This window comes from Ipomoea nil, unplaced genomic scaffold, assembly GCF_001879475.1.
Source record: "Ipomoea nil cultivar Tokyo-kokei standard unplaced genomic scaffold, Asagao_1.1 scaffold1834, whole genome shotgun sequence".
Classification (NCBI taxonomy): Eukaryota; Viridiplantae; Streptophyta; class Magnoliopsida; order Solanales; family Convolvulaceae; genus Ipomoea; species Ipomoea nil.
Window position 1 is genome coordinate 2959484 of NW_017618262.1, and position 70695 is coordinate 3030178.

The 70695-nt window shown below is 37.4% G+C and overlaps 8 protein-coding genes and 1 pseudogene across 10 annotated transcripts; 7 read left to right on the forward strand and 2 right to left on the reverse strand.

The window, feature by feature from the left end:
• Positions 1 to 2207: 2207 nt before the first annotated feature.
• LOC109192845 lies at positions 2208 to 4089 on the reverse strand. Its single transcript, XM_019343546.1, has 3 exons — positions 4022 to 4089; positions 3814 to 3908; positions 2208 to 2935 (listed from the first exon to the last, which is right to left on the reverse strand). Exons 1-3 carry the CDS (start codon positions 4087 to 4089, stop codon positions 2208 to 2210), a joined length of 891 nt encoding a protein of 296 aa, XP_019199091.1.
• A 7397-nt stretch (positions 4090 to 11486) lies between these two features.
• On the forward strand, positions 11487 to 15239 carry LOC109192791 (glucomannan 4-beta-mannosyltransferase 2-like). The gene is made up of 7 exons (XM_019343500.1): positions 11487 to 12269; positions 12407 to 12659; positions 12981 to 13091; positions 13255 to 13391; positions 13712 to 13825; positions 13914 to 14326; positions 14949 to 15239. The coding sequence occupies exons 1-7, from the start codon at positions 11835 to 11837 to the stop codon at positions 15106 to 15108; spliced, it is 1623 nt and encodes a 540-aa protein (XP_019199045.1). The 5' UTR covers positions 11487 to 11834; the 3' UTR covers positions 15109 to 15239.
• Positions 15240 to 25967: 10728 nt separating this feature from the next.
• On the forward strand, positions 25968 to 33653 carry LOC109193127. The gene is made up of 18 exons (XM_019343952.1): positions 25968 to 27541; positions 27638 to 27724; positions 27817 to 28021; positions 28111 to 28219; positions 28992 to 29084; positions 29310 to 29391; positions 29555 to 29614; positions 29706 to 29758; positions 30322 to 30488; positions 30858 to 31065; positions 31438 to 31495; positions 31595 to 31651; positions 31781 to 32026; positions 32339 to 32406; positions 32505 to 32561; positions 32647 to 32740; positions 32898 to 33038; positions 33129 to 33653. Exons 1-18 carry the CDS (start codon positions 26351 to 26353, stop codon positions 33207 to 33209), a joined length of 3057 nt encoding a protein of 1018 aa, XP_019199497.1. The 5' UTR covers positions 25968 to 26350; the 3' UTR covers positions 33210 to 33653.
• A 1644-nt stretch (positions 33654 to 35297) lies between these two features.
• On the forward strand, positions 35298 to 36866 carry LOC109193119 (cyclin-dependent kinases regulatory subunit 1). Its single transcript, XM_019343941.1, has 4 exons — positions 35298 to 35396; positions 35546 to 35603; positions 35814 to 35874; positions 36482 to 36866. The coding sequence occupies exons 2-4, from the start codon at positions 35551 to 35553 to the stop codon at positions 36611 to 36613; spliced, it is 246 nt and encodes an 81-aa protein (XP_019199486.1). The 5' UTR covers positions 35298 to 35396; positions 35546 to 35550; the 3' UTR covers positions 36614 to 36866.
• A 528-nt stretch (positions 36867 to 37394) lies between these two features.
• On the reverse strand, positions 37395 to 38105 carry LOC109192846 (serine/arginine repetitive matrix protein 1-like). Its single transcript, XM_019343547.1, has one exon. The coding sequence runs from the start codon at positions 38103 to 38105 to the stop codon at positions 37395 to 37397; it is 711 nt and encodes a 236-aa protein (XP_019199092.1).
• Positions 38106 to 41072: 2967 nt separating this feature from the next.
• LOC109192847 lies at positions 41073 to 53087 on the forward strand. Its single transcript, XM_019343548.1, has 4 exons — positions 41073 to 41236; positions 46569 to 46699; positions 52039 to 52439; positions 52518 to 53087. The coding sequence occupies exons 3-4, from the start codon at positions 52041 to 52043 to the stop codon at positions 53085 to 53087; spliced, it is 969 nt and encodes a 322-aa protein (XP_019199093.1). The 5' UTR covers positions 41073 to 41236; positions 46569 to 46699; positions 52039 to 52040.
• A 7210-nt stretch (positions 53088 to 60297) lies between these two features.
• LOC109192848 lies at positions 60298 to 61128 on the forward strand. Its single transcript, XM_019343549.1, has one exon. It carries the CDS (start codon positions 60298 to 60300, stop codon positions 61126 to 61128), a length of 831 nt encoding a protein of 276 aa, XP_019199094.1.
• A 2994-nt stretch (positions 61129 to 64122) lies between these two features.
• LOC109193118 (putative F-box protein At1g19160) lies at positions 64123 to 66536 on the forward strand. 3 transcript variants are annotated; one of them, XM_019343940.1, is made up of 3 exons: positions 64123 to 65907; positions 65953 to 66217; positions 66484 to 66536. In XM_019343940.1, the coding sequence occupies exon 1, from the start codon at positions 64210 to 64212 to the stop codon at positions 65512 to 65514; it is 1305 nt and encodes a 434-aa protein (XP_019199485.1). In that variant the 5' UTR covers positions 64123 to 64209; the 3' UTR covers positions 65515 to 65907; positions 65953 to 66217; positions 66484 to 66536. The 3 variants fall into 3 exon arrangements, with proteins under 3 accessions (XP_019199485.1, XP_019199484.1, XP_019199483.1); XM_019343939.1 differs by having other exon boundaries at positions 65984 to 66217; XM_019343938.1 differs by having other exon boundaries at positions 64123 to 65884; positions 65984 to 66217.
• Positions 66537 to 67397: 861 nt separating this feature from the next.
• Positions 67398 to 70695, forward strand: part of LOC109193116 — a 9827-nt pseudogene continuing 6529 nt past the window's right edge.

Here is a 70695-nt window from a genome sequence, read left to right on the forward strand (position 1 = left end):
GATTTCATCGTAATCGAAGAGAATAACCAACAACCCTCTTTCTCTTTGAGAAATAATATATATTATATTCATACATACAAACGAACACGAGCATGGATTTATGAAAGTTCCTTACTGCATTTTACCTGCTCTGCCTATGACTATAGTTATAGAAGTTGGTGGCAGTGACTACTGTGGATGGCTTTCCGAGAAAGAAAACAGAAGAGAAAGAGAAAGAAATAAAAAGAAGGAGAAGGGGAACGAGGCAACGAGCAGATCAGCAAAAAGAAAGAAAACGAAACGGAGAGTGATCATCTGACAGGCCTCATTTAAGGGTCAAGTGAACAAGGACGAAATCGGGCATAAATTGGCTACTGGCTTACAATGTAGTATATGTTCATACAGTGAGGCTTGAACTCAGAATCTTCTAAATGGAAGTCAAATCCGGGTATCATTAGACCACATAGTAATTGTAAATCTGAGGACTTAATTTGGTAAGGATGATAGTCAAGGATCAAATCCATAGTTTCGCAATAGTCGAATGACCAACTCGGTCATTAACCCGTCAAATTATTTGATAAAATGAATGGTTCAGATTATTTTGATTTTAATAATTTTTTTTATTTTCCTATTTTACCCTTCATTATATTATTTACTTTTCTTAAATACTCATACACTCCTTCAGTATGTAAACATTAGTAACAGAATATTCCATTAACTACTTATTATTCTTAACTTACTCATTGATTTTCATAAGGAAGATCTTAGGTTCCAAATTCATTCCAATCAAAGTTAGCATAATTAAGTTCACTACTTTATTACGTATATTAAATTAAATAAATTAGTAGCTAGAACAAAAAAATAATGCATATGCATTTCTTTATTTTAGAATTAGATGTCTACAATGTCTTAATTCAAAAAAATTTATTCATGACCAAGTGGCTTGTGGTCCATTGGTATCGGATTGCTCTCTTATGTGGGAGGTCTAGGTTTTGAGCCTTGTTGTAGGCGTAGTTTGTATGGGTATCCCCCTTCTTTTGTAATAAAAAAAAATTATTCATTATCAATAAATTAAATAAAAATTATTCATTATCAATAAATTAAATAAAAATAATAATTCCATTAGTTATATCGTCTTTATTTTCTCAAATGCAAAGATTCTTTACATTCAAATACATCATTTGATTATATTCACTATATTGTCCATTGTCTTCTTTTTACACTATCTTGTAATTAAATATCAAAGTTATAATACAAAATGATGTTATATATTTATTTATCAAGTATCTAAAAACATAATAAGTGTGAATGAAAGTTATACCCCTGATTTATGTCCGTTTTTTCCGTTAAGTTTTTTTGTACATTATGCTATAAAGGTTGTACATTAAAATATTTTGGACAAACATACCCCTACCGTTATAACTTCCGTTATCTTTTTTCATTATTGTTAGGTAGGAAGGAATAGAATTATTGAGAATCAGAAGAGGAGAAGTGATATAAAGACTAAAATGGCCTTGTGTAATAATAATGATAATATAATCAAGGCCAAAATGGACTTTTTCTTCTTCTTTTCCTTTCCTTTCCATGTTGAATTACAATTTATATGGAGACGTATGAATCCCAATTTCACAAAAAGAGGGAATTGTAAGTCCCTCCTACTAAACAATGTAATTTCTGTAGCCAAAGAAAAACATTGCAATTGAATTGCAACTACACTCTACCAAACACCCCATAAATGTGTAATATGTTAATATTAATTGTGCAAACTTAAAAATTTTTGATAAGTGTAGATTTTAGTGTTCAAGTTTACATAGTAAAATTAGTGATAATTACAAAATGACACCACATTTTTTTTCAATACTTTATTATTATTATTATTATTATTATTATTATTATTATTATTATTATTATTCGATACAATTCGTTTGGTTTTTCAATGTGTAAGGCTGAAAATAGTTATTAATTTTCTTTTAAAACATATTCTCATATGATCCAATACCTATATTACTTTTTGGCCTTTATACTACTTTTATTACAATTTGCATGCAAATACTAGCTATAATTGAAAGTTTTAGCAATTATAACATTTTACCTGCTTAATGCCCTCCTTACAATCGAACATCCCATAAACTCATAAAGGTATGCACAAGTCTATTAAAACAGAATTATTCCAGATTAAAAAAAAAAAAAAAAAAAAAAAAACCAAATGAGAAGTTCAGGCAAATCTCCTAGAGATCCATTGATTCGATTTCCTGATCATTATTATTAGTTTTGGACTTCACTCTGCTGCGGTGCCTCGGAGCCTCCTTCTGCTCAGCTATTTTTAGAGCCTCCTGCCGTTGAGCTACTAAAGTAGATAACATCCTTATGAACTCATCAAACTTTTGATCGAATTTAGTTATATTATCATTTTGAGGTTCTTTCAAGCAACTTCTTACAAAATCATCAAAGGCCTTTTCCCCATTTCCAATCACTTCTGATTTCAACTCATCTCCACCAGTTTCCGTATTTCTTGTCAAATACATTTCAATCATAGAAAAAAGAGCTATTGCAATTGGATACCAATAATATACCTGAAAATAGTCTGTGCCCTTCAACAATCTCCCTGACATAAACTCAACCCAACTCAAAATAAACATAAAAAACCACACTCCAGTTTCAAACAGTAGCTCCATTGAAGGCCATGTTTTTTTCCTTTTGTACTCCTTAACATCTAAAACTATCCAGTACGACAGTCCAAGCGAATTCACACCTATGTGAATTGTGATTAACGTGGTAGTTACTGACTTAACTTCCGTGGAACCTAGAACATCACTACCGAACAACATTAACGTCCAACAAGCACGACAAAATCCAGGGCCATCAATAAAGTTCTTTTTAAAGAGTACCACTGCGGTTGCAAGGATGATGCCAGTAACCACTAATTGTGGAATAGCATTCCCAATGCTTCCATAATCTGCAACAAAATAGGGGCTGAGTCTTAAAAAAAAAAAAAAAAAAAAATTAACGGTAATTTAATTAAGAGTTAATTGCCAAGCATCTTGTGTTCAAATGGCATGCAGTGACTCTCCTATATAGGAGGTCATGAGATTGAGCTTTAGTGGAGGCGGTGTTAACTCTTTGTGCTTCAACAGGTTGAGAAAGTATAGATGAACAGAATTATTACAATGTAATAGAGTTAGTAGTACTAAAAAAAAAAATTAAGAGCCATTTTTTATTTTAAACCTTTTTTCCAAAACTTTCCCCTTTTTTTTAATGCTATTGACTCAGAGTCAACAACGCCTCAACTAAGGCTCGATCTCATGACCTCCCACGTGGGAGGAGTCACTACATGTCATCTGAGCAAAAGGTACTTGGCAAAACATTCCCTTTTGGTCCTTGTATTATTGCGTCATAACTATTTTTGTTCTTTTATCACAAAATCGTTTAAGTTTTCATAAATATAAGGACATTTCAGTCTTCAAATAGAGATTTCTTTAAAAAAGTAAAAATAAAAATATAACGGACCAACTTAATTTGTAAACAAAAGATCAAAATATCTTTGTATTTAACGTCATTTCAACAATTTTGTTGACGAAGATCAAAAATGATCATGCTTCAATAATATTATGATTAAATGTGAATATTCTAATTAAAGAAAAAAAAACACTAAAAGTTGACTAACACCTATAAAACTATGATAAAAAAATGAAATTAACTCTTTAATTAACGACCAACTATTATGTGATGTGATACTACTTCTGTTACCATTCTAAATGAATGGTTACAGATTGAGCCTCGTGATGGGTGATTTAACTATAACTATAACTAGAGAGTTGAAGCTAAATTATATACCGTCAAGATCATTCTCCAATGGACTAGTAGGAGGATAAGTTTTTAGCAGCACTTTCTGCGTCGTCGTGATGCTGCTCCCCGCAGGACAAATCGGACTAATTTATTATAATAAGAAAAAGAAAATGCTCAAATTAATTAATGTAATTCCACATGCAAACATCAAAGTTTGGATCGGAGTTTGTGTAGAGATATATTTCCCTGAAGATACCTCTGTTCTCCGATCAGATGGCTAGCATTGATGAGCCAACTCGAGGGGGTGAGCAAAGTTGATCCCATTATTCGTTGTAACTTGAAGATGGCTAGAGATGAGCTTTTATAGATTTAGAAAGATTCCGTCTCTCTTGCAAAATCGATCAGGAAACCACAAAAATTTACTCCATAAAAATAACGGAGCTATACTAAGCTTATAATTTGCAACCGTCATTGAATTACGTGATAGTATAGGATCAAGCATTTATCACTACGTCAAAAACTATAGCGAAGACACAATTTTATTTCCTAATATAGACTAGTCACTCATTGATGAACAAGACTCAAACCTGTGACATATGTCTAATACCACTTGTTAGGGTCAAACGCTTCTTACTACGCTAAAAGATATAGCTAGTAGCTCAGGACGAATTTTATTCCCTTATTTAACCGCCATCACATTTTTTGAAAGGCAGAGTGCTAAATTTAGTCTTTTACTAGCTTCCATCAACAATCCCCTTAATCATTAATTGCTAGACTTTTACAGGGCGTTTGGTTGGAAGGGGGAATTATGTGGGAAAGGAATTGTAATTCCATGGGAGTTGAATTACTGGAAATAAAGTGAGAATTTAAATTCCGGTGTTTGGTTGACAGGAATAGAATTACTGGGAATTTCAATTCCAATGTTTGGTATACATGGGAATTGAAAGGGAATAAGTAGTATAAAGTCAAAAATGTCCATTATTGTTGTTAGACATTAATTTTAGGTTAAAAAAAGAATGAGTAATTTTGACTCATCACTATCTTTTTTTCCCAAGAATTAAAATACCAGGGGGACATGAGATTTTAATTCCATGAAAATGGGGGAGCCCTCCAACCAAACTACAGAATTTAATGGTCTTTAGAATTAGGTGGGAATTAAGTGGGAAGGAATTTAAAATCCTTCCAACCAAACGCCCTGTTAGGGTTGGGGTTCAGCCTTTTGGAAGAATTAATTGCTAGACTTGGCCTCCGCTGTTAGTGTTGAAGAACGTAGCATAAATTGATATTTTATAGGATAATTTTGAGGTATATATTAATTTGAGTGGAATTCACGTTTATTTGGATTGAGTTAAAATGGATTTGCATTCTCCTAATTAAAATTATAAATTTGATATATTAATGTAGTCATGCTTGTGTATAACAGCCACATCCTTCCAATAATAGACAGATGCTATAAATAGTCTGCTATCTATGGGAGAGAGGAAAAGCAAATAGTGGTAAGAAAGAAGTCACATGGTGTGCATCGGTGATTCGGTGTATGGCGTAAATTTATGTAGAATTTGAAATATTTTTTTTTTTTACTTCAAAGTAATTATGTTCATTATTTCGAGTAAGTTAGCAGGCAAATTATATGATAGAGCATATTTATAAGGATAATACGTTATAATTTACGCGATTAAATTAATGTTCAACATAAAATTTAAAATAAAAATTTACTTAGTAAAATTTTTAAATATTAAATAATTAATAAAAACTAAAAATGATTATTTTCAATATAATTAATGTGTGTATTTTCAACTTATAATAAAAGTAATAGAAAAGATGAGTATTGTTGTAGATAGTTATAGTCAAGAATAAAAATAAGGTCATAAAAAATTTATATTAAAATAAACTAAATCTATTTAATGTGATATTGATAAGTCAGTAAAACTTAACATATTTTTGTGTTCAAGATAACATGAATACATGATTGATTGTAGTATAATTCTCAAACAAATAATTACTCGAAGTATCGGGTTATCGATCCACGGGAAGTGGGCGTATCAAGCACTAGCTACTAATCTATTCTTGTGAAGCTAATCCTAATGATTATCAGATTATCATGAATGGTTGATTAAAATAATTAAAAGAAAACAAAGTAGCAAGTTTGTGAAAATAATAGGGAGAGAATGAGATTCTTGGGATTAAGTATTTAATCACCAAGTGTCAATCTAATGTGCAATATTAAATTTGAGTTTAAACAAGTGTGAGAATGCAACAAGGGAAAGAGTTACCCCGTAATCTCTAACCTAAAACAAATGAATATTCGCTCCCGCAATATAAACACACAATAATATAAGAACAAGCATTCAAAATAAAATCCTAACTACTACCATCTCCCGATGTTTAATAACGTAACAATTCGAGTCTTCTTTCCAGTGGAACAAGAATCACTTCATTTAGATATTTATAGGCTGAGATATGGTCCAAAAACCGAACTGTCGCCAATCTGTGCGAGAATCTTGATCTTTTGAAAAGTGATGAAACTTCACTGAAAATTTTCTTATGCGTCGAGTTTTTTGCTGAGTCATAGGTTGTAGCCCTTCGAGTCTAGCTTATTTCCAATGGCGCAAGAATCACCTGAATCGGACATTCCTATTGTGGGATATGATCAAAATACTAAGGTGTCGCCAAATTAGAGGGAATTACAACTCTTTGGTCTTTTGCTCAACTTTTCCCTTGTTTTGTTCTTGTGATCAAATCAATTGAAAGTACCACTCTTTGGCTCTCTTTGAAGCATTTTAGTCAGCTCCTTAGCTTCACCTAGACTTTGTTTTGGCTTCAAACTCGTCCTAAAACTTTCCTTACTTTTGCAATTGATCAATAATGATTCCAGAACACTAACAAACACCGTAAAACTTACAAAACAAGTGTAAAATCATATCTTAATGAGAAAACAATGGAATGTTCATTTAAAGTAACATTTTCATTAACTCGAACCCAACAATTATGCCCAAACTAACACTAGAAACATGTATAATTTGGCTCACATCAATGATTATAATAGGCTTAATTTTGTCGAATAATAATTAAAGAGTTATGCAATTAAGTTATATCATATGAATTATAAGTTTTTTTTTTTTTGTGTATATGATTAAGGCATTGGTTGTTGTTATATGTGAATTGAATGTATTTTGTAAACACTCATTAATATTTTGAAATTTTTTTTTCTATAAAATTGATTAGATAATGAAATTTTTGCATTTAAATTTTTAAAATAAAGAAATTTTGTCTCATACAGAGTAGATCAACTTGTAAAAAATGTAAATTTTAATTAAAGCAATACATATTTAGAATAAAAATTAAAATTTGAATTGTGGTACAACAATTAAGTTTTGATTTAAATAAAGATAAGACAATGTATTATTAAAATAATTATACTATGGCATTCATATTTTTTTAGGATGAAAATTCAAAAAATAATAATTTTTATTTTTTTTAATATATAGTTGAAAGAAACAAACCAAATTAAGTAAATATTATTATATTTAAATTCTTACCATAAAAGAAGAAAAGAGTTAAAAACTAATAATAGAAAAAAATGAGATGAGTTTCATTTTGTGTACACTAAATTGTTATAATAAATATATAAAAACAAAATGTCCATCAACATGGTTGTTGTTGTTGTACACTAATTTCAATTACTGTTAATTAATTGATTGTACTAGTTCACCTAAATGGGGAGGACCAAATAGTGAATACTCATTCCATTATGTGCATAAATCCAAACAAAGACGGTAAGATCATTGTCACCAAGTGATACACCTTCTTCGATCGTAGAAGAATTCGGTCTCTCTGTTTAAACACTTTTTAAGACTGATAAAGTAAATCATCTTGACTGACATTCAAACTATTCTTCTCGGATTCATTCACCGCAACACAATTTTACTAATGGTGTTAATGCCTAATTGTGTAATCCATACACAAAATCTTCAAAGCTACAATTTAGTGCATCTCAATTGAATACTTTGCCTTGAATTTCAATTCGTATTAAATTTCTAGATTAAGAGTTGAGAGTTGTGAGTTTATCTTCAATTAGAACTTCTCTTAATTCGTTGTTCATCTCTATTGAATATTTCTCCAAACTTTGTTCTTTGACTCTTGATTCGCACGAACCTAAGCTCTATGAACTGAGAGAGCGCTTACATTCAGTTAGAGAATCTAACTTATTTGATTTTTTTTTTGGGTTTTCATCTGAATGCTTCATTTCTCCGATGACTTGATTAAATCAAACGTCCTGAATTATATTTTTAATTTGCTGTTATCACTTGAAAGATTGGGTTAGTGTTTAGTGTGCTCAAAATCAATCTTCAATTTTCACCCAACCATACCTCCAAGTTTTTTATCGGAATGGAATTGGATATGCCACACCTTTTCCTCGAAATGAGAAAGAAGATGGTACACTTGAATTGTATTATTAAATGTCTTGCTTGCTCCGGCTAATTTATTAAGAACGGAAACTGGAGCTAGGGAAGAGATAGCTTTTTCCCTCTCGAGATTACTTTTCTTGTAAAATTTTTGTTTGGAGATTCACGAAGAAGTATTGCGGCCAAACCAACCCTCCATCTAAAGCAATTTTATACCTTCTATGAACTCTACTTATTATTCAAACAGAAATCCCTTCTGCCTTTGCACTCGAGGGTCAATCTCTGTCTGGCCGGAGGAAACCTTTGCAGGCCGCCGTTACCTTTTGGGAGGCCTACGCCCTATAGAAATACTATCCCAGTTGAGTCAATTAGTGTTCCTTCTTTGTAGCATACATTTCCTCTTTGCGAGTAACTCTTGAAGCAGTAATCTACTTAAACACCTAAAAGCTCTACTAACTCTTATAATTGTAATAATAACCAAGCCAATTACCAATGTGGTAAAAACATATAGCACTAACAATCTCCCCATTTAGCTGTTATTTGACAAAACAAAGACTAAGAAATGTATACAAACTAAATTTTACTGCAGTTACAAAATGACGCTTAATGTATAATTAAACAGATAGTACAATGTAAAACTTGAAAATCAAGATAAGAAATTATTAGTGAATGAAATCTCTAGATTTTGAATTATCCAAGTGGTACTCCACGAATCAACAGATGATCACAACCAACCAAATCATCTATATATACATTAACAAACTAAGCCTTTCACCCAAAAAAAACTCCTTCAAAGCAATCTTCCAATAGTCAACAGTACAGTTGCTTCAATTCCGTAAGAGGTTCCAAAAGCAGGATCACCATCAAAACTGCAAAAATAAGCAAACATCAACTACCAAAAGAGGTTAGGGGATTTCGAAATATGTTTCAAAATATATAGGGGATCAGTTTGGAACATCACGATTCCAACATCATGGTTCAATGACTGGACTGGAAGACTCTAGTCACAAGAACAGCGTGCATTTCAGTATCAGATGTAAGATTTTTCCTAATAATATATATTATATATATATTAGGGCCTGACTAAGGCAAAACATCAACGGGCTTAATAACTAGTAGTTGTTAGTCAACCAAACTCAGTCAGGTCTGAGGCAAAACATCAATTATGACTGGAGATCAACACGACGAAGCATGTGCTCCATCTCAACTAAAAGCCTAAGCTTACGTTGGATTCCAACCAACACCAGCATGTGCTCCATCTCAACTAAAAGCCTAAGCTTATAGTTGGATGCACATTAATGGATATATGCTCACAATATCTAACATTTGGTATCAAAGCCAAAACAACCTTACCTCATGCGGCACTGATCGGAGAAGCAGCAGCAGCGAGCTCTCCACACGGCGATCTCTGCGATGAACAGAAGATGCGTGCACCTCTGCATTGCCGCCTGAAGGAGGGGAGGGATCAACATTCGTCGCGACCTCGCCTCGCTGTCAAGACACCGCCCGCCGTCCGCCGCCCCAAGTCGCGTCGTCCAGCGTCGCCTGAAGGAGGGGAGGGGCAGCAACGTAGCAGGAGAATCCAGCTCGCCTCCGCCGGCTCTCCTCGTCGCAACTCCAAGTCCGCCAACGCCGCCCACCGCACGCGAAGTCAACGCCCAAAGCTCGCCATCGCCCACGAAAAACTCGCCGGCGTTGCTCATGGCAACCGGCGACCGGAGGGGATGCGTCGTCCTGTCGTTACTGCCGTTGCTTTGCCGCCAATAGAGCTCGCCGGAAAGACCGAACACCGGGACGGGAAACGTCGGCCAGCCACAAAATAAACAGAGACCAAAAGCCACGAAATATAATTTCGAAAAAACCAAAAAAAAAAAAATTTAAATCTTGCTTGACTAATTTTTAGCCGTACAAAAAATCATATACAAAGAATTTGATGTATATGAAATTTATCTTAGGGTCCGTTTGAAAAGTTGGAAAATGACTTCTGAAAAATGATATATATATATATATATATATATATATGTGAAAATTTTAGGAACTTTTGTAACTTTTAAAAACGATTATTGACTAAACTACTGTATATAAAAAAACTTTACATACTAAAAATCTCTAGTTATTCTGTTGGTGAACTTCTCATAAAAGCAACTTAAGAAATTTGACATCATTTTGTATCTCAAAAGTTCTGATTTGATTACCTTTGTTGCTTAATAAAGAAAATTAAAAATTGATGGGATTGTGTGTTTCACATGTCTGAAGATAATCTTAAGTTTGTGCAAAATCTTAAGTTTGTTATACGAGAGCCAAGTTCCTAACAAGTCATACTAAAGTTATTGAAATGCTTTTAGAATTGAACAATCTTGAAATAAGAGGCTAAGAAGTGAAAAAAATAATGTTGTGAAAGTGGTTTTGATATAATAAGAAAAATAAAATGTGAATTTCCTACTTTATCCCTCAAATTTTAAATATTTTTAATTTTTTCCGTCAATTTAACGGTTGGGGACCAAATGCGCAACTTCGTTCATAACTGAGGGACTAAAAATGGATACGGTCATAACTCAGGGACTGAGTCGGAACTTGAGTATAACTTAGGGAGCAAAGATGCAATTTTCTCCTTTTTGAAAATATATTAGGAAAATATTACATGTACCCTCATTTTCTATTTCTAACTTTTACTCCCACACGCAAAATTTTGATGTAAAAACTTGTATGGGGACCCACATGAAAAAGTATCCAATTAGTGCCCGCCACATCAGTGAGTAAAATATAGGGAGTATGATTTGAGAGTCTATGGAGTAGAACTCAATATATTATTTGCATAATAAATGTATATTACGGAGTATTTGATACTCTATATATTACAAAATAATGTACTTTCACTCAAATAATGTATATTCAGTATATTAAAAATATTTATTTATTCATGGTGGTTACATGTGGACAACTGGTCTACAAAATAATTTGCAAGGCTGCTGGCGGTCTATTGAGTCATTATTTTGTGACCATTGTTCACACAGTATGACCACAAATAAAAAAAATATATTATTTGTGCACATAAAATATATTATTTGGGTACTGAAAGTATATTATTTTACATATAATATCAAATAATGTTTATTTAGTACACAAATAATATATTGTTAGTATATTGCCCAACCTACTGTCTACAACTGTTATTTAAGTATAGCGAAGATTGTTGTATCCTGCTTATATAATCAATCAATGGCGTGCATTGGTTGACCTACTCATATAATCATATACGTCCACTCCACTCCTCCCAAACTATTTTATAATCCAATGGAGTTAGAATTAATCATAAACTCTCTCCACAAATCCCATTTCTCCTAATCTCGCTCTTCACCTTCCATTCTTATGTACCAAAACCTTCATCGTGAGTGATCCAGAAAAACAGAACAACCAAACTTATTTACTATAAAATTCCCACCCTCCTGCCTCCTACACTTACTCTCACCCTTTATCTATTTTTCTTCTAAACCCCCTTTCTCATCGCGGCGCAATACGCACAATGCCACAATACTGCTCGGTATCCTGAGCAAAGGGGCAGTATTGCTTGGCGTTTTAAATTAGGAATAAGCACAGAGTAATAATCGATTGCTCTGTTTCTGAGTAGCTGGGTGGAGTAAATTGTTTTTAAAAATAGTAATAATGGCGGGGGTGGCGATTAATGAGGTTGAGTTGATGATGCCGGAGCTCCGGGGGCCGGGAGGGGACGTGGCGGCGCAGATGAGGCTGATGTGGGATTTGGTGAAGGCGCCGCTGATCGTTCCGGCGCTCAGGCTGGCCGTGTATGTGTGCTTGGCTATGTCTCTGATGCTTTTCGTGGAGAGGCTTTATATGGGGATTGTGATCATTCTGGTCAAGATTTTCTGCGGAAAGCCGGAGAAAAGGTACAAATGGGAGCCGATGCGTGAGGATTACGAGATTGGCACTTCTGTTTTCCCTTCCGTCCTCATTCAGATCCCCATGTTTAATGAAAAAGAGGTCTACAAGATCTCCATTGGAGCTGTTTGTAACTTTGCCTGGCCATCCGACCGTCTTGTGGTTCAAGTTCTTGATGATTCTACTGATGTTAACATCAAGGTATATGCGTTTCAAGAATTTGAATCCCAGTCCCCTTAGTTTGAGCTGGTCAGTTATGGACAATCTGGATTGATTTACGTTTTAAGGATTTGAAATTGTGTTTTAATTTGGTTTAGCCTTGACGTCTTGTTTTGTAGGAGATGGTGGAACAAGAATGTGTAAGGTGGGCAAGCAAGGGAATTAACATCAGATACCAAACTAGGATAACTAGAGGTGGTTATAAGGCTGGAGCCCTTAAGGAAGGATTGACGCATGATTATGTCCAAGATTGTGAATATGTAGCTATTTTCGATGCTGATTTTAGGCCCGAACCAGATTTTCTCCTACGATCTATTCCTTTTCTGATTCACAATCCCGAAATTGCCCTCATTCAAGCTCGTTGGCGTTTTGGTAAGCTTCGAATATGTGCTACTTTCTTCGTCTCATTTTACTTGTCATATTTACTACTTTCTTTCTTTTTATGTGTTTTTTTTACTCTATATATGAGTACTCTTAATTCCATGGTGCAATGGACCCATGGAAATTCCATCAATCACGGATAGTGGGACCACCACTATCCAGAACTACAGTATACACTCATTGCATGGGATAACCATGTGAACTTATTATGCGAACTTTATACTCATCAAAATTAAAGCTTTAATATTGTTATTACTTATAACCTTCTAATTCACTATTATTATTGTATTTTTAAAAACAAATTATTGGCAGTGAATGCGGATGAGTGTTTGTTGACAAGAATGCAAGAAATGTCTTTGGATTACCATTTCAAAGTGGAGCAAGAAGTGGGTTCCTCTACTCATGCTTTCTTTGGCTTCAATGGTACGTGAAACTATAATACATATATAGCTCTTTTCTATATTAATTAAATTAATTAACAATAATTATTACGGAGTACTTATTAATTATTCCTCAACCCACGCTGATGCCCGCATGCAAATCATTTTTGCCCCTATTGATACGAAAAACTATAATTTTAATTTAGGGACGGGTGGCATATGGAGGATTGCTGCTATCAATGAGGCTGGAGGCTGGAAAGACAGAACTACAGTTGAAGATATGGATCTTGCTGTCCGAGCTGGTCTTAAGGGCTGGAAATTCCTCTACCTTGGAGATCTCCATGTATTTCAAGAAACCCCTTAATTAATTAATTACTACACTACCTACTTTAATTTCATAAAAGGGTCGAAATTGCCCAGACTGAATTTCAAGGGTTGGGGTTCAGCCTTTTGAAAGAATTTGGAGTAATATTCAGTGTGCCCATAGCGAGTACTCAGGCTCGGCCCCAGGGTTAGTGCAAAAACTCAAAACATTACACCACCAAGATATACTGTTATTTAAGTCTTTCAGGGTAGGAAGAGACGTGTGGGACTCTTAGATTTAGGGTTCAAACCATATACTCTATGCAATAACATTATTTCTTTTGTTGTTTTTGAGTATAGGTAAAAAGTGAACTCCCAAGTACTTTCAAGGCCTTCCGTTTCCAACAACATCGTTGGTCTTGTGGCCCTGCCAATTTGTTTAGAAAAATGTTCATTGAAATTGTTAGAAATAAGGTGAGTATATATAGTACAATATTATAATTAATTTTCTTCCATGCATCAATAAATATATGTATTTATACGTTTGCATGCATGCATGCAGAGAGTGAACGTGTGGAAGAAGGTGTACGTGATCTACAGCTTCTTCCTTGTTCGGAAGATCACAGCTCACATGGTGACTTTCTTCTTCTACTGCGTCGTTCTCCCTTTAACCATCTTAGTGCCGGAAGTAGACGTCCCGAAATGGGGAGCCATTTACATTCCCTGCATCGTCACAATCCTCAACTCGGTGGGAACTCCTAGGTCGATCCATTTGTTGTTTTACTGGATCTTGTTCGAGAACGTGATGTCCTTCCACCGCACCAAGGCCACCATCATCGGTCTACTCGAATTCAAGCGAGCCAATGAATGGGTCGTCACTGAAAAACTCGGAGACGCCATCAACAACAACAACAACAAAAACAAACCCAACGCCGCCAAACCTGCGCCAAAGAAGAAGTCTATATTCAGAGACAGGTACGTAGCTCAATCAAAATGGCTAAAGATACAGTCCAGATGGCTAAGTTAGGGTTGGATTCTCGATTCTTAGGCTAATTTACCAGTCCAGATGGCTTAGTTAGGGTTGGATTCTCGATTCTTAGGCTGATTTACCAGTCCAGATGGCTAAGTTAGGGTTGGATTCTCGATTCTTAGGCTGATTTACCAGTCCAGATGGCTAAGTTAGGTTGGATTCTCGATTCTTAGGCTGATTTACCAGTCCAGATGGCTAAGTTAGGGTTGGATTCTCGATTCTTAGGCTGATTTACCAGTCCAGATGGCTAAGTTAGGGTTGGATTCTCGATTCTTAGGCTGTTTTACCAGTTCAGATGGCTAAGTTAGGGTTGGATTCTCGATTCTTAGGCTGATTTACCAGTCCAGATGGCTAAGTTAGGGTTGGATTCTCGATTCTTAGGCTGATTTACCAGTCCAGATAGCTAAGTTAGGGTTGGATTCTCGATTCTTAGGCTGATTTATCAGTCTAGATGGCTAAGTTAGGGTTGGATTCTCGATTCTTAGGCTGTTTTACCAGTTCAGATGGCTAAGTTAGAGTTGGATTCTCGATTCTTAGGTTGATTTATCTTTTTGTGGTCTGGTGCAGGATTTTGCCTCAGGAGTTGGGATTTGCAGTTTTCTTGCTCTTCTGTGGAGTGTATGACTTTTTGTATGGGAAGAACCATTACTATATATACCTCTTCCTCCAAGTCATAACCTTTACGATTGCAGGAGTGGGCTACCTCGGCACTATTGTCCCGTCTTAATTGGTTACGTTTTTTTTTTTTTAGTACGTAGAAGATTTAATTTAATTTAATGGGAAGTTGGAGCAGGACCATTCAGAAGTGTACATATATATTTAGTGAAGACGGACAATGAATGAATCAGGGTTTTCTTAGCTTCTGAATTTTGTCTTCATTTTTCCTGGTCTTTCCATCTGTATTTATTTATCATATGCATGGGATTAATATATAATATTTTTACTCGTGCAATACACGGATTGTGACATAATTAATTATTATGAAACAGTTTTTATGCTCTTCAAGAGGCATGGTTTAATTTCAAATGCAAATAGGGACAAAAGCTCCAATTCAATTTTTGTTAGCCTTTTAATTTATAAATGGATTAATATTTGATGCACCGTCGGTGTATAGATACTATACACCAGCAGTGAATGAGGAGGTGACACATCATTAAAAAATAAAATCAATATTAACCAGGTCCTTTTTTGTAATATATCTAAGACTTGAATTGTTTTTAGGAAACTCTTTTATTTCTAATTAACAAAATATATATACTTTCCTAAACATATTTATTACTTACTAATTATCTAATTATTAATAATTTTGAATTAATAATTATATCCCACCGATGAACCTGTTAAAACATTTTTTTTTTTATTTGAAAATCTGTTAAAAGCATTCTAATATACAATTAAATTTCTATTCTTTTTTTGGACACTAAAATTAAAGAATTCTAAATTAAGAATTGTAATTGATATGTAAAAATAAATTTCTAAATTATTATATTTATAATTACGAATTTTTTAATTTTAATTAATAAAAACTATCAAATTTTCTATATCCATCTTAACTCCTAAATCTATTTAAACTCCTAAACTCCTAAATTTAAATTACAACATTAGTTACTATTAGAACCAATTGCAACATTTTGTAAGAATATATATTAATCAAAATCCAAATTTTCTCTGTCAAAAGAACCCAACCTGTCAATCTTTTCTCTCGGTTAGAATCTTTATCAGTATTCCATTAGTAAAGAGTTATTTTTGGTAAGTTGTTTTTTATATCTATGGTTTTATTGTTGAAATTCTCTTGTAAGCTATTGATTTTTTTTTTAATTTTTTTTTTTATTTGTAAACTCTAAAAAGCTATACTTTAATTTTGATGGACAACAATCGCAAAATGGGACAAATGAAAAGAACTGGTTTTGATGAGAACAATGAAGACATGAGAAATGTGGTTCGTTTTATGTTTCATCGTCCTAGCTAGTTTGCAAATTTAATGTTTTACATTATTCGATATTGTTGTGAGTGTATTACATTCTAACTTTTTAATAAGTTTTAAGATATAATTTGACTATTACATAATATTTGATTAAGTGTTGATTTTTTACATTATTGAATATATATATATTCTTACAAGATGTTACAATTGTTTCTAATAGTGACTAAGGTTGTAATTTAAATTTAGGGGTTTAAATAGATTTAGAAGTTAAAAATAGATATAGAAAATTCAATGGTTTTTGTTAATTAAAATTAAAAAATTCATAATTATAAATATAATAATTTAGAAATTTATTTTTACATATCAATTACAATTCTTAATTTAGAATTCTTTAATTTTAGTGTCCAAAAAAGAATAGAAATCTAATTGTATATTAGAATGCTTTTAACAGATTTTCAAATAAAAAAATGGTTTTAACAGGTTCATCGGTGGGATATTATTATTAATTCAAAATTATTAATAATTAGATAATTAGTAAGTAATAAATATGTTTATGAAAGTAAATATATTTTGTTAATTAGAAATAAAAGAGTTTCCTAAAACAATTCAAGTCTTAGATATTTTGCAAAAAAAAAAAAAAAGAGGACCTGGTTAATATTGATTTTATTTTTTTAATGATGTGTCATCTCCTCATTCACCGATAGTGTATAGCATCTATATACCGACGGTGCATCAAATATTAATCCTTTATAAATATGTAATTTATATTTTGTAATTTGTAAATGTTTAATTTCCTTAGTATTAAAAAAATTTGTAATTATTATTTTTGCCTTGAAATTTTGAGAATTAAAATATACTTGTACTGTCAATTGTTAATTTGTTATTTTCCTTGCTAATTATTACTTTTAGCCATTTTAGATACTTAATTTTACAGTCTGATTTGGAATTAAATGTCGAGATATTTGACTGAATCAGAAAAGGAACAAAATCCGATTTACAATTTTTTTTAATGGATTGGATATTAAAGATTTAAACCGAAAATCAAAAAGGTTAAGCTTTTAAAAAACTGATCCGTCCAAACTCATCCGACTCACACTTAATTATTATTCCAAAAGGCTGAACCCCAACCCTAAGGGCCTCCCACATCCCGGCCCAACAGAGCGGTGAGAGGTTGTAAATCAACTCACACTTAATTATACTTATCCATATGGTTGTCATTTACGGATTTTTTCACATAAGATCAATATTAAAACTTTTATATGCTTATAATTTAAATTGTAAATTATATGATAAGCAAAAAGTAGTGGAGAAAGTATCAAATAGTTATCCTCAAATGCTTGCAAATTAAATTAGTGTCCAGCTGTCCATACCTTTCTTCCTTTTTTTTTTTTTTGCTAGGATTCAAATAGCAAAGCAACGCTTAACTTATTTTAGTTTGATTGACCAATTAAATTATGTTAGGGCTCGACTCTAAAGATTTGTTTTAACATTATGCTTGGAACATCGAAACATAAAATGTTAACAAAATGAATCCACACATTAATTTCATTAATTTCAAAGATTTCCCCCACAAATGGAATAATGTAACAATTTACCGATTACGATTCATAATTTCATACGTCTATTATACATTTTATGGACCAAAATACCCCATTCGTTAACCTTTCATTTGCACATCAACATTTTGCCTTTCCCTCCTACAATTTCTTATTATCTCTTTTTGTAAGTTCATTAAACAAACATTAGAAAAGAGAGAATTTAGAGAGCGCATACATATATAGGATAGTGAATATGTTTGTTAATTGGAAACATTTTTAAATAAAAAATGAAAAACTAAAAAAAAAAAAAAAAAAGTAAAACATATTTACATGTGTTGGTACAAATATATGTGGAGTCCGTTCCCGGTTTGAGTCAGGTCAAGTATATTCGGATTCTTCTAAGTAAGACGAAGAAATTAATATATTGTACGTTCAAAATGTATAATGGGTGAATGAGAAATAGATTATCAAAGTAGACCCAGTCTAAAAAAATAGATCAGAGTCAAATGGTGTGGTACTTTGTGATTAAGCTTAACTAGCTTAAGCTTTGAGGATTAAACACAAGGTGCTTTATGTATTACAAGCACCAAATGGTGTGTTTATAACACACCATTTGTGCTCTTTCTGGACGAAGCCTACAATGAGCTTTTAGCAACGGAAGGAGCGATAAAATTTCAGATGAAGTGATGAGCTTCAGAATGAGTTTTGAGGACTTCTCAACGGCGTAATTTTTTAGTGTGTTTTCTCAGCTGGTTAAAATTTAAAAGTTGGAGGAGCACATGTGATTAACTTAAAACTTTAGGATTAAACGTGGCAAAATCACTATACTCGGAGGATATTAGATAGCATTAACTCGGCATATAAACTAGAATTCCTTAGTGCATTCCCATTTGATTCCTTGGTTAGTTGTTCACCCTAATCCCATATGTTATTGAAACATCTAGAAGATAATGCACCATTGCTTAATTCATATTTTCCCCATTTTGTGTTTAAATTAATTCTTGTTTGTATGTATTAACCATATTTGTTTAGTTGTTATTGCTCTATTTGTGTTGTGAATTGCTTAGCTTATAAAAAAATTCCTAATATTAGTGTCAGTTGCTTGTGATTGCATACTACGTGTCATAACCCCAATCTCTAAAGAACGACAAACACTCGTGCTTCTCTTAGCTACCTCATCAATATATCCTTAGTTAATATAAATCTCACACAATTAGGGATGTAAATAGTGTAATGCAACCTTAGAAGTAGGATGGAATCAATCCACTATTTAAGATGCAAAAGACAAAAAATCTCACAAGCAAATACTGGTCAGTAAATAATCATAAAAATGGAAAATTAATTTAAGAGGAAAAAGACTAAAAAAAAACACAAATAACTTTAACAAATGAAACTAGAAAGAAAAATTCAAACATAAAAATAAATATTGTTTATACATAAAATAAGAACATTAGAAAATCTTATTTGAAATAGAGATAGCTTTAATTTATTGCATTACACAATAGATATATACCCAAGTGCTTGCTCTACTAGGATACAAACACTAGAACAACGATTACAAAAGAAGACTTAAAATAAATTTAGATTGAAAAGTTTCAAAGAAAGCAATATGTAGGTCTTATGAGGCAGTGAATCCTCTTATTTATAGGGAAAGCTTCTGGATTTGAACTCCTTGAACTTGAAATGGGTTTTTGATCTCTTTGGGTCTTATTTCCATCTTCTAACGTCTCTTATATTGCTGGAGCAATTTGGGATGCTACTTTGAAGGCTTTGTTCATTGTTGGGTATTGTGAAATGAACTTACTAATTACTTCGTCATTTTAGTTGTCAAAATTTATTTTTGACCACCATTTTAATTTTGTGTCACAAACTAATGTTTGTACGGTGAAATCATCAAATTTTAATTGTTCATAACCACACTTTGTCGTGAAAATCCAAAGAACTTGAAAATTGTGACGTGACACAAACCAGTATGGTGAGGAAGAAGTAACTTCGTCATAATTGTTGACTTTCTAAATTGTTCATAAGCATTAAAAACAAATTTCGGTACTACAGATTTGTCTAATCCATAATTTTTCCACCATTGGTGAAACCAAAATGGAGTTGGATACTTGAAATCATCATTCGAATAGAAAAAGTAAGACATAGAAAAATTGTCATTTTGTTTAGAAAATGCCCTAAACCATGCTTGAACATAATCCCAATAAGAGAATTTGATAACACAGATTGTTTCATTGCTTAGAGTCAAATCATTTTCTTTTCCGGGAATTTTTCCACATTATGAAATTGTAAGAACATGATTTATCTTAGCTTTAAGATATCATATTAATGTTTGGTTAATTTGGTAAAAAAATGTATTGGATAACAATTTGTTCATTGATATTTTCCCATATGATTTAGAATATATGAATGAGTAAATTTGTAAAATATATTTTGAGAATTGATATGGATGAATATCAAGATTTCTTAGAAAAAATTATTGTTCTATGAAGCAAATTTGTTCATAATATAATTTATAAACATATTCACAATTGAGTGTTTGAATTTCGTTTGGACTAGATTGTGCAATATTACTTGTGGGCTGAACTGTTTGTTTGACGTTGAGGAAGTGATGTATTTGGTTATTTGGATACAAGTCATGCATAAAGCATGACTTATAGTATGCAAGCGTGTGTAATATTGATAGCTGTAAGCAAGTGTTGTTGGTGATAAACAACTGTCTACTTGCCATATACCATTGGCATATAGCTATGTACCACTAGCATTTTTTTTTTTTTTTCATATTTATAAGGTGCAATAAATGATATATATTCGCAAGGTTGCAGTAGGCGCTAGGCGCTAGTCGGGCGGCCGGGCAGCGCCTAGCGCCTAGGCGGTCTAGGCGGCGCCTAGGCGGATTCTAGGCGGCGCTAGGCGGGCACCAAAAAAATTAAAAAAAATAGTGACAGACTTGTAGTTCGACAATTTTAATGAGGTTGTTTTCAACGTTCACTCAAATAACACATCTAAATAAATGAAATAATGATAATTTATAAGTCATAATGTCATAATAATATTAAAATCAATAATTAATGAAAGACGACATCGGTCAAAATCAGACAAAATCGATCAAAATCGGTCAAAACGGTCAAAATCGGACAAAATCGGTCGACTCGGCCGAGTTGGCCGAGTTGACCGACTCGGCCGAGTTTGACCGCCCAGGCCGCCTAGGCGGCCGACCGAGTTTTGGCCGCCTATAGGCCAAAACTCCAAGGCAAGTGGCCGCCTAGCGCCTAGGCGGGCGCCTAGGCGGCTAGGCGGCCGAGTTTTACAACACTGAAATATTCGTGATAGAGGATATTTGGTTCTCGAGATAAAAATTCACATGTAGAGCATAACATGTAACCTACACACATGTGGATAAAGGAAAATATTTGGTTCGCTGGATACAAAGTCATACGTGGATCATGACGTGTAGCTTGCATGCATGTGGGGAAAAAGATACATATACATATATATCTACGGAAAAAGATATATATATATATATATATATATATATATATATATATATATACTAGTGTCTTTACGCGCTTTGCGCGAATGTGATAATGCCCAATAATTATTTTTAAATAAGTATTTCAAAGTATATCAATTTAATATTATATAGGAGATGTTCATGCATAGGCAAATACATGTTGAATTTGTTTATTTAAATCGGTAATTTAAAGTATATAAATGCAAGATAATATATGAGAGATTAATTATAATTGTCACTAAAATAAATGTTTGCAACTTTGTAATAACGTTAGTCTAAATAATTAGTCTTAAAGCGATAGTCTAAATAAATACTACTTTTGATTTAAATTTCTCTAATTCTTCTTAATTATCTTTTGGGTAACATTGTTATTGTTTTCATCTTCAGTACATGTCTTTTTTTTTTTTTTTATTGATAGTGTGTCATGTGCAATTAGGTTACTGGTAGTAACATAGAGGGATTCATCATGCAATGAGATTATGGTGTAGAAAGTTTTAGATTTGTGTTGTTGTGTATATGACTGAGATTTTAGTTGTAATATGAACTCTTTAGCGTACAAACACTTATTGATATTTAGTAGTGATAGTTTTTTCCATACATGTTTCATGTGTTGTGAGATGTGTGTCATGTGAAAGTATCGAACAAAATATTAATATTTATTATATTTGTATAAAATACTTGGTAAATAAATAAATAAATAAAAATAAAAATATAAATAAATAAATAAATATATATATATATATATATATATATATATATATATATCATGTTTTGTATTATAACTTTGATATTTTTTTTTTGAATGCTACTAGCTCTATTACATTGTAGTATATAACTTTGATATTTAATTACAAGATAATGTAAAAAAGAAGGCAATAAACAATGCAGTGAATATAATAAATTAATAAATTTGAAGGTAAGGAATCTTTGAATTGTAGAAAATAAAGATAATATAACTAATGAGATTATATTTCTTTTAATTTTTTTTTTATAATGAATAATTGTTTTTAAATAAAGCATTATAGACATCTAATTCTAAATTAATTAAATGCATATGTTTTTTTTTTTTTGTTGTAGCTACTAATTTATTTAATTAATCATAGTAATAAAGTGTCGTACATACTTTTCTTCAACAATAATAAAATCAACGATTTTTTTTTAAATTTCAATCATTGTTGAGACAAATTGTTTTGAGAGTTTGTCCATGACAATTGCTACAATTGCTGTCAATAGAGGATGATAATAAATAATTCAAAATATATGGTTACAATAGATATTAGTATAATGATATAGTAAAAATTAACTTACAAATTTCTTTAGAAGTTTTCATGCATTGATAAAATTTTGATGTGTAAACTTGTTCAATTGGAGCTAGTAGGATGTTAACATTGTCAATTATTTGGAAAATGATCATACCGTTTTAGAGTCCATGTGTAATTGTATTTATGATCAACAACTTTGTAGTTAGGCCACGCAGGTCTGACAATGATGTAAGAACAATTTTGTTCGATAAAAAAAATAATAGTATAATATTTGTAAAGTAATGTAAAATTGTACCATTATAAAAGAAAATACAAAAAATATTAATACCATAATGTCCTAAATCATTCCAATAATGCAAAATCAAAATTGAAATATTAAGTTTTGTTCTAAATAATCAGAAGAAGATTAATTAAAAAAAAAAAAAAACTCAACCTAAATTTATTTTTTTTTAATAAAAAATTCAAGAAAATCAAATGATTTTAAAGTAGTTCCTGATTTATAATCTTTGATGCTTAACTTTGAATGCTATATATTTAGTCGAGCTAATTATTTGACCAAAGTTTATTTTAAATTTTATATTATATTTTTTTAATACAGTTTAACATATTCATAATATATGTTTAACAATTATGCCAACTAAGACCTTATATAAATTAAGAGTATGTTAAAAATAATAAATAGTTAACGGAATATTCCGTTACTAAAGTTTAAACTAACGTAATTTAGGGGTATTTAAGGGAAGAAAATAATATAATAGAGGGTAAATAAGAAAAATCATTAAAAGATACTAAAATCAAAATAATATGAACCATTCATTTTAAGAAACAATCAGTACCGACATTTTTTTTTGTTCCAGTTAAGGGCCTAACATTATTCGCTCTTATTAGATTTGTAGATTTGTAGATATAAATCAACCAAAATAGAACTTGTAATCCTCCATATTACAATTCAAACCAACAAGAAAGGAGGAGGATTCGATGCATAATCCCAAAACCAAAAGAAGGAGAGGAAGAAAGATGGTAAGTACGAGCCAGGCGAAGTGTGCTTTTTCCTTAAACCTTATTTGTCACCTCCCAAAAGTGCTAGGCGTTGTGGCCTAGGCTTCTTAGGATAAAAGGTACTACAGTTCGACGTTTGAGCACCCAAACGAACAAACTCGGCGAACTAGAGCACGGGCAGAACACAACTTCAATAATGGAGTAGAAGCAGAGTTTTTGAGAGAGTAAAAACTATTGTGTGTGTTGTGTCTCTTGTTCGTAGTAAATCTCCTGCTCCCACTACACTTTCTTATATGGGAGGTGAAGGATCAATAACATTCAATTTTGACATTTAATACACGATTTGTAACACCTGAAACAGTCACCATTATTTGAGATTTAATTCAAAATTTTAAAATTGGAATTAATACCGTACCAGATGAATTGAATCTCGCAATAGTCCAGAACAAATCTGGTAGACCGAACCAACGAATGGTTCGCGCCGTTGGCCAAGCGAGAGGGGAGGGGCCTAAACGCTAACTCTCGTGTTGGCATAACTTAGCCCGCAAGACCTGTCAATTTCCGAACCAATTATTATTACATGGACCATGGTCCACACAATTGTGTGGACCATAAATAAAAAGTACATTTTTAATATACTAAGGGGGCGTTTGGTTCAGGTTATATAACATAACCAAGGGAATGTGACATTCCAAAGCTCACATTCCTATGTTTGGTTCACGTTATCTCAGGGAATCTAACATTCCCCAGGAATGTCACATTCCCTCCACGTAGGATTTTGAAGGGAATGTGATTCCCTTCAATTTCTAAGGTTATGTAAGATAACCTTGGTTATGTTAGTTTATTACACACACACAAACATATATATATAAAATTATTTTTGTAATTATATATTTTTTATTTTTATTATGTTAGGTTAGCATATAAAATAATTTTGTTTCTCAAGTTCAATATTTTAGTTAATAATTTAAAATCATGTAATTATATATGATACCGTTATTTTATTTATTTATTTTAATTTTTAAATTTATTAAAATATATGAAAATATGTGTGTGTGAATAAAAGATAACCCTAAACCAAACATGATTATATTACATACCTCAATTTTAACCAAACACAGGAATCTAACATTCCCAGTAATCTAACATTCCCAGCAATCTAACATTCCCTAAGGTAATCTGACATTCCGTGAACCAAACGACCCCTAAGAATACAAAAATATATTAAAAATGTACCTAATATAACTTAGGTACACAAGAGAAAACCTCTATGCTATACAATTCAATAAGCTTTTAAAAGACTATTGTATAAAAAGTGGGACAAATCCTCTTCCCAAACCAATGTGGGACAAAAATTCACATTTTCCCTTCATTTTTCCAACTCAATGGGTCTACTTTGAGAATCAATATCTCATTCACCCATTATCCGTTTTGAGCGTACAATATATCAATCTCTTCGTCTCACTACGAAGAACCCGAATCCACTTTGACCTGATCTATTTCGGAAGTGGACCCTACTGATAATTATACCACAAAATAGCCACTTAAAATGCCATTTTAATGCTATTTTTCCAACATTTGGTTATTTGGATACAAAGTAATGCATATAGCATGACTTACAGAATGCAAGCGTGTGTAGCGTTGGTACCTATAAAGTAAGCACGAGTTGTAGACAGCTGGTTATTCGTTACCATTGTCAGACAACTATTTACCACTGATATTTTTATTTATTTATTTCCTTTTTTGTTTTTATGTATGTAAGGTGCAATAAAGGAAACATATTTGTGATGGGGGATATTTGGTTCTCTAGATAAAATTTCACATGTAGAGCATATCTGGATGTAAAACCACATGTGGAGGATGACGTGTAGCTTGCGTGCATCTAGGTGGGGGGTGAGCAGGATATTTCGTTATTTGAATACAAAATCATACGTCGAGCATCACTTATAGGATGCAAGCGTGAGTAGTGCTAGTACCTGTAAATAATAATTAAGTGCAAGTGGTAAATGATTTTCTACTCGTTATATACTATTGGTATATAACTAGCGTTTTTTTTTTTTTAAATTTTAATGTGTATGTTTGAAAGGTACAAGAAAGAAAATATATTTGTGATATTAATATAAATAATTATACTTTATTTAATTTGAAATAAAAATGATGTAAATAATGGTGTAGCAAGTAATATCCTATGTAGTATGTACAATAAAGAGAGGGGATACTAGAGATAAATATTGCAACTAAATTAGTCAACCCAAAGTAAGAATTTAAAGAGTAAAGGGACTAAACAGCAATATATTTTTGCCTTCTTCCTTAAATTGACCCCGGGGTCTCTTTCGGAATTTCGCGGGGCTTCCGTTTCCCACCTGTATTCCTATTTCCTACTCATCTCCATCGTTTCGTTCCGCGGAAAACCCTAATTTTCTCTCTCTATCTCTCTCTCTCTATTACCGTCGACCATTAAGTTTATCTGAAGGGGAAATATGGTTTTGTACATATAATTTTGTTTCGGTCGTGCTTGGATTTGATTTGGAACACCGAGACAGAAGATTGGCAATTTTTCGGGATATAAAAGGCTATTTTTTGTTTGATTTGATTTATAGAGGTTGGGTTTTGATTTTGCGGTGTTCGTGTGTTGTGTATTTGTTCTGTTTGCTTTTCAAGGTTCCCAATCGATCTGTTGCAGGAGTTTCCAGATTAATTTGGTTTACTTTGAAATTCTAGAGGCTTCTGCAATGGCGAACCGAACGGAGGCAGGGGAGGTCGTGATTTCGTCGATTCGGACTGGGATGAAGCGCGAGTTCGCAATGATGATGAAGGCTCAAGCCGAATGCGGGATCTCTATTGGTCAGAGGAGGGTTACTCGGTCTCAGAATGGGGCTTTAAATGGTAGAGCTTCTATTAGTCCCCAAACTGGTAGTAGGACTAAGATTTCTACCGTGAAAAAGCGGAAGAAGGAAGCGAATGTGGTGACTGCTGATCAGAGTTTGAGTCATCTTAATGAGAAATTAGATAAGATTGAGGAGTTAAGGAGTAAAGATGAGGCCGAAAAGGTTGAGAAGCTCCCTTTAACAAGTGAATGGGAGGAGCCCAAGAGTGATGTCGTTGATGGTGCTAGTGAAGATGAGAAGAATGGCACTGCTGTGGACTCAGAAATTGGAGAACAAGAGACAGCTTGTGTTATGAAAGGAGAGGAGTTGAACAGTCTAGGTGGATCCCAGAAAGAAAGGCTGATAAATGTAGATGTTGCTGCTAAACCAGTGGATGTTGATAACTCTGGTAATGGGGAAGAGATTCAAGAGAACAATGGTTTAGTCAATTGTAGAGGTTTATTTCAGAAAGAACTTTTAATAAATGGAGATGTTGCAGAGAAACCAAAGGAGGTTGATAAGTCTGACAATGATAAACAGAGTGATAGTTTAGTTAACTGTGGTGGCGGAGTTGAGAAAGAAAGGGAGTTGAATGGAGATGTTACTGAGAAAATGATGAATGTTGATAAGACTGACAATGAGGAACAGCTTGATAGCTTAATGGAACCGGCCATGGAAGAATTGCCCATGTCAGGGGATTGCCATACAAAGAGTGAAGCCATTAAGGTGAACTGTGCATATGGCAGTACATTAGCAACTGTTCCTGAGAGTGTGGAGAACTGTAAGGTGAGTACCTCCTCTGAGAAACCATTAAGGCGGTTTACCCGCTCATGTTTGAAGCCAAAACAGCAGGTCCTGTCTGCATCACCCGCTGAAGATACAAAGGCAGAAGATGCTCTGGAAAGTGATGAAACAAATGCCATTGGTACACCATCGAAGCTTGAAATGAAAATGTCAAAGAAGGTTGCTCTGGTAAAGATTCCAACAAAGTTGAAAGGGCTTCTTGCTACTGGTTTGCTTGAGGGTTTACCTGTGCGTTATGTACGGGTTACCAAGGTGAAGTTTACTGCCCTTGGTTCAAATTTCTTCTTGGAATGTATTGAGGTTGAATTTATAAGTTTAACTGTTTTTCATTCTTAAATTACACTTTAGGCTAGAGGAAGGCCTGAGAAAGGGCTTCAAGGAGTCATTCATGGCTCTGGAATATTGTGCTTCTGTCAGAACTGTGGTGGAACTAAGGTAAGCTTTATGCCTTTACCTTAAAGTCTGTATTACATAGAGGCTAGAGCTGTACATGGTTGTATCCTAACTGAATATTTTGTTCAATCTAGGTTGTGACTCCAAATCAATTTGAAATGCATGCGGGTAGTTCAAATAAACGTCCACCAGAGTATATCTATTTGCAAAATGGAAAAACACTTCGAGATGTACTAGTTGCATGCAAAGATGCTCCTGCTGATGCACTCGAAGTTGCAATTAGAAATGCTACTGGTGCTGGAGATGCCAGAAAGTCTACTTCTTGTCTTAATTGCAAAGGTACTTTTTTATATAAAAAAAAAATTATATTCTATTGTATCTGTTTTCCATGGTAATCTCTGACAATTTGATACTTGACTGTTTTCAAGCCTCTCTGCCTGAGGCTTCTTTTGGTAGACCAAGGCTTCAGTGTGATTCATGCATGACTTCAAAAAAGTCTCAAACTACTCCTTCACAAGTTGGTGATGCTAATTGCAGGTATCTGTCTTCTGTCAATTGCATCGTTAACTAAGCCCCCTTTTAATGGTACCTTCTTTAAGGAGAAAACTTATGTGCTTTTTAATATATTTTTATTTGGATGAAATTGGCAATGTCCTTGAATTTTAATTGCAAAATTTTATAGGACTTTATGTTATCTACTACTTTGGGGTTGCATTTGTGTGTGCTAGTGTGCGTTAATATTAGCAGAGATGGTCAGTTTGGAGTTAATATTTCTTTTGAATTATTATTGGGCTGATGATTTGTATAAGTTAGGGTTGCCTGTTTTAAGGGGTCTACAGTGGTAAGGAACTAGAGATTACTTTCTTTTGGATGTTTTTTGAGATAGTGTTAAGTCATTTAGTTTTTTAAAGCATTTCTTTCTTTCTGTTAACGGTCTTTTGGTTTTCCTAAAAATCATATAGTTCTCTTCATGTTGAGGACACATTGAGAGATGATAATTTGGTTGTTCAAATTTTAAGTTCTTTTTGTAATCAGTGGTAATATGGTAGCATAAATAGGACATAGCTAGATCAAATTTTACTTTGATTGAAATTATTGATAAAAAGTGTATTTACTGTAAGACTCACATTGGAACTAGTATTTATTAGAATTGAATGGGGAAAAGAAATCAGGTTGCATACCAAACTATATTGGGAGTAAAGCTCAGTTGAGCTTAGGATATGTAGTCTGCACTCTGCAGGTTTGACGTGATGTGTTCCCTCTCTTTTGAGAACCTTCTATTTATATGAACTCCGCTCCTTTCCTGTAGGTCACCTTCATCAAATTCTGTTTTGAAGTCCACAGAACGGATGTCTTCTGGGACTTGCCCCCCTAGTAAGGTTCATGGAAGATTAACCAGGAAGTGAGTGTTCTCTAATTACCCTTCATTAAATTTTTATTCATCATTCTGTTAGAAGATATAGTTATTTTGCTTATTTCTATGGTTTTGATGAATCTCTAAATAAAATGTTCATCTACTTCAGCATGACATCCATTCCTTCACTTTTTATCACTGTGGACCAACTCATTTGTTTGTTTTTTTTTTTTTTTTTTTTTTTTTTTTTGCATTTCCCTTGTTCTTGTACAGAGACCTTCGAATGCATAAACTGGTATTTGAGGGAGATGTGCTACCAGATGGAACTGCATTAGCTTATTATGTTCGAGGAAAGGTTAATGCAACCAACAATTATCAAGTAGTTTATACTGTTTTTTGGGGAATACTAATTGTCCTCTAGTTTTGGGGACTTCTTAGCTTTAATTGTCTGGATATAATAACACTTGGTTTTTTGTGCGAACCTTTTGCCTTTCTGATCGTAAGTTATCTGTGCACAGAAACTGCTTGAAGGTTATAAGAAAGGTGGTGCAATATTTTGTTATTGTTGTCAGAGTGAGGTACTTTACTTACCATTACCTTTTCTTATTTTTAAAATTTTAAACTTATATTATTTCTTTCTAATTTGTAACCCAAAACCTCCTTGTGCAGGTAAGCCCTTCACAATTTGAGGCTCATGCTGGATGTGCATCACGCCGCAAACCGTAAGTTTATTATTATTATTTGCTCAATACAATGAACATAAAATATATTACATCCATTTAATAGAGGAATACATAATAATTAACGATCACTATCACTCTAACACAATTAACAACCTATTTCAACACCCCTAAATCAACACAATCAAATACCTTCTATATGGACTAAGATTCCCCAACTGGGATTGCTTTTGGTGGGGATTGACCCCCTTACCTAGTGTTGGGGGGGCCTCAGGCCTTGCCAACTCAACAAAGCCATCATTGGCTATTTGGTTTATTTGGGTTCCATGGCTTCTGCCTTTCTGGTGTTTGCTTATTATAGTTGGTTTGAAATATTTGTGAGCACATGTTATCTTTTTGTGCTCTTTTTTTTTTTTTTTGTTGGAGGGGTTAGTATTGGGGCAAGCTTCATCCATTGGGAATTTCAATCTTAAGGCGGTTATCCTCTTTGGGTTGGAGAAATGCAAAGTTGCAAATATTATTGATTGTGCACCATGGAAAATATCTTTGTACAATACATGTTATTTAACATTATCACTTAAACTTGGTTCTGTTTTTCTTGCCAGTTACTCTCACATCTATACCTCCAATGGGGTGTCGTTACATGAGTTGTCTATCAAGCTTTCAATGGAGCGTAGATCCTCATCTGATGAAAATGATGATCTATGCTCCATATGTGCTGATGGAGGTGATCTTTTGTGCTGCGATAATTGCCCAAGAGCTTTCCATGCAGGTCTATCTCATTATAAATTGACGAAAAATGTTTTACTCACTACATTTGTTATGTGTCACTTTAGATCGTTAATATTTGATGTTTATAAATTGCTTGACCTACTGCTTTGGAAAAATAAGAGTGTATTGGTTATGCACTATTTCTTAGAATTTATGATTACATTCATGATTTTTATAAATGTAAATAATTATTTGGTGTATACTTTGTTTTTTTTCTTTTAGTATTGGAGTACTATTCAGATCTAACTAGTTGTTATACTTAGTTTTTTTCTATTAATCAAGTTAAATACTTGTTTAATTGATTAGTTATTTGGCATACAAGCTGAAGTCATTCATACATTGCTAAGATGTCTCTTTTTTCTCCTCTCAGAGTGTGTTTCCCTGCCAAACATTCCTAGGGGGACATGGTATTGTAAATATTGTGAGAATATGTTTCTCAAAGAAAAGTTTGACCGTAGTGCCAATGCCATTGCTGCTGGGAGGATTGCTGGAATTGATGCACTAGAGCAAATAACCAAGCGTTCCATTCGGATTGTTGATACTTTACATGCTGAAGTTGGTGTTTGTGTGCTTTGCAGGTTTTGCCTTCAATGCTTTCTTGATAGAATGAGTTGTTTTTATTTTTTTGAGTAGTGGAGTGATTAGTTCCTAATATTATAATTACTGGTAGTCCTTACCATGAAGTGATGAAGTATAATCCATGTGTTGTTAATTTGAACAACTGATATTTGGAGAAGTGTAATCCATAACCCAATATGCTTTCCAATCTGGATTGTTGGGTACTTAAGTGCTTTTCAATACACATACATTCTTGCCAAATTCTTTTCACTCTGCTTTTGTAGAAAAAAAGGAAATTTTCTCATTTTCTTATGGAGCTTTGTATTCCTCTAGCACACTGTCATTCTCTCACTGCTCAGCTTACACATTTTTTTAAACAAAAATGCTTGCAGGAGTCATGATTTTAGTACATCAGGATTTGGTCCTCAGACAGTTATTATCTGTGACCAGGTATGTGTGGTTGTTATTTTACTTATTACATCTGGGTTTCCAAGTCCTTTGGATCTTGTCAGTTGGTAGAGGTGTGACAGTTTCTCATTCTTTTTGTAGTGCGAAAAGGAATATCATGTCAAGTGTCTTAAAGAGCACAATATGGATGATCTTAAGGTTAAACTCGTGTTTTAAATAATAATATTTCTCTTTGCTTCAGCACCTTCATTAATGTGTGATTCTTTTTTCATTTTTAAGATCTTTTTGGCATATCTGCATGCAATTTAATAGTAGTGTTTTCCACAGGAACTGCCAAAGGATAAATGGTTTTGCTGCGAAGAGTGCAATAGCATTCATTATACTCTGCAGAAACTTGTATCAGATGGAGAACAGAGCCTTCCTGACTCTCTAATGGGAATCATAAAGGAGAAGATTAAGGCTAAAAATCTGGAGGACAATTCTATTAATGATGTAAAATGGAGGCTCCTGAGTGGAAAAAATTCTACGGAGGAAACCAGAGTGTGGCTTTCTGGTGCTGTCTCCATTTTCCATGTACGCAATCTTAGTCCTTTTTGAAGTGTCTTCCATTTTTCAATCTTCTTTCTATGCATTTTATTGTTTTGGTTTTAAATTGGAAATTTTTCCCATCCCATCCTTGATCTATTCAAACTGTCTTTTTATTATGCTGGGGGTATGGTTCAATCGAGTAGTGATAAAAAGTTACGTAGTACTAGGGTAGTTTTGACTTCACTGGAAAGTGTAAATTTTCTGTAGTTTGAAATTACAATGTTTATGCTGTTAGACTAGTCCCTTGGGCAATGGTTCATTTCAAACTAATATCTGTTTACAACTAATTATGCTTAGGACTCTTTTGACCCCATTGCTGATTCCAGTACTAGCCGCCTTGATTTGATACCCACCATGGTCTATGGGTAAGTAATAATGTCTGGATTACTGATCTTTCTTGACTGGTTTTCTATGTTAATAGACTATGAGTAATATCAATTAATATATACTGTCTGATTATCAGAAGGAATTTCAAGGATCAAGACTTTGGTGGGATGCTTTGTGCAATACTAATGGTCAAGTAAGGAGCCATATTTATTTTACTATGGGAGTTACTTCTTGAAGATATTACATAGGTACTTAATTCTAATTTGAATTATATGTAGCTCATTGGTTGTATCTGCTGGAGTAATACGGATATTCGGCAAGGAAGTAGCTGAACTCCCTTTGGTTGCAACAAGTCTTGATTGCCAGGGAAAGGTAAGTTTAACGGTCTGTCTGGCCCATATTTCCAGTCATGTCCTTAATAAGACTTATGTAGTAAAAGAAGACAATTCATTTTAGTTAAAGTTGCAGATAAGAAAACATTGCTTGTAACATTAAGTTGCAGATATTTAAATGACGACTTCTGGTGCAGGGCTACTTTCAGTCATTGTTTTATTCCATCGAGAATCTTCTGAAATCTTTGGGTGTGAAATACCTGGTGCTTCCTGCAGCAGAGGAAGCTGAATCTATTTGGACAAAAAAATTTGGCTTTCAACATATGGCTCCAGAAGAGGTACCCTTGTGTTTTGTGCACTTTATCATCTCACCCAATCAGTCCAATAATGTTAATCATGTTGTGTTTTGTCTGTGTTATGCCTTTCAGCTGAAGCACTACAAAGACAATTATCAAATGATGATTTTTCAGGGAACGGCGATGCTGCAAAAGCAAATCTCCGAATCATGAAATTCTCACTTAAGTAGGAGGGAGGGATGAAGTTTTTCATCGTGCAGGGTGTAAATGTCAATTTTGCTGTGTTGAATGAAAATGTATAGCTGGGATTAATTTGGGTGTTGTATATAAGGGTGATAGAATAGCATCATCACTGATGACATCAGGTTCGGTCTGTTTTTTGAAAGATAGATTTATTCACAGAAGAGAGCGCAAGTATGAAGCAATGGGTGTAAATCTGTAGGCTATTTCGTGCAACTGATTTGGAGGCATGTCGTAGTTTTCGTGGGCATTTTGGTAGGTTGATTCAGCTGCTGATAGTTAGATAACCTTTGATCTCAAATATACCGTTTAGTACTTTCAGAATTAGGTTCATTTTGTACTTGTTAATTGATTCATTTGCAATGGCGCTGGCTATGCTTCAGTTTTCCTGGAGATATTTACACCTTTATTTTGGTCTATTCTTTATTTGGGCGTTAATTTTTAACTGAATTTCACAAAGAAAAACAAAAATTAAAGGAAAAGCATCTAAGAAAGCTCACGTCTTTTGCCTTTAATGCTACAATAAAGCAGGCATCTATCGTCGTCCTCACAAAGTGCTCCTTTAGTATCTGGCAAACGCTCTTATCGTACATTCTTCCCATATCGATCCATGAAATTCCAAGTGCTTTTTGTTTGAAGTCCGTGTGATCATAGTAATGGGAAATCCCACAACCTCTCGAGTGGATAAGGATTCGAATAAAATTTATTTTTTATTTTTTAAAATTCATTTATTTGAATAAAGATATCATATAAGCACATTTTAAATGGTTACATGTTGATAATTGACTAATTGACTTAATGGTATAAGTTTGATAAGTTAAGGTTGGTAATCAACTAATTAGCTTAATTACATTAATTTAATAAATTGAGGTGTCTCATAAAAATAGAAGCCTAATTATTATTATTATTTTGTATATAATTTGAAGATTTATTTGACCCTCTTCTTAAAAATATATGACAAAATTGCACTTTTCGTCACTAAGTTATAGATAGGATAATTGTAGAATTCGTCCCTGAGTGTTGGTCATGTTCAATTTTCGTCCCTAAGTTATCATTGGCGTTGCACTATTCGTCCCTGAGTTATAGAGTAATTTTAGATTTCGTCCCTAAGTGTTGTTCATGTTGACTTTACGTCCCTAAGTTATTATTGGCGTTGCATTTTTCGTCCCTGAGATATACTAAAATTGCATATTCCGTCCCTAATCACTACTACATAAATGGTATACTACTTCACTTAATAAACGACAGTTTTTGAAATAACCACCGTCTAATATATTTTGTTATACTACGTAACTTAATAGACAACAGTTTTTTAAATAACCGTCGTATATACCTTAATTATTATTATTTTTTTTTTACGTCATACACTTTAAATAACCGCCGGTGGTTTTTTTTACACATACACGATGGTTTTCGAAGTGTCACGTGTGTAAGTGACTGTCGTTGTAAATATACACTTTCTACGGCGTTTTTGGAAACCGCCGTGTATGTGTAACTATATACGGTGGTTAAACAACCGCTGTGTATGTTAACTCAGGGACGAAAAGTGCAACGCCAATGATAACTTAGGGACGAAAAGTGAGCATAAACAACCGCTGTGTATGTTAACTCATGGACGAAAAGTACAACGCCAATGATAACTTAGGGACAAAAAGTGAGCATAAACAACACTCAGGGACGAGTTTTACAATTACTTTATAATTCAGGGACGAAAAGTGCAACACCAATGATAACTTAGGAACGAAAAGTGAGCATGACCAACACTCAGGGACGAATTCTATAATTATCCTATAACTTAGGGATGAAAAGTGCAAATTTTCCAAAATATATAGATTACGAAAGTAATAAGATGGTAACAAAAGTGAAAAACAAGCGAATATCAAATATTTAATCATTTACAGAATTTAAATTCCTTCCTTACCCCCATATTTTAAATAATCATTTTTACCGTTTATAGTGAAATCAACCCAAAGCGGGAAAGAATTCAAAATTTGAATATGAAGCCAAGCCCTATTTCTGTCATTTCACTTTTTAAAAATTTATTTTTTGTTTCTTAAATTTTTTTAAACAGCCGATTTGGTAAATTTCTCAAAACCTATCATTGCGCCCCGTCTCCTCAAAGCCTATTCATTCATTTTTCCCAATTTTCTCTCTTGCTCGGTATCTCTCTCTCCCTCTAGAGATATTGATTAATTATTGTCTTTGCAGAAAATTCAAATTAGGGTTTCATTTTTAATTTCTAATTTTGTTCTTATAATTTGAAGAACTAAGCAAGTGCTTTGTCTTTGTCTCCTTTCGGGTTATCGCAGTTGAAATGGGTCAGATTCAGTATTCTGAGAAGTACTTCGATGACACTTTCGAGTATAGGTACTTCATCGTTCTCCCCAGCACTTCAATCCTGTTAATATTTATTCACTCCGTATTTGTTTGTTTGTTTTGTTTTGTTTTGTTTTGTTTTGTTTTGTTTTTTTTTTTTTTTTGTTTTTTTTGTTTTTGTTTTTTTTTTTTTTTAAATGTTGTGAAGCACCGAAATATACTTGTCCTCTGATGTTTGTCGATTTCGGCGGTTCTATTCAGGCATGTTGTTCTCCCACCTGAAGTGGCGAAACTTCTCTCCAAGAATCGGCTTCTTTCTGAAGTAAGTTTCTATTTTTGGATTTGATTTTGAAGATTTTGCTTCTCATGTTTTAATTTCAGTTTGAATATTGGTATAATGTTTTGGAGAGATTGTTGATGAACGGCCTTTACAAAAATACTCTTATCTATCATATTTTACTTGTCCTATGTCCTATTTACTGTTCATTGGTTAAAGTAATTATTTCTTCTTTGCTTATTTAATAATACTTTTAATGTAGTTTTTAAATATATAAATTTTATAGACTAATACTAAACTGCATATTATAAAATAATTCGAGTAAGGCCTTCTAACCGATCTAAATAGATAAAATGAGATGGAGGGAGTAGAAAATTTTCATTGTAGTAGTTTTATTATTGACATGCTACTCCAATAATTGGGTCAATTTTGTTAATGATGTATATAAGAGAGCATGGCTCTCCATCTTTCTACCATTGCTGCGATTAGTTTGGACCACTAGTGTTCGACATTAAGAGAATGAAAATTTAAAAATGTAAGTACACAAATTAGATGATTTGGAACTGTGTAGTTATAAAAATTGTTTGGATTCTAGGTTCAAATTTCATTTATATTTGCTATTGTTTTGATTTTGTCTACATTTATTTAATAGAATGAGTGGAGGGCCATTGGAGTTCAGCAGAGCCGTGGATGGGTCCACTATGCCATTCATCGACCAGAGCCACACATCATGCTTTTCAGGAGGCCACTGAATTATCAGCAGCAGCAAGAGAACCAGGCTTAGCTAAACCTGATTGCCAAGTGAAAATTTGAAGCTTGTATATCAGCCAATGATTCTCTCCTGTCATCTTTCATTTCCTCTAGAAATGAAACATATTTTATATTAAAGAGAAAAAACATTAGAATCTATGTTATTGTGCTGTTGAGAATCTTCCTACTATAATGGTTATGGTGTTAAGTTGTCCAGAGTGCATAAATGATACTCCATAAATCACTGTTGGTTGATATTTATATGAAAGTTTCTTTCTTTTCTGTTTTATAATGTACTTTTCTCCACTTTGTTTTGTTAGCTGATACTTTGCTTTGCTCTTTTGTTTTCTGATAAGTTTCTTTTTTAATGGATGGTTTCAATGGTGGTTTGGTATTTGTTCTAGTTGCTGAAAGCTTTCCTTCCTATTACCTTTCTAACTTTCATGAGTTGATTCTTTTCTTAGATCATAATGATGAATGGTTTGTTGATATGCCTTTAGCAGCAAAATTGTGTCTTTTCCTAATTCATGAAGTAATTTTGCCCTCTCTTGATCATATCAACTACAAATTCTTGATTTTTATAAGCAACCATTCCTTTGATGCACCAGCTATTAGGGTGTTAAAACACTTGTTTTCAATGGGGGTATAGGAGAACTAAAGACAGACAAAAAGCTTACAAAGGAATTTCTGAAATGGTGAGAAATTAGATCACTGTTGAAACTCTATCCTACATTTGTTGCATTACAATTATCCCACACAGACAATACAGCAAACTACCTGAGTCTCCTCGGAATTCTCTCTGTTCATCGGAAATGTCAATTCTTGAAAGCCAATGCAGCCAACAACTCTTGAGAAAACTGAGCCTTCTTAGCTATGAACTCAGCTTCTTCCTCCATTAACACCTTCCACTGCTCATTCATGCCCTTGAGATTTCTTGAACCCAATTCCCTTAACCCCATCAAGTATATGTTGTTTCCTGCGAAATTCAAAGCCATTTGGTCCACCAGATATGGGAAATCCCCCAAATCCAACTCCCCACTTTCATCTTTTTCTCCATTTTCCTCCAAATCTTCGCTGTCGGGGAGTTTTTCCGTTTCGGGTGAGGGTTCCTCGGCGGCGGCTCCTTCACCGTCGCCGGAGATTTTCACCATGAGTGGTGCGGGTTTCTTGGCCTGCTTCCCCCAGATCAGGCGAGCAATTTGGTAAACTTCTTCGTCGTGAGCGGTCTTGATGCGGGACTTGGACTTGGCTAGCTTGTGGTACCGCTCTTTCATCCTCTTTATCTTCGCCGCGATCTGGGTCTCCGAGACGTGGTGGCCCAGCGGGAGGGAGGCGTTGGGGTCGGTGGTGGATTCCAGCAGCGCTTTCAGGAGGTTGATTTCGTCTTCTTTGCTGAATACCTTGTTGGATAGCTGGGAATTTGTCGCTGCCGGGGAGGGTGGTGCGGCGCTTCGCGGCGAATTCGGGTCGGGAGTGCCGCCGGATGTCTTGCGCTTGGATGTGGACCGGCGTTTGGGCGTTGACATGGCTGGGCTGGCAACGCAACTGGCAAGAGAAGGATGGGAATTTGGGAGGAGTGCTTCGGGACTTCCCAAGGGTCGGTTTGTTACTACTTTTTGAGAAATGTCATTTGTTATTAAGATTTAAATTGGCTGACCATTAATTTTAAAGATGGTGGTATTTATTCTTTTTTTTTTTTTTTTTTTCATTTTACTTTATTTGATATAATTCAGTTAAGTCAATGTCAAGTGTTGATTTGTCAAATTTCTTTAGTTAATTTTTTTCAAATAATTTTGTTTTATATGGTCAATTAAAAATGAGATTAGAACACTCCCAATGTAAGGAGAAAGGTAAAGAAAAGAGAGAAGGATAAAAATGGGAGAATGTTTTCTTCAGAGAAAGTAACGCCTATCACGTGACAATAACGTGTCAATCATGTTGGCTACACGTCATTTTAACGTGTAGAGAGTGAAGGATAGTTGTCCCCCACACTCTGTTTTATATATAAAAAATTGTTTTTTTTTTTTTTCCAAAAATCAAGCCATTTTTCAATGGCTTGATTTTTTTTTTTGTTATTATATTTTTAAAATTTAGTGTTTATGTACATTACGATTTATGTTTATGAACGTATAAAACAAACATTATAAACATAATACATGATAATTTTATTAAAATATGATGTACTAGTACTCCCCTTCATCAGTGATGACAATTTGCACAGTCTCTAACAGGAATGGGAATGAGAAATCTTTTGGAAAACAGGGACATGAAATGTGTGTAATTCCTCGTCGAGGAAGGGGACGGGGACAGGGACATCCCTCCCCGCCCCGTCCTGAATAATTATTACTCCGTATAATTTAATACACACACTTGATTATTTTAATTTTATAAAATTGGACCTTGACTAGGAGTTTACTAGGGGTGCAGAATCTCCATCCTCGTCTAATTTCCCACCGGAAATTGGGGTTAGGGTCGTGGGGAAGGGGAGTGTACTCCCCGCCCCGCCCCGTTGGCAACCCTTCATGTCTTATCATCAAAGCACATAAAGAAATAGCTAAAAAAATTCCTAATGTTGAATTTACTTTTACAAAATGGTAGCATGTTTTATGTCTTATTGTATCTCTTGGTCATGCCAATCGAGGCAGTGAGCACTGCATTTTCGCTAATTTTGACACGACCAAGGGCATGGTCGTGCCACGTCGTGTTTTTTTCCTCTCTGTTTTGCCCATATCTAAAAAGTATTTTTGGGGGAGTTCGAACTCTAGGTAGTCTTAGCTTATTTCCCTTCAATTCCTATCATTAACCTAGCTTAGATTAGCACTAGATTAGCACTAGATTTCACATTACTTACACTTTTGAAGGTTGTAATCAAGGATTTTAGCACCAAATTCTAAATTCTTCATCTACTCTTCAAATAGACAAGTTTATCTTTCATTCTCTTTCTCTTATGTTGTGTTTATACTCTTCTGCTTGTGGTTTCACTTTATTTATGCTAAATATGTGAGTAATTCAATTTCGGACTTGAGTTAGGGTAATTTAATCCATCTAGATGTTTCATTTGTAATTATTGCATAAATAGGTAGAAACTCAAGTTACCAGGACTATGTGGTCTAATGGTATCCGGGTTGGACTTCCATTTGGAAGGTTGTGAGTTCAAGCCTCAGTGGAGGCGTTATTGGTTCTTTGTGTTTCAGTAGGTTGAGAAAGTATATGAACAGATACTACAATGTAATAGGGCCAGTAACATTCAGAAAAAAAAAAAAAAAAAAGGTAGAAACTCAAGTTAGGGTTCTTAATGTTTGTGAAGGAATTATGATTGTATCTTCATGAGGTGTGGTGTGCAACACTAATAGCTTGTCTTTGGAGGAAATTCAACCGCAATGGGAATTGTATTAAATTTCTATGCCACTCTTTGCACAAATCCAATTTCTCACTATGAAAATAGGGAAAATGGTGATTTTAGATGTTTTGTGTTTTTGAAGGACTTGGAATTGAAGCAACACATGAGTGGAGCAATTCGAAGTTCTAATTCTTTTTTATTCGATCACGATAGTGATTTGTAGACTGTGATTCTTATGTGCATTCCCGTTAATTTCCTAGCTTGGTGTTTCAATTCCCTAATCCTATAGGTTCCTTGCATCTAGAAAATTATGTTTTCTTGCCCTAGTCCTTACTTTGCTTAATCGCTTTTCTATCTCATTTTATTTGTTAGAGTACTACTTACTCTATTACAATGTAGTATATGTTTTTGACTATTACTTGATCGTATCACTCATTTGACTTGCTTACTTTTTTTGTTTGCTTCTTATCTTAGTGTCTAGTGCTTAGTTATTATTGCATTAGCGTACCATAACACCTAGTCCCCAAGTGATGACAATTCAACCTTACTCACCCACTTCACGTTATACCGCAACCAATTAATATATCGTCTTTTCTTCAAAAAATAAAAATAATGTCATTTTAGATCATAGCTCACAATATAAGGTGGACTTGATCTACGATATAATTTGTCTTAATAGGTTGGGTGAAAAATGAAATTGTTTATAAAAAACTTGTGTGTTGACTCAGATTAAAAATTGGGCCTTATCGTAGGCTCAAAGATGTGGACGTACATAGTTAAAATTCGAATAGTTATGCTGTGCATCTGTATGCACCATGCATGGTACATACAGATGCAAAAACGACGTCGTTTTATTAAAAACGTGCGTCTCCCCTTTAAAAAAAAAATTCAGGTTCGATTCCTAGTAACAACATTATTTTGTTCATTTATTATGGAATTTTAGTTCATGGATTATGGAATTATAGTTCATCGATTATGGAACTATAGTTCATCGATTCTGGAATTATAGTTCATCGATTATGGAATTATAATTTCGAACCAAATTTTTTTTTTTTAAGGGGAGACGCGGTTTTATAAAAACGACGTCGTTTTTGCATCCGTATGCACCATGCTTGGTGCATACGGATGCACAGCATAATTTGCCTTAAAATTCGGTACATATTGATGCTGTTGGCCCAAAATTAGCCTTGCTCTAATCGGGTCAAGCTTCTGGCGGATTTACATTTTCCCCAAATCGACAAACGAACACTATGAGTTGAGAGCTACTCGTCGGTGATCGGACTTTGGTGGAATACCTTCTCAGACGTCGATTATTAGGTATTTCTTCAATGTTTTTTTTATTTTTTATTTTTTATCTTCCATTACTGGCGATCTTTTTGAATTGGTGTCTTCTGAGAACTTTTCTACACACATTGAATATGTTGTATTGGCGTGTGAATATTTTGACTGCTGATGTTTTTTGTAGTTGGTAAAATATAGCTATGTGTTCATGCTAGACTGGTATGTGTTACCCCATTCTGAATTAAAATTACTCTTATGCGTGTTTGTTGGCGCTGATAATTTGATGATAGAAGTTAGACTAAGTGGTAGGGAGTCCTATTTGGAAAGCTTGAAACGTTAACTCAAGTGCTCATAGCTATTTGTAGATATTAATGATTGATTTTGATAATGTCTTTATGAATTATGATTGACTTCAGAATCTGTTTCATTGTCCTGCAAAATCGTTGAGCTTCATGAATTGTCTTTCAATGTGTTTGTTTCTTGTTGCAAATGTTTGTGTGTGATCCAAGGGGGTTCGGTTACTTGGTTTAGTTAAGCTCAATAAGATTTTTTATTTTTTGTTTTCATCTCCAGTGAAGAGTAATGTGTGTAATTCCTTTTATATATATATATATATATATATATATATATAGAGAGAGAGAGAGAGAGAGAGAGAGAGAGAGAGAGAGAGAGAGAGAGAGAGAGAGATAGAGAGAGAGAGACACACACACACACAAAAAAAAAAATCGGCAGTTAAAATGCTATGGGAATATTGGTGATGAATGCCAAGAAATGGATTTTACAGACTATGAGCTGTTGAAGGCTGACCCTAAAACTGCTGTTTGAATTTCTTTATCTGTGAATGCATGTGATGTACTGTTGACAACTTATTGTGCCTTTTTGAGTTACACCATTGATGGTACTCCAAAATTTCAAACATGTCATGCACATAAGTGAAACTTAGTCTGTCTTTAAACCTCTCTACTCTTGCTCAAATTCTAACTTGCCTCCCATATTATGCCATGTTCAAAGCTAAAATTTATATCCTGCTTGTGCATTCTGAACCCCAAAGGCCATGATCCTCAGCCAAGTCTTCTTTCTGGAGTATTTTTTAACTCTCAAAATCATTTTGAAGAACACTACAATACAGCTAAGGGTGTGTTTGGAAACTCGGAAAATGATTTTTGGAAATCATTTTCCAGGTTTCCCGTGTTCGGCTAGGGGGAAAAATAGAAGTCAATGGAAAATAAGGGTCCGTTTGGAAAGCTCGAAAATGGCTTATGGAAAATGTTTTCTGAATGAGTCATTTTCAGAAAACATTTTCCTTTCCAGTATTTGGCTGCACAACATAAAACTGTCTTTGTGTGTTTGGTTCATTTTCCAGAAAATGAACAGGAAAATGAACATGAGTGTATACTTCAACAGTTCAACATTTTAATTGTTATATACCCAAAAAAACATTTTTATCGTTTTGCTTAGAATATAACAACTTTTATTTTAAATTCCATGCAACATAAGTTTAGGCTGTAAACTGCTGTATTCAATCATAATGCCTTTGCTCTCAATAATCTATCTTCCTAGTACTGGAACCATTGTCACAATATGAAAACTTGAAACCACAATTACATGTTAGAAACAACAGAATGAAATCAACAAAATCAAGTCTTAAATATTACAGTCCATAATAAAGTCTTAGCATCCAACATAACCAACTACAAAACATACATAAAAATCAATTCTTAAAGATTACATTCCACAATAAATTCTTAGCATCCAACATGACCAAGTCTTAACATCCAACATGACCAAGTCTTAACATCCAACATAACCAACTACAAAGGCATACATAATTTAATCCAAAGAAGAAATAAATTTCTCAATCCATTTCCTCGTCAAGCTTGCATTCTTTGCCTTGAAAATCCGCGCTTGAACTTCATTTGTCATCAAGAATTCAAATACTTTACATAGGCCATCCTCATGAAATCCATCACCTATGTTCATCACATCCTGAAACAGTTGATTTTCATCAATACCGGTATTCAATGACTTAATTGCCGTGACAATGTTACCTAGTTGTTCAACTATTTCATCCACCTTTAAGTCAACTGATTTCGCTTACGATCGGATTTTTGAGACGAAGCAGTTGATGTAGATGTTTTTCCCCTACTTTCTTCATCATTTTGTTCAGGCAAGGTTTCATCATTTTGATCAGGCAACATCTCATCATTAGGACTATCTAAAGTAACATTTGTAAAAGACTTTGCAAAGCGTCCTATGGCACAATCTCTATCAACAACAATGGACATACCTTCATAGTACTCAATTTTCCTGTTCAATAATGTTTCGTACTTGGGAGTTGTCTATGAATAAAAAAAATATTAGAATTATGCAATAGTAAAAAAAAATATTATAATTATGATAATAAAATATTACCGAGATAAGCTCCATATACGTGGTTGAATCATATGTAATCATCTTTAAATTATCATCCCATCCAAGGCCACTCATATCCCTCAGCTTGCAAATCATCATCCATGTGTTCTTCACAGTTCTCAAATGATTCTCCACATGTTTGGGTTCACATCCAATATTAAATTGTTCAGAAATGGCAGATGCAACACGGTTGAATGAAAATGCTCTAAAATTGTTAGTTGGATTATTGGGATTCTTAGCCTCTTCAGCTAATACCTTTAAAAAATATGCCCTCCATTGGCTTTGTCCATTGAAATTGCCTAGAAGTGATAATTCCCTTTCCTTTATTCATATTGCTATAATAACATAAAAACAATAACAACCAATGTCAACTTGATGATTCAGTAATTTGACTACGCGTCACATGTCGGTGGTTAACAGAAGATGAAGATGATGGATTCCCTATGGTGACTGAGAATAGTACGAGAGAAGAAGTTTGAGAAGAGACTTTCTTTTGATTTTATTCAATACCAACTTACCAAGACAAACTAATATTCCCTATATATAAGAGTTACAACTAAAGATATAAGGAAACAATATTCTAAAATATGCTAAACTAAATATAAAAGCAATTGTTAATAAAAGGAATCAACATAACTAAAGTAGTAAAGGAAACAATATAACTAAATTGGTTCTTAAGCAGTGTGAACAAGTTGGGCAGCACCAGTGGCTGAAACTCTGCGTTGTTTCCTGGTGTACCTTCGTCCAAAGAATGCATCATCACCCTCGTCCAGAAGTGCCAGCTTATCCTTAAGCTAGAATGCATGAAACTACTTTCGGAATTCCTCCAAGGACTCCCACGTAGCGGCGTCATCCAACAAGCCAGTCCATTGTACCAAAATCTTACAGTTGCCTCGACTGAGCTGTCTACCTGCAATCCCCTAGGGATGAGAACAAAGCGGCCTTCCTTATCAAGAGGCAGAGGAGCCAAACCAGCGGGTGGATCCCCCTTGAACTCCTTCAGCAAATTGACATGAAAAATGTCATGAACAAGGGAATTATCACTTTTAGGCAATTTTGATGGACAAAGCCAATGGAGGGCATATTTTTAAAGGTATTAGCTGAAGAGGTTAAGAATTCCAATAATCCAACTAACAATTTTAGAGCCTCTTTATTTAACAGTGTTGCATCTGCCATTTCTGAACAATTTAATGTTGGATGTGAACCCAAACATGTGGAGAATTACTTGAGAACTGTGAAGAACACATGGATGATGATTTGCAAGCTGAGTGATATGAGTGGCCTTGGATGATATGATAATTTGAAGATGATTACATGTGATTCAGCCACGTATATGGAGCTTATCTCGGTAATATTTTATTATCATAATTCTAATGTTTTTTTTACTATTGCATAATTCTAATATTTTTTTTATTCATGGGTAACTCCCAAGTACGAAACATTATTGAACAGGAAAATTGAGTACTTTTGAGGAGATGTCCATTGTTGTTGGTAGAGATTGTGCCATAGGACGCTTTGCAAAGTCTTTTACAGATACTTTAGATGGTCCTAATGATGAGATGTTGCCTGATCAAAATGATGAAACCTTGCCTGAACAAAATGATGAAGAAAGTAGGAGAAGAACATCTGCATCAACTGCTTCGTCTAAAAAATTCGGTCGTAAGCGAAAGTCAGTTGACTTGAAGGTGGATGAAATGGCTGGACAACTCAGTAACATTGCCATGGAAATTAAGTCATTGAATACCGGTATTTGATGAAAATCAATTGTTTCATGATGTGATGAATATCATGAGGATGATCTATGTAAAGTATTTGAATTCTTAATGACAAATGAAGTTCAAGCGCGGATTTTCAAGGCAAAGAATGCAAAAGCTTGAAGAGGAAATGGATTGAGAAATTTATTTCTTTTTTGATTAAATTATGTATGCCTTTGTAGTTGGTTATGTTGGATGTTAAGACTTGGTTATGACGTTATGTTGGATGCTAAGAGCCTAAGACTTTATTGTGGACTGTAATCTTTAAGACTTGATTTTTATGTATGCCTTTGTAGTTGGTTATGTTGGATGCTAAGACTTTATTGTGGTGTGTAATCTTTAAGACTTGATTTTGTTGATTTCATTATATTGTTTCTAACATGTAATTGTAGTTTCAAGTTTTTATATTGTGACAATGGTTTCAGTACTGGGAAGATAGATTATTGAGGCCAAAGGCATTATGATTAAATACAGCGGTTACAACTTAAACTTATGTTGCATGAAATTTAAAATGAAAGTTGTTATATTATAAACAAAACAATAAAAATGTTTTTTTTTGGTATATAACAATTAAAATGTTGAAGTATATAATTCTGCTCATTTTCTGGAAAATGAACCAAACACACAAAGACAGCTTTTTGCTGTGCAGCCAAACACGGGAAAAGAAAATGTTTTTTTTTGGAAAATGACTCATTTTTCATAAGTCATTTTCCTGTTTTCCAAACGGACCCTAATATGAAATTGCATTCCAATTAGCTTTGCCATGTAAATTGAACAGATCTAAAACCAAGAGGCAAACCCCCATAGATTGTTGTAAGTATCCCATGCAACATGGACTAGCAAGTGTACTTAACATATTGATATGTTTGAGAAGATTTGTTGCCTCTACTATCAAGTTCTTATAAGATGTAGTATTTGGCAACATCTAAGTTAGTGAATACCTCTATACGTTCTGTGCTTTTCTCCTGGTGTGCCTTCATCTGATTGATCTGTTAAGGATAAGGATGGGGGTCATGAAAGACCACTCTGTGAGGATCTCCTTGGTTGGAGGGTACTGCTTTTTTCTTAGGGCTTATATGAAAAATAGCTGAAATTAACTAAAAATAGAACTCACTATCCTGCTTTGTTCATTTGGATGGCTCATCTCAGCTTCTTTTGTGTATTCATCACTTAACTCCCCTTCTTTTATGTCTGCTATTCAGATAGCCTGCTTTGGCTTACATAATGCCTCGTAGTCGCAATGCCATTGTTGCTACTGGCTTAGTAGCCTTTGTTGCTGCTGGCTTAGCATCATTCCCATTTTACATGGCGTGAGTAAACCTTTTCAGCTTTTGTAAGTATAGCAAAGTAATATTTTGATTTTAGTATTTTTTTAATGATTTTCCTTATTTACCTTCTATTATATTATTTTCTTCCCTTAAATAATCGTAAATTCCGTTAGTATAAACTTTAGTAACGGAATATTCCGTTAACTATTTATTATTCTTAACATACTCATTAATTTATATAAGAAATGTCCTTGTTAAACATATATTATGAATATGTTAAAATGTATTAAAAAAATATGGAACCCGACTTTGTATTTCTGATGGAAACGAAAGTGGCACGCGATCATGCAGAGCGATTACGTGTAAAGATAGGATATGAGGGTCTTTTTTATGTTGATAGTGATGGGTTGAGTGGAGGTATAGCGTTATTATGGAAAAAGAATTGTACGGCCCGGCTGCTGAGTTACTCAACGAACTACGTTGATGTTGGGGTAACTATTGATGGCTTTCCGGAATGGCGAATGACGGGTTATTATGATTTCTCGGAGCGAACGAGGCGCACTGAGTTATGGGATCTCTTGAGAACACTGTCAGGCAGGTCAACCCTTCCATGGGTTGTCATCGGAGACTTTAATGATTTGCTGTATCAGAATGAGAAGAGAGGGGGGAATCCACATCCGAATAGTCTCCTACGCGGTTTTGGGGAAGCTATTAAGGACTGTGGGCTTGCTCAGATGCCTATGACTGGTTATCCGTACACATGGGAAAAGGGGAAGGGGACAGAAAACTGGATGGAGGAGAGGCTCGATAAGGTCTTAGTGACAAATGAGTGGCGGGGTATGGTGACGGGGGCTAAGGTGATGAACCTGAGAACCCGGAAATCTGATCACTCGGCTCTCTTTCTGGGGATACGTGATTACGGTGGGGGTGGTGGGCCTGGGAGGAGGGGGTTCCGGTTTGAGATGACATGGTTGCATGATGAGGGGTGTAGGAGTGTGGTAGAACAGTCTTGGCAGGAGGGGAGGAGCCAGGGTTTACAGAATTGCATTCGGTACTGTGGGAATCGGTTAACACGATGGGGTGGGGACCGGTAGCATAAGTACGGAAAACGGATCAACGAGCTGACAAGGGAACAGCACGATTAAGGGGGCGTACTGATCCGGCCTCGCTTGCAGAGTTCCAGCGCCTAGAACAGCTGTTAAGCTGCACTGAAGCTCAGGAGGATGCCTATTGGAGACAGCGAGCCAAACAACATTGGCTTAAGGAGACGGATGCTAATACGAAGTTTTTTCACAGGTATGCCTCTCACCGAAAAAAGAAGAATACTATTTCTAGGTTGATGAATGATGATGGGATTTGGGTGGAGGGGGAGCCTATGAAAAATGTTATCTTGCAATATTATAATCGTATTTTTACTGCTGGAACTCCGGGAATTGGGGAGGGATTTTTTGAGGGGATTGTTCCGCGAGTCACACAGGCACACAAAATGAGTACTTGCTGCGGCCTTTTGAATTGGAAGAAGTTAAGGGTGCATTGTTTGCAATGTTCCCGGATAAGGCACCAGGCCCGGATAGAATGAATCCGGGCTTCTATCAGCATTTCTGGGATGTAGTAGGGGGATGTGGCGAGTTTTATAATAAATTGTGTAGAGTCCTGTGATTTCCCGCCCGGGTTGACTGAAACCGATATTGTTTTTATCCCAAAGAAGAACACCCCTGAGTTTGTAACTGATTTGCGCCCTATAGCCCTTAGTAATGTGGTCTATAGAGTTATGGCAAAAATGCTGGCTAACAGAATGAAGCCATTAATGGAGGAGATAATATCTGAGTTGCAAAGTGCTTTTATCCCGGATAGATTGATAACAGATAATATACTTTTAGCTGCGGAGGTGGGCCATTTTCTGAATAGAAAGCAGTGTGGGGTGGGGGGATGGAGTGCTCTCAAACTGGACATGGCGAAGGCATATGATCGGGTGGAATGGTCTTTCCTCCGTAAGATGATGCTGGCGTTGGGTTTTCATGATGGTTGGGTGGAATTGATTATGAAGTGTGTCACCACAGTCTCCTATAATATTCAGGTGAATGGCTTGAGATGTGATCCTATTATACCTACTCGTGGATTAAGGCAAGGGGATCCTTTATCTCCCCGTATTTATTTATTTTCTGTGCAGAAGGACTATCTTCATTATTACAGCAGGCACATGTTGTGGGATCATTACATGGATGCAGGGTAGCGAGAGGTGCCCCCAATCTCTCATTTCTTTGCGGATGATAGTCTTTTATTTTTTAAAGCCAATGTGGAGGAAGCGGTTGAAGTTAAAAGATGCCTATCTGTGTACGAGGATCTGTCTGGGCAGGCAGTTAACTATCATAAGTCAAATATATGTTACAGTAAAAATACAAGTAATGTTGATAGGGATAATGTGGCTCAGATTTTGGGAGTGACACAGGCAGCGAATTTTGACAAGTATTTGGGGCTCCCCTCTTTTGTTGGAAGACACAAAAAAGCAGTTTTTGCGTATATTGAGGATAAAATCCGTCAAAGGATTGGGTCATGGAATAAAAAACTGCTCTCGCAGGCGGGTAAGGAGATTTTATTGAAAACTGTAGCGCAATCTATGCCTACGTTCTCAATGAGTGTTTTTTTGCTGCTTATATTCGTGTGTACGGCGATAGAGAGAGTTATGAATCGATATTGGTGGGACTCTGGGACTGACAGGCGAATACATTGGAAGGCATGGGACAGGCTGTGTATCCCAAAAAAGTATGGGGGGGTTGGGATTTAAAGATTTGCGTGCCTTTAATCTAGTAATGTTAGGGAAACAGGCATGGCGGATGTTGACCAAGCCTGAGTCCTTGGTGGCGTGTGTGTATAAGGCCCGTTATTTTCCAAAAGGATCGTTTATGGATGCACAAGTGGGAAATAATCCTAGTTTTTGCTGGCGGAGCATCATGGCAGCAAAGAGTATAGTTTGTGGTGGGATCAGGCGCAGAGTTGGTAACGGGGAATCTACACTCATATGGACCCACCCCTGGTTACGGAATGATCATGACCCTATGATACAGACAGAAATGCCACTACAGCTGCAAGGAGCCAGGGTCTCAGGTTTGATTGATCAACAAACTGGAAATTGGGACCCCTCAATTTTAACTGATCTATTTCAACCTAGTGATGTAACAGAGATTTTGAAAGTACCCATCTCACTGGATTATGATGATACCTGGTTGATACTGCTAATTATACGTAAGCAATATGTAATAACACGAGACCAATTAAAGCAAGTAAATGACTTTATTGATCACAGTAGAGGCCCTAAGTACAATCTACTTGGTTGCTTTGAGTACCGACTGAGTGCGGTCGGGATTCTCTAACAACAACCTATCGATCGTCCAAAAGTCCCCCACACTGTAGCTACTGTGGGTATTTATAGCCGCTATGCCGGGGACAGGATTCCAGCCGTTCGGCATGTCCTCCACGTAGCCACCACGTGTCGTCCTCCCGGGTGCCCTGTCTGTCGTCGTAGAGAATCGCCACGTGTCTTTCGTCAGCTCTCTCGCCAAAGGGCTACCGCTTGGCGGTCGACACCGTCGCTCGGGCAACTCCCGGTCGGCCCCCAACCGGGTTCTTCTCAAGGAGCCCGACCTGTTACCTGCAAAGACAAAGAGAAAAAGACAAAGGCCTCTCGGTCGTGGTGAAGCTATGTCGGTCGGGATATTCCCTACCAAGAGCCCCCCAGCCCGGGCCTTTTTGATCGTCCGGGAAAAAATGGGCCGGGATGAAGAAGCCCAACCGCCGGCCGCTAAACCGACCGGCCAGCTGTCATTCCCTTCTCCGCCACGTGTCGGCCACTGCCGGCCTCTGCGACTGCAACCGTCGCCTCGGAATCAGCGCTGGTCGTGTCACGCAAGTGGACGACTTTCCCGCCTAAATGCTCTCCTATAAATAGGCCCTTGAGGCCCTCATTTGAACTTTCCTCACTCTTTTGCTTCAGTCGGTACCCTCAGAGAGCCCCGAGCAGAGCACCTTAGCGAGGCAGTCGAGCTAAAAGACTTCAAGCTTTCATTCGCAAAGTTCTTCCATTCGGTAAGTTCTCAACCCTTCTTTTACTTTACGTTTTCATTTATAAGTAGAATCGTTAGGTCAACTAACTGTCCCGGACGTCTCAAGTCCTTTACTAACCCCGACCGACCTTTAGGTAGATCGAAATGACGGACTCTGACAGCCAAAACGCCTCGATCGCGGACTACGACGAGGAGGTCGAGTACCTCAGCGACGAGGAAGTGGACATCATGTCCTACTCTCTCGAGGCCATTCACCGACCGGCGCCAGCCCCCGAGCGGGCTTCCGAACAAAACGACGCGTCAAGCTCCTCCGGGTCATCGAGTTCCAGCTCAAGCGGATCGGGGAGCTCCGGAGAAGAGGAAGAAGAAGGACCCTCGTCAGGCAGACGGGGTTCACCGATCGAAGGTGCTAAGGAAACGCCGACCCGGGTGGTTGGGGACCACCCGGATGCCGTTGCTCGAGGAAGCGACCAGGAAAACACCCCCGATCAAGCTGAGGAAAACACGGCCGGGCCGGCCGCACCAGCCGCAACGGAGTTCGAATTCTTGAACAGCGAGAATGTCGAACAACAAATGAGCCGATTGACCACAGGCGAGGCGGCTAGGATTGCTGAAAGGCTCGTAGGTCGGGTGGAATTCGATACGAGCCGGAAGTTAGGGAATGTCATCGATCGGCATCGGGGCAAATGGATCGGGATGCATTACGACTCCCTGATGGCTCCGATCGCCATTCCCTTCACCCCCCTCCTGAACGCCTTCTTGGCCTACTACCGGGTCGTCCCGGCCCAGATTTGCCCCAATGTGCACCGGATCATCGCCTGCTTTCCGCAGATATGCGCTCGGCATGAAGCCGCCTGCACGATGGAGCTGTTCAACTTCATCTACCAAGTCAAAGTTCTCCCGGGCAGCTATGGGGGCGGGTTCTTGATGCTACAGTCCCGAGCCGACATGTGCGCAATCAGAGGCCTGCCCGGGAACAACAAAGGGTGGAAGAATAGGATTTTCTCCCTCAAATACGACCCCTGGATTCTCCCGGTTGACCGCGCTTGGAGCACCCACTTTCGGAAACAAGTGGTGCCGGACGAGACGCAAGCGCTCAGGGAAACGGTCAGTCGGATCTCGAGCGAGCTGCACGAGTATACAATCTTCCGAACGGCCGAGAGCCTCGAGGCGGCTAAACTCCCGCCCCCTACATACGAGCTACAGGAGAAATATCTGCCCGTGCCGATGGGCGTGACGGTCGCCGAACCGTCGAGGCGAACGAAGAAAGGTTTTAACTCGAGCTAACCCTCCCGACTTAACTTTATGCCTCGATCACACTAACTTGATTTCTTTGTTTGCAGCTATGGCAGAGTTCGGTGATGAAGATGCCCCCCTTCCCCCGCCCGCCAAGATCTCCCTTGGCGGCAAGAAGAAAACGAAGGCGAAGCCAGCGGGGGAAAAGGAGATCCCCTTGGCCCGACCGCTAAGCGCCTCGACCGTGACGACGGCCGAGGGCTTCGTCGTGGAGCCATCTGACGTCCTAGTCACCCGGGGAAAAGAGAAAGTGCCCGAGCAGGGCGTGAGGGAGGTGGGCGGCATGAAACGCCGCCGCGAACAACGCAGCCCGAGCCCTTCGGTCGGGCGAGAAAGGGACGCTTCGTCCATATTGGCCCGGATTGGCAATGCGGGGCGAGCCAAAGAAGATCTGGGGAAGATGACCCCCACACAGGTAGCCGAGAGGATCGGCTATGATCTGGCCGAGGTAAGCCTTCTTTAGCTACTCATCTTTTTGTGCAAGTGTCTTCGACCGGGCTAACCCCGACTGTCTTTGTTTTTGCAGATCTCCCGAGCGGCCCAATTATTACAGGGTCGGGCCATGCTGGCCGAGGAAGCCGACCACCATAAGAAGACGGCCGCCCGTCGCCTTCTGGAGGTTAAAGAGCTCCAAGCCGAGCTCGAGAAGGCTCAAAAGGCCTTAAAAAAGAGCGACGAGGACCGGGCCCTGGCGGAGAAGGTTGCCCATCGGGCAATCGAGGAGGCCAAACAGCTGAAGGCTCAGCTCGGTAACCCGAGCGAATTGGCGCAAGCAGTCTTCAAAGACAGCGACTCGGGCTCAGCCTTCCTCACAGCAGCCCGGGGGACAAAGGTCGGGGAGGATCTGATCCTCTCGTTCGGGCGGTGGGCCTTCAAGGCCGGGCAACGGAAGATGCTCGAGCGGGCTCGTACCCGGATGGAGCAAGCTCTCGAGGGGGAGGACCTTCAGCTGGTTCTCTCGACGCTGCCCCCGGACTTGGCTGATCCCGGTCCTTCTCCCTTCAGCCCCAAAGAGAAGACAACTGAGCAAGGCGGGTCTTCTGCGGCCGCCGCGAGCGAGAAGGAAGCTGCTGGAGCTCGGGAAGCGAAGAAGTAGGGATAAGCTTCTTCTGTTTTTTTTTGTAAAGGGACACTGATCGGGAGCCCGGTCCCGAATTTGTACCGGGCGCTTTCGCTTATTAATAAAATTAATTTTTTTTTGTCAAACTTATCCCGTTCGTCTTCGAGCACACACTGATCACCATCGCTCGACCGCCCGGCCTTCAGGCCCGGTCTTGCACTACTCGACCCTGCTAACGCCCGACCTTAGGGCCTTATGGCTTGGTCGCACATCTGAGGTTTCGTCGTAAAATTGGCCAATCCGACCGAGTTTACCCGATCTCCAGGCCTCGACGATTTTTTAAAAGTAGACTCGTCATAATATTGACCTACCCGACCAAGTTTACCCGGTCTCCAGGTCTTGACGAATTTTTCGAAAAGAAGTAAGCCCCACGGTCAGGATATACCGAGCGATACGGGCCTATTCAACACTTCATTTATCCCAGCCCCCACACTATTGTGCCCTCGAGGCACGAGTGGGTGCGATAGTGGACAGAAGTTGGACAGATCGGTGAATTATGCTGAGAGCTCCTGGCTTCCCCGATCAATGGCGTGACTCGAATGTCCGCCGATGTGGAGCGCATCTGACCGGTCGATAGATTCGCCCGGTCGGTGTAGCTTGAAGATAAATTGATCTGCATGCACTGAAGGTATAGAAAATAACCGATCAGGCCGCCGTATGCAAACGGTCGAGCAATCACCGATCGTATATACATTAATCCTTCCCGCTCGCAGGCGGTTAAGTAAATATTTACAAACATAGGAATTTAATTACAAACGACGACCGGGACCTACACGCAGGTCAAGCCCCCTCTTCGTCCAAAGATTACAAAAAAAGAGGCTTAATGCCTAAACATAACGAGGTGCTCGGAATTCCAAGTCCCCTCGATTACCCGACCAGTTGTCGTCTCCAGTCGGTATGTACCCGGCCGTATGATCGCACTGATGATGTACGGCCCTTCCCAGTTTTGAGCCAATTTTCCGCCCTCCAAAGGCTGACTGGCCTCCCTTCGTCGCAGAACATAATCTCCAACCTGAAAATAACGAGGGTTGACCCGAACATCTTTAGAACTCTTAACTCGCTTCTGATACTCGGCCATACGTCGAGCGGCTAGCTCTCTTTTTTCTTCGACCCCATCGAGATCCACCGCCATAGCATGTTCATTCTCCTCGGCATTGTAGGTTCTCTCTCGATCGGTCGGGATCCAAGCCTCGATCGGGAGTCGGGCTTCAGCCCCATAAACCAGGGCGAAAGGGGTCTCCAAAGTAGCTTCCCTCGGGGTCGTCCGATAAGTCCATAAGACATATGGCAACTCATCGGCCAAACTACGACCAGCCGAGTGTAACTTCTTTTTCAGACCTTCCAAAATCGTCCGGTTCGCGTTCTCCACTTGACCGTTTCCCTGAGGGTAAGCCACCGACGACCGGACGTGAGTCGTCCCGGTCGTGGCCAAGAAGTTCTGGAAATATTGGCTTACGAATTGGCGGCCATTGTCGCTGATAAGGTGTACGGGCACGCCAAAGCAGGAAACCACATTACGCCAAAGAAAACGAGCACATTGCTGAGAGGTGATCGTAGCTAAGGGCTCGGCTTCTATCCACTTGGAGAAGTAATCAATGGCGACGATCACGAACTTTCTCCGACCAGAGAGCTGAGGGAAAGGGCCCAAGATGTCTACCCCCCACCTAGCGAAAGGAATTGCGGTCGTGACCGGCTGATAAAAGGTTGCCGGTCGTCCAGGCATCCGGGCGTACAGTTGGCACGTCTCACATTCCCGAGCTAACTTTTCACAGTCTAGCTGGAGGGACGGCCAATAGTACCCGATCAGCATGATACGACGGGCCAGGGATCGGCCTCCTTGATGTGAAGAGCAAATTCCCGAGTGCAGTTCCTTCATAACTATATCGGCCTCAAAGGCGGTCAAGCAGCGCATGAGGGGGCCTCCATACGATCGCCGATATAGACGACCGTCCAAGACTTGGAACCTTGGGGCTCTAAGCTTGGCCTTCCGAGCACGCTGTGGGTCGTCTGGGAGGCGACCGTGCTCGAGGTACTCCTCCAGATCGGTGATCCAATTGTCATCTACCGGTTGGATGGGACTGACCGGTAGCCGGTGAATACTGTGCCTCGGGATCACCAAGATCCGAGCTATCTTCGACATGTGTTCCGGGGCGTCTTGAGCTAATTTGGATAAGATATCTGCATCGACGTTATCCAATCGGGGTATGTGCCGGACGGTATATCCCCGGAATTGAGCGAGCTTCTCCATGGCAAGGTCTCGGTATAACTGCAAACGCTCACCATTGACTTCATAATCCTCGAGAACTTGCCCGACCACGAGCGCGGAATCGGTTTGAGCCCGGATGTATTCAGCCCCCAAGTCCCGAGCGCACTGTAAGCCGTTAATGAACGCTTCGTACTCGGCTTCGTTGTTGGTCGGGTGGAACTGGTACATGAGAGCAAAATAGACCTTGAATCCTTCCGGGCTCGTGACCACCACTCCTCCTCCTGCCCCTTTCTTGCTACTTGACCCATCTGTAGCCAGCGACCACCACTCAGCCTCGGGATCCGCAACCTCAGGAGGCCGGGTATCCCGGGCGGTGCACTCAACCAAGAAGTCCGCAAGAGCTTGACCTTTAATAGCCGGTCTCGGTCGGTATTCGATCCCGTACTGGGTCAACATTAACGCCCATTTGACTAGGCGACCTGATGATGAAGCGGTTCGGAGGACTGGCCCGATCGGCTGATCGGTCAACACGCGAATTGCTCGACCTTGGAAGTAGGGAGCCAACTTCTTCGCGGCAATGTATAAGGCGTAGACGACCTTCTCTAGCCGGGAATACCGGAGCTCGGGACCATGTAGCGCGTGGCTTACATAGTACACCGGTCGCTGGACCCCTTCCGGATCGGTTCGGCACAACACTGCGCTTACTGCACGATCGGACACGGCGAGGTACACGTCTAGCTCTTCTCCGAGCTCAGGCTTTGAGAGCACGATCGGTGACATGAGATATTCCTTCAGCTCATCAAAAGCCGCTCGGCATTCTTCGTCCCAGACGAATCCATTAACCTTCCGCAATACCTTGAAGAAAGGTAAAGCGCGCTCGGCTAGCTTGGAGAGGAACCGGCTGAGGGCTGCCAACCGACCGGTCAATTGCTGGACTTCCCGAACGGTGGAAGGTGGCTGCATGTCCAGAATCGCTTTTACTTTGGCCGGGTTAGGCTCGATTCCTCTCTTGGTCATCATATAGCCGAGGAACTTGCCGGTCTGAACCGCGAATGTGCACTTGGTCTGGTTCAGCCGCAACTGGTACTTCCTCATGATCTGGAAGCACTCCCGGAGGTCCCGAGTGTGGTCGGACCGGTCCCGACTCTTGACCAGCATATCGTCGATGTAAGCTTCCATCGTTCGGCCCAATAGATCGGCAAAGAGCATGTTGACCATCCTCTGGTAGGTCGCTCCTGCGTTCCGGAGGCCGAACGGCATCACTCGGTAACAATACAGCCCATCCGGGGTCACGAAGGCTGTCTTGCTCTCGTCTTCATGGTGCATCATGATCTGATGGTACCCCTTGAAGGCATCCATGAAGCTCATTAATTCGGCCCCGGCCGTCTCGTCCACTATCTGGTGAATGCTCGGTAGAGGATACGGGTCAAGCGGACAGGCCTTGTTGAGGTCCGTAAAATCGATGCACATCCTCCATGCTGGGGGCTTAGGAACAAGAACGATATTTGCCACCCACTCGGGATAGACCACCGGACGGATGTGCTCGATCGCCGCCATCTTTTTGACTTCTTCTCTGACAAACTCGCGGCGATCGGAGGAAAGGTGTCGTGTCTTCTGCACGACCGGCTTCGCTGCGGGATCGACGGCTAACTTGTGACAGATGACCGACCGATCGACTCCGGGCATGTCTTCGGGCCCCCACGCAAAGATATCAGCATACTCCCGGAGTATGGCCAAAACTTCCGCTCGAAGCTCGGGGGTGAGGGCTCGGCCAATCTTGATCTTCCTATCCGGGCGATCCTCGGATAGGGGAACTTCTTCTATCTCTTCGGAAGGCTCAGGCTGCTCCTTCCGTTCCTTAGCCTCCTCTTTGGCTATGGTGTTCACCCGGGAAGATGGACCAGAGTCACGTCTATTGACCGCTCGGGTGTAACACTTCCGGGCGGATTGGACATCGCCACGGACCACGCCGACCCCGTTAGGGGTGGGGAATTTCATGCACAGGTGGGGCATAGAAATTATCCCACCGATCTTCATGATGGCGGGTCGGCCCAAGATAATGTTGTGGACGCAATGGAGGTTGACCACAACAAATTCTAGCTCCGTTTGGATCGACTTTGGAGGTGTGCCGATCTCGACCGGGAGCGTTATCTTCCCCTCGGGGTAAATAAGAGCCCCGGTGAATCCTGACAGTGGTACACCGACCGGAGTCAGCTCCTTCCTGTCGAGGCCAAGCTTCTCGAAGACGTCCAAGTAAAGGACGTTCACGCTGCTGCCCGTATCCACCATAACCCTTTGGACGTCCGTCCCCGTAACGTCAATCGTGACCACGAGCGCCTCCATGCCGTGGTCGCTGCTGGTAGGTTGGTCCTCGAGGGTGAAGGTTATGGGCTCCATCTTCTGCCTCTTCCCGGTCTCCCGGGAATCCACTATTGCGACCGGGCAATTAGTCCGCGGTCGGGAAGCATCTTCCAGCCCGCCGAAAATGACGTGGATGGTAGGCTTTCCGGACAGGCGGTTACCGGACGGAGGGTCAGGGTCCCGTCGGTCATCATGACGATCGTCCCTTCGATCGTCTCTTCGGTCCTGACCTGACCGATCGGAGCGGTGATGAGAACGCCTATGATCTCTCCGATCGGTATTCTTCTTGAGCAGATCTTCCAACAATTGGCGCAAGTGGGTACACTCCTCGGTATCATGCCCGGCGCATCGATGGTAAGCACAGTGCTTACTCTTGTCAGAGCCGTCTCGATCGGGATGGGGGAGTTTGATGAGATTGCAGGACTGGGCGTATTGCATGGCCTCCGCTGCGGATCGGTTCAAGGCCGTAAACTCGCCAGGCCTGGTGCGGGATCGGGGATTATCATCTCCCGACCGATGCTCCGCCCGGCCGGCCGGTTTGCGGGACGAAGAGCCGACCTCCTGCAAGCGCTTTACGGCGTTCGCCTCGCCGGCGTTGGCGTAATCTGTGACCCTCCGAAGGGCTTCCTCGTAACTGGTCGGGGGGTGTAGGATGAAGTCCTGATACAAATGTCCCGCCCGGAGAGATATGTGGAGCATGTGGGTGGCGGTCGCATCGTCCATAGGCTCGACCTCCCCGACCGCTGCTTTCCATTTGATGAGGAAGTCGGTCAAGCTTTCCCCTTCTAGCTGCTTGGCCTTCTCGAGATACATGTAGGACTTCCTCACCACTTTGGAAGTGATGAACTTCCTCACAAATTTGATCGCCAGGGTCTCAAATTTATCGATAGACCCCGGTTGCAGGGTACGGAACCATTCTGCCGCCCGACCGGTGAGGGTCGAGTAGAAGGCCCTGCACATCACGGCGTCCGAAACGCCCTTCAGCATCATGTTGCTGAAAAAATCATTCACGTGGGCCTCAGGATCTGCCCGTCCGTCATAACTCTTCTCTCCAGAGACCTTTAAGTCAAGCGGGTAAGGCTGGGCCATTACCGCTGCTGTGAAGGGCGTCTGGTGCAGGGTCGATTGGTTGACCGGGGGCGTTGCAGGGTACGCATTCCTGAGCTGCGCAACTTCCGCCTGGAGGTTATAGAGCAATCCTCGGGTTTCGTTGAGCTCGGCGGCTTGAGCGGCTTGGGCTGTATCCCGAGCACGTCGCCGTCGGTGAGATCTCGACCCGCTATACCCAGATGAAGCCTCCTGACTAGCCTCCTGCATCTGTACGTCTTCTTGCCCGCGGTCCGGGTCTTGGGGTCCCAAACGCTGGCGCATCTCCGGTCGAAGACGATCAAAAGCTACCGCTCGGGCAACTTCTTCAGGGTCCTCCGCTTGGACGGCCTGAGCTGGTGCCTCCATCGCATCAGCACCCCCCGACCCCAACCGCGAATGAGCCGAGCGTCGAGCCCGGGATGCGGACTGACGCTGCGGCTCTACCTGTGCGGTCGGTTGTACTGGAGGGGCGGCGGCTGGAGCTGTATAAGCTGGCGTATATGGTGGATAACCAACCGGGGGAGTGTAACACATCGGTTGGCCTGGCCAATACCCGTACGGTGGAGGTGGGACCGGGTATGGATACTGGGCGGGATACATCATCGGCTGCTGCTGGTATGGCAGACCGGGTGTTGGGTATCCCGGTTGTATGTAATTCACCGGCTGCTGGGCGGCCGGGTATGCATTTGATGGATGCGGTGGTGAGAGGTTGAGGTTGAGGTCCATTGTCTGACCCTGCTGTTGGGTAGCATAGTGGTCAGAGGAGCTCGCCGCATCCGCCTGGTCGTCGGCAAAGTTGTTGTGTGCCCACGGATACATGTCGATATAGAGACCGGGTGCTCGTCAAGACGTTGGTTTCTTGCACGGGTCCCCACAGACGGCGCCAAAATGATACTGCTAATTATACGTAAGCAATATGTAATAACACGAGACCAATTAAAGCAAGTAAATGACTTTATTGATCACAGTAGAGGCCCTAAGTACAATCTACTTGGTTGCTTTGAGTACCGACTGAGTGCGGTCGGGATTCTCTAACAACAACCTATCGATCGTCCAAAAGTCCCCCACGCTGTAGCTACTGTGGGTATTTATAGCCGCTATGCCGGGGACAGGATTCCAGCCGTTCGGCATGTCCTCCACGTAGCCACCACGTGTCGTCCTCCCGGGTGCCCTGTCTGTCGTCGTAGAGAATCGCCACGTGTCTTTCGTCAGCTCTCTCGCCAAAGGGCTACCGCTTGGCGGTCGACACCGTCGCTCGGGCAACTCCCGGTCGGGGGCCGACCGGGTTCTTCTCAAGGAGCCCGACCTGTTACCTGCAAAGACAAAGAGAAAAAGACAAAGGCCTCTCGGTCGTGGTGAAGCTATGTCGGTCGGGATATTTCCTACCACTGGTACTGGTATGGGGACCCAAGAGGGGAGTATTCTGTTAAGAGTGGGTACCAGCTAATAGTGGGAGATTATCAAGGAAATAATGGGATATTTACAAAATGGCTGCACCTATGGAAACTCAAAATCCCACCAAAATGGAAAATGTTTCTTTGGAGAGCCGTTAGTGATATATTGCCTACCACTACAAATTTGCTTATAAAGAGGGTGGATGTGGAACCACAATGTGCCATGTGTGGAATATCTCAAGAGGACACAATGCATGCTCTAGTGTTGTGTGATTATGCAAGAAACATTTGGGAAAAATCTAACCTCACGATCCCCAATATAGTCACAAATGTTTTTCATGATTGGTTTGATGAACTCTTAAATGTTCTAGACTTTGATGGAATGTTATATGCAGCAGCAATTCTACTTTTAAATGTTCTAGACTTTGATGGAATGTTATATGCAGCAGCAATTCTATACAATGTTTGGAGAGCAAGGAACATGTCGGTCTGGGAGGCAAAGTTACCGCGCCCCGAGGTGGTACTCAAAGCCGCTGCTGCTGCCGGTTTAGCATGGACGCAGGCGCATCCATTGCCCACAGCCCGAGCTGTTGCGCTGCCATCTGGGACGGTTCAACCGCAAGGGGGATCCGGGCTGCATGGTGTCGAGTTGCATGCTGCCGAAACATCACATGGTCCGCCCAGGAGGATATGCCGTGTGGATGGAGGATTTATGCAAGGGACGGCCCAAGCTGCATTTGGGGCGGTCTTGCTAGATACGAACGGAGGCTACGCCGCGGCATGCAGTGGACCGCTACAAGGATGCTCCTCGCCACTCATGGCCGAGGCGCTCGCATGTAAGGAGGCTCTATCATGGTTGAAGGATCGGGGAGAACAGAATGTCGAGATATATACGGACTCTTTGACTACATCACTATCTTACTACACCAACCGTTGTGCTGCGCACATACTTAGGCTATGCCATTGACAGCTGCAGACTTACTGCATCATTATTTCAGTCTTATTCGTTCCATTTAATTCCTAGATTAGATAATTATTTAGCTCATGCTTTAGCAACTACGGCTTATCAGCAATCTGCTACTATGTATTGGGATCTGCTCCCACCAGATATTCTTTCGGCCTACTTTTAATGAAGCACCATATATTTTTCAAAACAAGTATTAAAAAAATATATAATATAAAATTTAACATAAACTTTGTTCAAATAATTAGCCCAACTAAATACATAGCATTCAAAGTTGAGCATCAAAGATTATAAATCAAGAACTTTAAAAATTATTTGATTTTCTTGATTTTTTTTAAACAAAAACAAATTTAGGTTAAGGTTTTTTTTTTTTTTTTTTTTTTTTTTTTAATCTTCTTTTGATTATTTAGAACAAAACTTAATATTTCAATTATGCTATTGTATTATTGGAATGATTTAGGTCATTATGGTATTAATATTTTTATATTTTTTTTATAATTGTACATTACTTTACAAATATTATACTATTATTTTTTTTTTATCGGACAAAATTGTTCTTACATCATTGTCAGACCTGTGCGGCCTAACTACAAAGTTGTTGATCATAAATACAATTACACATAGACTCTAAAACGGTAGGACTATTTTTCAAATAATTGACAATGTTAACATCATACTAGTTCCAATTCAACAAGTTTACACATCAGAATTTTATCAATGCATGAAAATTTCTAAAGAAATTTGTAAGTTAATATTTACTATATCATTATAACAATATCTATTGTAACTATATATTTTGAATTATTTATTATCATTCTCTATTGAGAGCAATTGTAGCAATTGTCATTGACAAACTTTCAAAACAATTTGTCTCAACAAGGAATGAAAATTTAAAAAAAAAAAATCATTGATTTCATTATTGTTGATGAAAAGTATGTATGCCACTTTATTACTCTTATTAAATTATTAAATATATTAAATTAAATAAATTAGTAGCTACAACAAAAATAATACATATGCATTTAATTAGTTTAAAATTGGATGTCTATAATGCTTTATTTAAATAAAATTATTCATTATTCATTATAAAAAAAAATTTAAAAGAAATATAATTTCATTAGTTATATTATCTATATTTTCTACAATTCAAAGATTCCTTACCTTCTAATTTATTAATTTATTATATTCACTACATTGTCTATTGTCTTCTTTTTTACATTATCTTGTAATTAAATATCAAAGTAATAATACAAAACATGTTATATATATTTATTTACCAAGTATTTTATAGAAATATAATAAATATTAATATTTTGTTCAATACTTTCACATGATAACCTACGACACACATCTCACAAAACATGAAACATGTAGGAGAAAAACTACCACTACTAAATATCAATAGGTGTTTGTAAGATAAAGAGTTCATATTACAACTAAAATCTCAGTCATATACACAGCAAGACAAATCTAAAGCTTCCTACACCATAATCTCATTGCATGATGAATCTTTCTATGTTGCCACCGGTAACCTAATTGCACATGACACACTACCAATAAAAATAAAAATAAAAATAAATGAGAGAGAACATGTACTGAAGATGAAAACAATGGCAATGCTACCCAAAAGAGAATTAAGAAGAATTAGAGAAATTTAAACAAAAAATAGTATTTATTTAGACTATCGCTTTAAAACTAAGTATTTAGACTAGCGTTATTACAAAGTTACAAACATTTATTTTAGTGACAATTATAATCAACCTCTCATACATTATATTGAATTTATATACTTTAAATTACCGATTTAAATAAACAAATTCAACATTTAATTTACCTATGCATAAACATCTCCTATATAATATTGCATTGATATAATCATTGGGCATTATCCCATTCGCGCGTAAAAAAACTATATATATATATATATATATATATATATATATATATATATATATATATATATACACACACACACACACTAATAAGAGTCCAAGAGAGTTAGGCCTATAATGGGTATAAAAAATGGCAGTCAAATTTTTTAATCAAATGAATGGCTCAGATTTGATCAGATTTTAGTTTTTCCGTAAGATTTCCTAATTTATCCTTAATGAATATGATTATTGGTTAACTTTTCCGTTAAATATTATCTTTTCCGTTAATTTCTGTTAGTTCACCGTTAACTTACTCATTGATTTCAATAAGAAAGGTCTTAGGTTCGAACCCCATTCCAATCAAAGTTGGCATAATTAGTACTCTACTTTAATCTTATTAAGGTCTTAGGTTCGAACTCCATCCTAATCAAGGTCTTAGGTTTTTTTTTTTGTTTTTTTTTTTGTTTTTTATAAATAATATGTTTTATTTTTAATAAATAAAAAATTATTTTAAAAATAAATAAAAAAACACATGTCAATCCCACATGGCTTTAACTTGATAAACAAGTTAACTTGGACTTAATTGAACAATTTTACCGGTTTAGAGGACTTCAATGACACTTTTTTTACTTAGAGGATCCAATTGCACTATCCATGCAACTTAGGGGACTAATTTGACACTTTAAAAAAAAAAATAGATAGTACTCGACATTTGTCGCGTGTTAATGTCACTGTCTCTTCTTTAAGAAGAGACGACGTCGTTTAGGACCGTGGTGCACACAGTTGTGTGGACCACGGTCCATGCAATAAGCATTGGAGAATGGTTGATAGAGGATTAGAACATTCATTATCACAACAATTGAGTATCAAACGTGATTTATTTAAAAGTTATAGACTAAACGTTAAATAACAAAATAACCGTGGGTTTAAAAGTATAATTAATTAAAGTTATAGGTATGAATACCAAACGCGTGTTTAATCTCCATTTTCAGCCGACCCTTCCTTCACAACTTCATCGTTCTATCTGTGGTCTTCACCGTCTCCAATTGGAGGTTCTTGACTAATTGAATGAGGTTGATGAATTGAAGAAGAAGAAAATTGTGTATTGACGATTAAAGGTACATCATATCCTTCCTTCAGATTATTCAATTATTGCTTCAAAATAGCTAGGGTTCGTTAAAGATTCCATCTTTGAATTGTTTGATTCTTGAAAATGGAAGACTGCAAATTACCGATAGATGCGATGATTGACATTTTGGCGAGGTTGCCTGTAAAGACTCTGATGCGATTTAAATGTGTTTGCAAATTTGTGTATGATTTAATAAAAAACAACCATCAATTCATGGACAAACACTATGAATTTAGAAAGGGAAAAAGCCATGGTGTTGTTATCGACCTTCAGCCTGACAATGCTCCCTGGCCTAATAAAGTATTTAACTTGATTTACAAAGAATCAGAGTGTGATGATGCGGTATGCACATACCTAGACCTGCCAAATTCAAATACCAGGTATGTCAAGTGTTGTCATGGTATCCTATGCTTGATCCTATGCAGGGGTGATTTGATTGGATCTGATATATTTAATATCATTTCACCGGAAATCATTTTTGATGTTTTGATATTGAACCCATTCACTAGGGAAATTAAGGCCTTACCTTTTATTAAGGTACCCGACAAACCACCTAACAGACAATGTGTGGAGATACGATTTGGGTTTGGATTGTCTAATAACATGACCTGGAAGATTATCATGCTTTTGAGTTTTCAAGATGCAAATTGGGAAATTGAGGATAGTGATGGAATTGTAATGGTTTGTAGCCAAGTAGGTAATTTGTGGAGCTGGAGGCAAATTGATGCGGCTCTCTATTCTCCATATTTGCGTTCCCTTATGCGTACCGGGGATTTTTATTTCAAAGGAAAATATTATTGGCCGAAAGCTGATAACGATTTGATTTGGTTTGATCTGGATGATGAGGTTTTTGGTAAGATTGAGCTGCCCTCTGATGTTAAAAATCTTCTTCACTATACAGTTATGAACGAGAGTATTGCAGTATTTACTGGGCTTAGACCGTGTACGGTAAATGAGTTTTGCACTGAGATTTGGGTAATGGATGAAAATAATAATAATAATTGGCATAAACATGCAATTATACCTTCTAGCGATGACATATTTAGAAATGAACATTTTGATCCGATAGGATTTTGGAATCCGAGGGGCCATTTGCTTGTGTTTTCAGGTCGTATGGATTTAATGTATACAAATTTCTATGATAATGATATTGATGATGAGGAGTTTTATTTCAAGCCAGGTATTGGACCGAATCTAATTTCTATTGATTTGGAAACTCATGAAAAGAAAACTATTTTTACAAGTCAAGAAAGGAAAAGTACTCTTAATATTTGTTTGAATCAAGATGGGCATGTTCAAGTTTGCAGCGATAGGAGTGTTGATAGTAATATTCTTTGGAATATGGGAGCATATGCACGAACTTGCAATGAGAGTTTAAAATTACCTTAAAATATGTATTAATGTTTGTTTACTTTGCGAGCTTCCTTTTTATTTGCACTTTTCATGGAAGGATATATGACTTTGTTTTATCCTTTTATTAACCTTGATTGATGATAATAAGATTTTGTTTTAGTGTTTAGTTATCTTAGTTTCATTCTGGAATTATACTTGAGAGGGCAACAGAGAATTGAAGATACATAGAGAGGGATTTAGAAGAAGGCTTCTAAAGCTAATGCACATACAAAAGGATTGCCGAGCATAGTTTGTTATTCAGATAGCCTGCTTTGGCTTACATAATGCCTCGTAGTCGCAATGCCATTGTTGCTACTGGCTTAGTAGCCTTTGTTGCTGCTGGCTTAGCATTCCCATTTTACATGGCGTGAGTAAACCTTTTCAGCTTTTGTAAGTATAGCAAAGTAATATTTCATTTCTTATTGCTTGCCGTAGGCTTCATTGTTTTGCATTATCTCTGATCCAGGTCTCGATCATCAAGAGCAACACCTGTGATTGATTCATCAAAAGCGCTACCACCTCAGGCAACTTTTCGTGGACCTTATATCAATACTGGTTCGCGTGATATTGGACCTGATCAACACACTTACCCTAAGAAATAGTTTCTCCTTTATGTATATTTTCTTAATTTAAATTGTTTTGTATGGCATGCGAATTCTTTCACCTATACTTTCACTCAATGAGAGCATCCAGAATTCATGTGCATGGATATATTTTTTTATGATCTTGATATGATATGCCTAATTCTCCCCCCTTACCCCCCTTTATATTGTTTTCGGATAATATTATTTTGGTTTTATTCATAAGTTTGCAACTTTTGATATTTATTGATTTATACTCCGTATTAAATAGACTAATCTCATTACAAATTAATCAAATAAAGTCACATTAGATAGTAAATTTGTGTGCATCATTTTTTTAGTGACTTAGCAATACCCATAGGCCATAACATGGCTTTTGCATTAGGGTATGTAACACCGCAATAGAGAAGCAATTTGTTGTAGCTTTGCGAGAAGAGAGGAAAAAGAAAATGTAATAAAGTATACCAGAGCATGCTCTAAGCAATTGTATTAAATTATCAATTAGTTTAAGCTAAATAGCTATTTATTAAACACTTACGTTTATAATTTGATCAAGTTAAATTTGTCAAAACTAGATAATTCGTTATTTATCAAACATCTCATTCATTGAATTAAAAAACATTGGTAAAAAAACTTAATAGGCCCAAGAGTATATATATGGGCCCGATAAACCCATTTCCTAATTCCCCCTGTTTCAGCCTCAGGCTTCAGCATTCACATCGCAGTGGCAAATTATATTACGCACCGCGCGTCTTTTTTTTTTAAATGAAAATTAACAGTGTTTATTTTCGCCGTTTCGCACCCTTTTACAAAAAGTAACTCTGTTATTCAGTGTCATTTTGTATACACTGCAGTTTCAGTTGAACACAACTATAATTTCATTTCGATTAACTATAGTTTCATTCGATATTTTATAGACTCAAATATGTGAAAATGTTATTTAATTTTATTTTATATACACTATAGTTTTATTAAAACACAATTACATGATCATTTTGATATAATTACAGCTTCATTGTACAATATACACTCAAATATGTGAAATGTTATTCAGTTTCAGTTTATATACATAATACACTGCAATTTCATTTCACTATAACTATAATATCATTTTGATATAACTGCAGTGTCGGTTTGAATATACTGTAGTGTTAGTTGGTGTTTAATACACTAAACAAACGGACTCCGTTAACTCTAACGGCGGGCCATTTCTTTACTTAAAGAAACGGCGCCATATATGGGCCGCGGTACATAATCGATTATGCACCGCGGTCTATAATATAACAAGTGTATAGACAGACAGAGTAGCATAAGGGAGAAACGCTGCTTTCAAAGGCGCACTGAAACCTCTCAGAGTTTTAGTATAACAAAAATGGCGGCGTACTCGGCAGCAGCTCTGTCATGGAGCTCATCTTCGTTGCTTGGAAATTACAAGCTAAGCAAGAATGCACCACTTGGAACTGCAAAACTGGTAGAGAGGACCTCAAATTTGACTATTGAGTGCCAAAAAGAAAACCAAGAAAATAAGAAAGGTAAGCGGAAAAATGTCAGTGTATAAATTTGGCTTGTCGGGTTTTCAATAATTTCGTTTTAATTTTTAAATTTCTTCATACCCAAAGTCCATCCATGGGTTTCTCTGTAATTTTCTTTGTTTGGTGGGGGACAGATAATACTGAAAGAGGATGTGCAAGATTTGGGGAAGAAAGGGCAACTTACGAGTGTGAGAGCAGGGTACTACAGGAATTTCCTGCTGCCAATGGGCATGGCTCAAATTGTCACCCCTCTGCTTCTCAAGTAAGGTTTTGGGAAGTTTAGTTAATTGCGTATTTTTCATGAATTATGCGAAGCTTAAGCTGGCAAGTCATATGTCCATTGGAATAAAGTTCAAATTATCAATCATCTGATATTTATTCACTTTTTTATTTGCACCATTTTTCTTGTTTGAAGTATGTGAAGATTGGACTGAGAACTGATATTTCATTCGGAACAAAATTGCATTTTAATTCTCTACTATTCTTTCTGTTTAAAGATTGCACTTTGCATAAAAGTGTGATTCTTTATACTTCTCTGGTGCTGGTTTAAGTGGATGTGAGTGGACATTAGGCTATATATCTTATTATGTAAGCTTTGAGGTTCTGTGAAGATACTGATGAGAATCTAGCTGTTATAGGAGCTGTTTGGGTTAGTGGGTTTGACTAGTTGATAGCATTAGCTGATTGTAGAAAAGTGTTTTGGTAAATTAGCTGTTAGTTGATAGCTGATTACATGCAAAATGACTTTCTCGAAAAGCTGATCGAAAAAGCTACTTTGAGCAGTTTTTTGAATTTTATCATTTTGGAGCAATAAGTTGTTACAAAAAGCTAATTAATCAAACACTCATATTGATTGTTTAACCAAGTCAAATAGCTAATAGTGGTCAAATAAGCCAAAATTGGCTGATAAGCTAACTATGTTGCCAAACAGGGTTATAATCCTTTTTATGTACTCTGTCACAAAAATGATCTTTTTTGGTTAAATTCAGTATTTTGCCTCTCTATTCAAACATTTTTCAATCAGAAAATAAGACTACAAGTAATATGTAGAGCATGGGCAATGTGCATGGACAATCTTCCATGTTATACTTCTTTATATATATATCCATGAAGCTTGTGATAGTCACTCCTCTTCAGACAATGTGCTTATTGCCTTGCAGCATGCTAGAAGGTTTCTACGATGTTTCTTCCATCTGAAAATACACCTATTTAGAATTTAACTTGAAAAAAAAAAAAAAAAAACAATGTGAGTCCATTATCAAGAAGAGTTGGTGCTATGGGTTTTATTTGGATAATAATAAGTAGTGAACAACTTCATCATGGATCATAAGATTTTAGGAGTACATATTTCATTTCAGAGAAATGAAGATTGAAGAAGAGAGAATCGAGGCTGAGAAAAAACGGGTATGATACCAACTTGTAGATAACATATTTCCAATTGTGTTTCTTTTATTTACATCTAAATCTATAAAACATTATAGTGATAGATACTGATATCTAGTATTTAATTTTGCATTCAGGTGAAAGAAGAAGCACAACAACTTGCTCTAATTTTCGAAACTGTTGGAGGCTTCAAGGTGAAACGCAAGGGCGGGAAAGGAAAACAAATATTTGGAAGGTGAGTTCGAATGTTCAGTAATAAAAGTGTAATGAGCATCGAGTTTATCTTTGTTTGCATTGTTATTCACTTGTGGCCATTTTCAGTGTCACTGCCCAGGATCTTGTTGACATAATCAAGGCACAGCTACAGAGGTACAGTTCCCCTATAAACATTTTCGGTATGATGTCTTTGTGTGTGACTAATCCCCAAATCTTAACTGGATTATTGGCATGATTATTTACGTATTATTCATGTTTTTCATATAGGGACGTGGACAAAAGAATAGTATCTCTGCCCGAGATTCGTGAAACTGGAGCATATACTGCTGAACTGAAGCTTCATCCAGAAGTTACTGCGCGAGTTCAAGTGATCGTGTCTGCAAATTGAAGGCAGAGACTTGCTGGAGCGGTTTATACTAATTTATGGATTTTCTTCTTGCACTGTTTTGTCAAGGTAAATTGTCATTTAATTATGAAAATCTCCAATGTTCCCATCTTGCAAGGCTTATGATTATGGATTATAAAATGTTATGACTAAGTCGGAGTTATTATGGATCAACTAAGTTAAAAAGTATGGTGACAATCCATAATCCATAATCATTGCCAAAGATGTAAATAGTGGATCATAATCTATAATTGTAATTTGCACCCTTCCTACTAAAAGCACAAGTAATTTGATTATGGAATCCTGGTAATAAAGCACTTATTGAAAAATTAGTATAATGTTTTCTAACTTCCAATTTGGATGATTTTTGTCTTTACTAAGTGGACAAAAGGATTTTTTTCACAAAAAAAGTGACCATACACCAACTATGTGGCTGTGTTTTTTACTTTAGAAGAAGATATGTAATATTTCAAGAACTCTGTTAGGAATATAGCGGAATAATGCGAAAGCGAAGGATCGAAAATTGAGAATTATAGAAGTTAAATAATAGGGAAAATATATAAATGAAGAAAATTATATAAAATGACAAATAAATAATTAACAAAGGGAAAATATAAATATATATAATTGTTAATCTCTAAAAAGAGAATAATAAAGAAAACAAATATATATATATATATATATATATATATATATATATATATATATATATATATATAAAAGTATGTCTACGTGAAAGAAGACAAAAGAAAGAAGAAAGAAGAAGAATCAATTCTAATTGATGTCTAAAATGAGTGCATAATTACAAAGAAAGTCTAAGATATTTATACTCAAAATTGAGAGAGAAAAGCGGAGGATTAGTGCATGTAATGGCATGCAAATGGAGAATGCATTGCTAGTGTCACGGGGGGATTTTTCGACCCAAATTTTTCGCCCGTGCGACCTGCCTTTGCCCAAGGCAGTCAGCCTCACAACCCAAGTCACGACTTGGATTGCACCCTTAACCCACTTTGGACAGAACTCGAAGGAAACATTAGCCAAGCATAGTAAATAAACGTGAGCCAAACACACAAGTATTTCA

Coding starts and splice junctions, on each gene's coding strand:
- LOC109193119 (XM_019343941.1), top strand. CDS start 35,551: ATGGGTCAGATTCAGTATTCTGAGAAGTACTTCGATGACACTTTCGAG. Junction 35,604..35,813: donor GATGACACTTTCGAGTATAG/GTACTTCATCGT, acceptor GGTTCTATTCAG/GCATGTTGTTCTCCCACCTG. Junction 35,875..36,481: donor AGAATCGGCTTCTTTCTGAA/GTAAGTTTCTAT, acceptor TTTATTTAATAG/AATGAGTGGAGGGCCATTGG.
- LOC109192847 (XM_019343548.1), top strand. CDS start 52,041: ATGGCAGAGTTCGGTGATGAAGATGCCCCCCTTCCCCCGCCCGCCAAG. Junction 52,440..52,517: donor TCGGCTATGATCTGGCCGAG/GTAAGCCTTCTT, acceptor TTGTTTTTGCAG/ATCTCCCGAGCGGCCCAATT.
- LOC109192791 (XM_019343500.1), top strand. CDS start 11,835: ATGGCGGGGGTGGCGATTAATGAGGTTGAGTTGATGATGCCGGAGCTC. Junction 12,270..12,406: donor CTACTGATGTTAACATCAAG/GTATATGCGTTT, acceptor CTTGTTTTGTAG/GAGATGGTGGAACAAGAATG. Junction 13,826..13,913: donor TTGAAATTGTTAGAAATAAG/GTGAGTATATAT, acceptor GCATGCATGCAG/AGAGTGAACGTGTGGAAGAA.
- LOC109192846 (XM_019343547.1), bottom strand. CDS start 38,105: ATGTCAACGCCCAAACGCCGGTCCACATCCAAGCGCAAGACATCCGGC.
- LOC109192848 (XM_019343549.1), top strand. CDS start 60,298: ATGTTTCTTTGGAGAGCCGTTAGTGATATATTGCCTACCACTACAAAT.
- LOC109192845 (XM_019343546.1), bottom strand. CDS start 4,089: ATGGGATCAACTTTGCTCACCCCCTCGAGTTGGCTCATCAATGCTAGC. Junction 3,909..4,021: donor CATCTGATCGGAGAACAGAG/GTATCTTCAGGG, acceptor ATAATAAATTAG/TCCGATTTGTCCTGCGGGGA. Junction 2,936..3,813: donor ATTGGAGAATGATCTTGACG/GTATATAATTTA, acceptor ATTTTGTTGCAG/ATTATGGAAGCATTGGGAAT.
- LOC109193118 (XM_019343940.1), top strand. CDS start 64,210: ATGGAAGACTGCAAATTACCGATAGATGCGATGATTGACATTTTGGCG.
- LOC109193127 (XM_019343952.1), top strand. CDS start 26,351: ATGGCGAACCGAACGGAGGCAGGGGAGGTCGTGATTTCGTCGATTCGG. Junction 29,085..29,309: donor CATGGAAGATTAACCAGGAA/GTGAGTGTTCTC, acceptor GTTCTTGTACAG/AGACCTTCGAATGCATAAAC. Junction 32,741..32,897: donor GTCTTGATTGCCAGGGAAAG/GTAAGTTTAACG, acceptor CTTCTGGTGCAG/GGCTACTTTCAGTCATTGTT.